The sequence below is a fragment of the Eptatretus burgeri genome, chromosome 11 (genome assembly GCF_056783735.1).
Source record: "Eptatretus burgeri isolate ZD-2024b chromosome 11, Ebu_testis_v1, whole genome shotgun sequence".
NCBI classification, from domain to species: domain Eukaryota; kingdom Metazoa; phylum Chordata; class Myxini; order Myxiniformes; family Myxinidae; genus Eptatretus; species Eptatretus burgeri.
Window position 1 is genome coordinate 37274419 of NC_140971.1, and position 58746 is coordinate 37333164.

The window sequence follows — 58746 nt, forward strand, 5'->3', positions numbered from 1 at the left end:
CCTGAGACGATGGGTTAAAAAAAACGATCATAGACCACTTGACATTAGCTCAAACCATGAGAACCTGCAGGTATCTGCAGAAGATGCGCAGAGGGACTGGAGACGAATTAACAAAGAAAACCGAAACCAGGGTTTGAATTCACAGGTTATAATGAATGATACTTAGTAACGTAAATAACAACAGGTATCACAGCAACCTCCCTTGCTGGGTGAAAGCATCAACGCCCAAACACAACACCCACTATTTTAGGATCCGCACCTCGGGCGCTCCCAGGAGAAAACAACCAAAGGTGTGTTCGCACGCAGTCTTGATGTGGGCGTGGCTCTTTAGAGAGGAGGAGGAGTTATCGCGATGAAGGCGGGGTTATGTGTATGAGGGCGGGGTTATGTCTATGGGGGCGGGGTTATGTCGATGGGGGAGGGGTTATGTCTATGGGGGTGGGGTTATGTCTATGAGGGCGGGGTTATGTCTATGAGGGCGGGGTTATGTCTATGAGGGCGGGGTTATGTCTATGAGGGCGGGGTTATGTCTATGAGGGCGGGGTTATGTCTATGAGGGCGGGGTTATGTCTATGGGGGTGGGGTTATGTCTATGAGGGCGGGGTTATGTCTATGAGGGCGGGGTTATGTCTATGAGAGCGGGGTTATGTCTATGAGGGCGGGGTTATGTCTATGAGGGCGGGGTTATGTCTATGAGGGCGGGGTTATGTCTATGAGGGCGGGGTTATGTCTAGGAGGGCGGGGTTATGTCTATGAGGGTGGGGTTATGCACACGAAGGTGGGGTGATTGTGATTATGAAGGTGCAGGTAAGGAAGAGGAAGAGGAAGTGGATGTTCAGGTAAGTTGGTTGGGGGGGGGGGTGTAGAAAGGAGTTAAAGAAGAAGAACCAAACAAACAACTTTGCACTTTCAGGGAATTATTGTGAGTTTTAGTAAATTTGAGTAAACGGAGGAGGAAAGGAAGAGTCGGTGACGAACTCAAGGAGGCGAAATGGTTTAAACGAGTTTTGTGAGACGGGACAGAAGGAGTTGCGGGATCAAAGTAAATCGGAGAAGGCGGAGGGAGTTGGTGGACGTGCGGGGTTCTGTAAGGCAGGGAGCTGGAGCGGAGGGAGGAAGGTCTCGGAGGGGTCTTGGGGAGCGTTGGTGGAGTGGGGAGATCCATGGCAGGTTCCACAATATCACTACCAGGTGAATCCATGGAAACTTCACATCACAACCACACATCCGTGAGTGTTCCTCACTACTTCCTTTGCTCAATTTATTTCTTAAATTTCATGGAGTTTATACTCAAGTTGTAGATGTAGTTTACCTGTGAGTGTACCAGCATGGTATAAAGTTTACACTCATGTTGAAGATGTAAGTTACCTGTGAGTGTACCAGCATGGTATAAAGTTTACACTCATGTTGTAGATGTAGGTTACCTGTGAGTGTACCAGCATGGTATAAAGTTTATACTCATCTTGTCGATGTAAGTTACCTGTGAGTGTACCAGCATGGTATAAAGTTTACACTCTTGTTGTAGATGTAGGTTACCTGTGAGTGTACCAGCATGGTATAAAGTTTACACTCATGTTGTAGATGTAGGTTACCTGTGAGTGTACCAGCATGGTATAAAGTTTATACTCATCTTGTCGATGTAAGTTACCTGTGAGTGTACCAGCATGGTATAAAGTTTACACTCTTGTTGTAGATGTAGGTTACCTGTGAGTGTACCAGCATGGTATAAAGTTTACACTCATGTTGTAGATGTAGTTTACCTGTGAGTGTACCAGCATGGTATAAAGTTTACACTCATGTTGAAGATGTAAGTTACCTGTGAGTGTACCAGCATGGTATAAAGTTTACACTCATGTTGTAGATGTAGGTTACCTGTGAGTGTACCAGCATGGTATAAAGTTTATACTCATCTTGTCGATGTAAGTTACCTGTGAGTGTACCAGCATGGTATAAAGTTTACACTCTTGTTGTAGATGTAGGTTACCTGTGAGTGTACCAGCATGGTATAAAGTTTACACTCTTGTTGTAGATGTAGGTTACCTGTGAGTGTACCAGCATGGTATAAAGTTTACACTCTTGTTGTAGATGTAGGTTACCTGTGAGTGTACCAGCATGGTATAAAGTTTACACTCATGTTGTAGATGTAGTTTACCTGTGAGTGTACCAGCATGGTATAAAGTTTACACTCATGTTGAAGATGTAAGTTACCTGTGAGTGTACCAGCATGGTATAAAGTTTACACTCATGTTGTAGATGTAGGTTACCTGTGAGTGTACCAGCATGGTATAAAGTTTATACTCATCTTGTCGATGTAAGTTACCTGTGAGTGTACCAGCATGGTATAAAGTTTACACTCTTGTTGTAGATGTAGGTTACCTGTGAGTGTACCAGCATGGTATAAAGTTTACACTCATGTTGTAGATGTAGGTTACCTGTGAGTGTACCAGCATGGTATAAAGTTTATACTCATCTTGTCGATGTAGGTTACCTGTGAGTGTACCAGCATGGTATAAAGTTTACACTCATGTTGTAGATGTAGGTTACCTGTGAGTGTACCAGCATGGTATAAAGTTTATACTCATGTTGTAGATGTAGGTTACCTGTGAGTGTACCAGCATGGTATAAAGTTTACACTCATGTTGTAGATGTAGGTTACCTGTGAGTGTACCAGCATGGTATAAAGTTTACACTCATGTTGTAGATGTAAGTTACCTGTGAGTGTACCAGCATGGTATAAAGTTTACACTCATGTTGAAGATGTAAGTTACCTGTGAGTGTACCAGCATGGTATAAAGTTTACACTCATGTTGTCGATGTAGGTTACCTGTGAGTGTACCAGCATGGTATAAAGTTTACACTCGTGTTGTAGATGTAAGTTACCTGTGAGTGTACCAGCATGGTATAAAGTTTACACTCATGTTGTCGATGTAGGTTACCCATGAGTGTACCAGCATGGTATAAAGTTTACACTCATCTTGTCGATGTAGGTTACCTGTGAGTGTACCAGCATGGTATAAAGTTTACACTCATCTTGTCGATGTAGGTTACCTGTGAGTGTACCAGCATGGGATAAAGTTTACACTCATCTTGTCGATGTAGGTTACCTGTGAGTGTACCAGCATGGTATAAAGTTTACACTCATCTTGTCGATGTAGGTTACCTGTGATTGTATCAGCATGGTATAAAGTTTACACTCATCTTGTCGATGTAGGTTACCTGTGAGTGTACCAGCATGGTATAAAGTTTACACTCATCTTGTCGATGTAGGTTACCTGTGATTGTATCAGCATGGTATAAAGTTTATACTCATCTTGTCGATGTAGGTTACCTGTGAGTGTACCAGCATGGTATGAAGTTTACACTCATCTTGTCGATGTAGGTTACCTGTGAGTGTACCAGCATGGTACAAAGTTTACACTCATCTTGTCGATGTAGGTTACCTGTGAGTGTACCAGCATGGTATAAAGTTTACACTCATCTTGTCGATGTAGGTTACCTGTGAGTGTACCAGCATGGTATAAAGTTTACACTCATCTTGTCGATGTAGGTTACCTGTGAGTGTACCAGCATGGTATAAAGTTTACACTCATCTTGTCGATGTAGGTTACCTGTGAGTGTACCAGCATGGTATAAAGTTTACACTCATCTTGTCGATGTAGGTTACCTGTGAGTGTACCAGCATGGTATAAAGTTTACACTCATCTTGTAGATGTAGGTTACCTGTGAGTGTACCAGCATGGTATAAAGTTTACACTCATCTTGTAGATGTAGGTTACCTGTGAGTGTACCAGCATGGTATAAAGTTTACACTCATGTTGTAGATGTAGGTTACCTGTGAGTGTACCAGCATGGGATAAAGTTTACACTCATCTTGTCGATGTAGGTTACCTGTGAGTGTACCAGCATGGTATAAAGTTTACACTCATCTTGTCGATGTAGGTTACCTGTGATTGTATCAGCATGGTATAAAGTTTACACTCATCTTGTCGATGTAGGTTACCTGTGAGTGTACCAGCATGGTATAAAGTTTACACTCATCTTGTCTATGTAGGTTACCTGTGAGTGTACCAGCATGGTATAAAGTTTACACTCATCTTGTCTATGTAGGTTACCTGTGAGTGTACCAGCATGCTAAACAGATGCAGCAACTTTACTGCACCCAGAGAACCTTGCTTATCGTTCTAAACTATCCTTAGTTCTTGTCACCACGTTGTCTAGAAACAGACAACTTGTTATAACAGGTTGTGTTCATCACTATCCATCTTCAGGAGTCTTGCACCGATAGATTATTCCTATAAGAAAATGTGTTCCTTACAAACAACGTCAATGCAGGAGGAGGTCTGCGCTCTGGTTATAAACCCATAGTTTGTTTGTTTGTGCTCTATCATTTTTTTTGATTACTGGGCGTCAAGCAAGGAAGCAGTCGGTTCAATTTTTAATGTCTTTGGTATGATTCGGCCGAGGTTTGAATCTCCCGGATTCCGAGCAGATGTTCAATCCATTTTGCCGCAGAGAATGGAAGATTGTATGTAAGGGGACATTGAATATGGGATGCGGTTCCTACTGCTGGAGGAGTTTTGTAATTATCTCTTGAAAATGGGAAAACAAAATGGTCTGAAACTGAATAGTTTCTCTCTCTCTCTCTTCTTTCTGGACTCTTCCCGGAGTTGGCGGGCATTTATCTGTCTCGCACAGCAATCTTTCCTCCCAGTTGTACGCCAGTTCTGCCAAGCACCATTGCTCGACTGCAGGTGTAGTCTGGGCAATTGGCCTGGGAGCTGGCACACAATGGCCTACCCTTGTGCAAGACACCATAGGATATTTAATGTTCACCAACACCTGCTGATAGACGAGACCCTGGCTTCATGTCCCATCAGCTGGCTGGCATACTAATTGATGCAATGCCCTGTGTGTGCCCTCTGGTGATGATTTATATTGGGGCCAGCGATCAAACCCAGACCAGACATGTCGATGGTGATTGTGCTTCCGCTGAGCTATCCTGTCAACCATAGGAATGTTTTTTTTTTTCTTCTTCTTTCAGTTTGATGAGTAGTTGAATTTGCTGTTGAAAGGCGGAGCATGTTTTGAGTGGATTTGGTTCAGAAGTTAAAGACTTGTTTCTGTCTACACTGGCTGATGTGGGTTAGTTTTCTGCTTGCTCTTGCCCACCCACACATTGCAATCACGGCGACTATGCAAAACACGACTCAGCATGAGTTGGAGGTCTTCAGCATTCAGTGGACTGAAACCCGCCGATTTGAGGAATTGAGCTTGTGTGCATTTGTGTATCTGACTTTATATGTGCTCTCAGGTGTGCTGGAGTTGCGTCAATACAGTTGAAGCTCTTCCAAAGCATCTACAAAGCAAGTGTAACTCAAACGGTTTAAGTTGGAAAAATCACTTTACTTTGTGGCTCGAGAGGAAAGATGGATAAATGGAAAGTTGTTGTTCATCAATTTTTTGACTCTTCTTTGATGAGATCCTGAGTTCTTGAAGCCTTTGATCCAAATCTTCTGCAATTACTTTCTCCAAGTGCAAGTTATAGAGTAAGGTGCAAACTTTTCTTGGAACTTTTGAGGATTTTGGAGGATGCAATTTACCCAGGGAGTTAGTAAACTTGACCCCCATGACTTTAAACTCGGACATTGATGGTATCTGCAGTTACATGTTGACGACAGAAATTACGTCTTGCAAATCCGCCAGGCGCTCGCATGATGCTCAAGGTCTGCCAACGACCCTCTTCTGGTAAAACTACCAAAATCACGAATCGCTGCTCACCTTCACTCTTTCATTCCTCTTTTTTTTTTCCTGCGTTTGTGATAAACTCCCAAACTCTCTTTAATCCCATTCTTCCCTCCAGGCCTTCAAAACAGCTGTTCACCACCGCCTCTTATTTTCCCCCATCCAAATCCTCGATCTTTTTTTTTACCCCGTTAATCCACCCCAAACCCACTTACTTCAAATTCCCTACTTTCCTTCCTGAAAGTCCCTGTAATGTTTATTTTGTGTACACCGTGTTCTCCGCCCCATCCCTCTCCCTTCCACAGATCTCCCAATGTCTCTGTTCCCCACTGTTTTGTCCTTCCCACTCCCGCCCCTTTTGTCTCATGCCACCTTACTGTGCGTTGTGTGTTAGCTCTCATACGAGCCTCGACAAGGTATACAAAAAAAAAGAAGCAATTTGTCAATCGATTTTAAGCAACATTACAGGATTCTAAACAAAACGGTCATGCTGACTTTTTTTTTTTTCCCCCAATTAATTGTTTTTTGTTTTTCCACTTTTGCATGACTTTCACATTTCTCCATTGAATATTGTTTTCACTTGCAGCCTAATAAATGCTAAGTCGTTATTTTGTATTAAGCAGAATTGTTTACACATTTTAACCTGTGTTTTCTTGGTTGGTGATATTTATTTCTCATCTTAATTATTATTTTCCGATATGCTCACTCACAATTCCTCGTTCATACTTATTTCTACATCTGCATGGAATTGCCTTCCTGTGCGTCAAGTTGTGCTCTTCTCTAAAAGGAAGTATTTTGAGGCTGCACCTGAACATCACGTCATATCACATGATTAATTCCGACCCAAATTTTTAGCTCACCTGGAACGTAGTTACAGGGAGCTTGTGGGATGGCGCATCGTCGGTCCGTCCGTCCACATATACTTGCAACTTCTCTGAAACTGCACATATGATTTCGATGAAACTTTATCACAATTTTTATCACCAGGTATGCACCAAAGTTTGTTAATGAAATTATAAAAATCGGGGTCTGAGGGTGTGTAAGGGGAGGGGGGGAGGGGGGGTGAGGTTCTCTGCAAAATATGTATTTGCTTTCTTCCCCAAAACTCGACACAATTTAGATGAAACTTGACCACAACTTTCATGACCCATGACATACTCAAGTTTGTTCCTTATATTAAAAAAAAACATTAAGGTCTCAGAGGGTCTACAGGGGTGGTTGCCCTCCCCCCCCCCCCAAAAAAAAAGAGGTATTCGCTTTCTTCTCAGAAATTACACTCACACAATTTCGATGAAACTTGACCACAACCTTCATCACCCATGATGTACCAAAGTTTGTTCATGACATTAGAAGAATCAGGGTCAAAGGGGATGTAAGGGGAGTTGCCCCCCCCCACAATATGTATTGGCTTTCTTCTCCGAAACCACACACACAATTCTAATGAAACTTGACCACAACCGTCATCATTCATGATGTAACAAAGTTTGTTTACGGCATTAAAAATATATATTTAATTGGCGTTTACTTTCTTCTCCATTACATATTTTTCGGGTCATCCATGCCTACCAATGGTTCCCTGGTTATCTTATTCAGCTGCTACCAGGTGAGCACCCAGGGGTATTGCCCCATGTTCTTTACTTATTTTATTTTTAAAACTTGCTTGTGCTAATGTCATCATGATTGTATACTCACCCTTTCCCCTCAGAAAGTGTGTGTGTGTGTGTGTGTGTGTGTGTGTGTGTGTGTGTGTGTGTGTGTGTGTGTGTGTGTGTTTTGGTTATCTTCATATGTGAGTTTCAGAAGGTGGACTGGAGCCCTCTCTGGTCTCAATGTATATCCACCCTCATAAAGATACACACACACACACACACACACACACACACACACACACACACACACACACTTTTATAGTATCGGCTATTCCTAAAATATAATATAATTTAAAGGATTGCTGTAAATGAGACTAATTTCACAACATCCTATATTCAATGTCATTTAAATTGTAAACCTCAAAACACAGTTCCCTTACCAAAAGTAAGAACCTTAACCTGTGAGCAATTGAATAGTTTCCTGACTTCATGTGTGTGTACAACTGGATTACCAAAATACTGGTTTAAAAACAAACAAACTGGTACTCTTGTTAAAATTTTCTGTTTAGGTGACTGATAATTTGTACAAGGAAGTGTTAAAAAGTTATTTTCTTCTATCTTGACACTTCAGTGAAATATTATTCAATTTTAAAAACGAATGTAACATTTCAGAAGAACTGTCTGTAGTGGATGGACAAGTTTTTATCCCTTCGGATGTTCAAAGCGACATCAAAGTGAAAACTTTGAGCAACTTGAGGTACTGGGTTAACCAAGCTCCTCGAGGCCATTTGTGTTCCAATCGTTAGCCACACTGGTTTATGATACGGGGGAACTCAGGTTCAAATCAAATCTACTATATGTATGTTTGTCCATTGTTGACTAACGTCGATATCATGTATTTGTGTTAAAGTGCAATATCTACAAAATGTTTTTGTTCTGCATGGGATGTGTGTACAAGTTCCTTCATGAGCCTTACATAACTTAAAAAAAAATATATATATATATATATTTTTAAACTGCAACATTTTTCATACCTTTTGTAATGCGACAAAAACGATGTATGTAACATGTTAAACGTCGATACATAATAGTGATAGATCTCTTTTATACGTCTTTACATAAATTAGCATGGTATTCCCATAAATATCGGTGTGTAGAGATTGCAACCAAACGGTTATCAGTTATCTTTTATCCAACAGTCACTGAAACACCGCCTGTCTGGCAGTATGGTACAGAGGTAGAGCATTCACCTTTGAGCTACATAGTTTGGGTTTGATTGCTGACCCAACTTTAAACCGTCAGATAGGTGCTTTGCAGGCATCAAAAAAATTTGCCATCCCTCTGATAGACGTAAACGTGTGTGTCCCATTCGCTGATGAAGGTTAGAGATTTCACGGTGCCTTTTGCGAAGAGTAGGCAAATGATCTCCGGCACTCTGACAAAGGAGGAGGAGGAGATTGGGACCATACTCTCGTCAGAGCGTTGGTGCTGCTTAGGCAGTCTCCTTGGCTATTGGGCACAATCCTGGATGGGTCGCCACTCCGACACAGGATACCAGCAAGTTGGCACTCATTTTGATGACCTCGGAAGGATGACAGGCAGAGTTAACCCCACCTGGTATTAATTCAACAGGTGAGCGGAATTTGAACTCAGGACCCCAGGATCCAAAGCCCACCACCCTAAACATTAAGCCAACACCAGGCATACCCTGAAAAACATTGTTCAAATTGCTGTCCAAATCTCCTTCAGTGGAATGTTGTGCTTTGTAAATCTATCCATGAGAGATTTGACCCCCACCCCCCCAAAAAAATCAATTTGATTTGAAGATGGTGGGAAGAGTTGGGGCTGTTAAGTAGTTTGTAATATAAGCTCACTCAAACTATCACATTATTGTTATAAGTTCCAGAAAATACCTTCAAAGATGCATATTTAAGGATAGAATGTACTGACATTAAGATAAATTTTAGTTAAATTGTGTCAAATAAATGAATTTATAGGAAACAATGTTTTTTTTTTTTTTGCAGTACCTTTGAAAAATCTGCCTTAAAGATTACTTTTATGAATGATAGTCTGCAGTGGAGCACACCAGACTCGGTGGTGTAATGCTTCGAACACCGCTCTGATTCTGGGAGGTCGGCGGTTAAAGCCCCGGTCGAGTCTTACCAAAGTAATCTCAGGAGAGATCTCACTTTGCTGTTGGATTTTTGGTAAAAAGTCAGTTGTTTAATTCACAACCTTCAGGGTTAGGAAGGAATGCTTGACCCGATACACTCATGGTATGGGTAATCGTTCTGAGCGACAATGGGTCTGACCTTTCTCCCGAAGTTGCCACTTAAACAAAAGCCAAAAATTGGAGCTTTACATTCTCAATGATTCCGAAAGCAGCACAGAAATGTAAAACCTCAAATCTCAGTACCTGTAAAATCATGGATAAATGTCCCAGGTGAACTCTTGGTGCTATTTCTGTCTTTATACTGCATGTGATACATGTGTGGGGGGGTGTTGAAAAGTAATACCTCCTATTCTTTTTCTCCAAAACAGGTAAATATATTTAAATGAAACAAAGCGCAGTCCACACATTAGTTCTTCTGGCCAATGGTGACGGAGTTTCATGAATCTGACATGAGATGTCTCAGTGCTACGTTGGTCAGTATGGCATAGGGCAATATGACATTGGCAGTGCTGTGTAGCATGAAGCGCTGGAGGTGAGAGTTGGGATGACTGACTGGAGGTGAGTTTCGATGACTGACTGGAGGTGAGTTTGGATGACTGACTGGAGGTGAGAGTAAGAGATTATCAATGGAATTCTGCCACAAAAGGACCACCAGCCCTGACTTGGCTGTGTCGGATTTTCATCTCTTTCCCCACACTTAAGGAACACCTTCGTGTAAAAAAAAAAAAAATTCTTCCCATGATTATGTCGAGGCCGCAGTGAAGCACTGGTTAAGTCAGCAGGGCGCACAATCTACCGTGACTGTATCACAAAACTACTTGAACATTGTCAGAAATGTGTGGACTATAGTGATAATTATGTGCCATGGAAGAATAAAGATTGATGTATTTGTTTTTTGAGAAAAAGAATAGGAACTATTACTTTTTAACATGACCTCATTACAAGATCCATATTTTCCTGATCTTGACCGAGATAGAATCTCAAGCTTATTGGTACAATACCGCCTATTGATATTTTTTTAATGTTTGTTGGCCTTTTGAACTCCTCTTGCACACTCTCTCAAATCTCCTTCTTCCCTCCGGCTGTTCGCCATCATCATCTCAAATAATCCCCCATCCAAAACCATGATGTTTTCTAAACCCGTTAAACTACCCCCACTCCTCCCAAAATTTTTGCTTCTGTATCCACCTTGTACACTCCTTGCATTCTCCCCTACTCCTCATCGTTACCGGATTCCATTGTTGGTCCATCTCCGTCTATCTTCTCCATCCGCCCTGCTGTTGCCATTTCCCCCTTCTCCTCCTGTTCCTGTTGTTATGTTGCATCCTGATCCATTCTGTGTTCTAGCTCTTCCACTCAGCTTGACTACATGTATACCTGGTGTTGGCTTAATGGTTAGAGTGGTGGGCTTGGGATCCAAGGATCCTGAGTTCAAATCCTGCTTGGCTGTTGCATTAATACCAGGTATGGTTGACTCAGCTTGTCATCCTTCTGAGATCAGCAAAATGAGTAACAGGTTGCTGGGATGATTGAGCCATTCGAGTATCCTGTGCTGGAGTTGTGACCCATCCAGGATTGTGCACAATAGCCCAGGAGAGCTTTGGCAGCACCGATGCTCTGTGCAGAGGATGGTTCCTCTGGATATGGATTTGGATTTGGATTTTGACTACATGTACAGTATACAAATACATTAAAAGATATGATTGTGGACACATCAAATGGATCAATTACTCGTATAAATGTAATGTGTGGATACTTATGTTTTCGCACTTTTCTTGCACTTCTATTCTCAACAACAATTCGACTGTCGTACCTACGGTTGGCACCAGTGCTGGTCGAGCCGTAGAGTATATCAACGCTACAGTGGAAAGGCACACCAACATTGCTGGAAAAAATTAATGGTAGCATGCATTCTCTCTGGTTGTCATGTGGCATTACCTGGTGGCTATTGGCAAGGCCACTGCTGTAAGTGTGTTTCTGGCTTGACATCTACTCAACAAACTTGGCAAGCATGATGTTCAGATTGAAGATGTCACTCGTCACGTCACTGCATTTAGTAGCCTGTCCGCCCATGCAGTGGGAGACAGGGTTTTACAATTGATTGTGTGTCTGTCTGTCTCTGTGTCGGCCCATAACTTTTTAGTCATCAAACTTTCAACAAACCTTTATTATGAGAATATGGAGAACAGCAATTAATAAATGTATTTTTTAAAAGGTGTTGTTTTCATCAAGTTTAGTTTGAATACAAAGTGGACACAGATGGGCTTTGCATTTTAAGATGCTTTCTAGCTGCTGCTTGTTTTTGGATTGAAAGTCAAATAAAATATGTTGGAATTTCGATTATGATATCTAGTCATCAATATTGTCCTTGGACATAGTATCTCAGGAATTTGACAGTCTGGCATCACGCACTGCTCGTCAAGCTCGCTGCCGGCGGCATACAAGGCCATATTCATGCCTTTCTTTATGACTTCCTATACTCACACAGTCAGCATGTTTTCATCAATGGAAACCTTTCCTTCCCTCTTTCAGTGGAGGCTGGATTGCCTCGTGGCGGTGTCTTGGTCCCAGTCTTGTTCCCCATTGACGTAAATGATCCCCCTGACGTTCTGAAAGATATTCCATTTTGCAGATGACACCATAATGTGTTCTACTCTATCCCCTCTTTCTTGACAGGCAGACAGCAGCTGCATCACTGACACAAAACCCCAACAGTAAGGTTCACTACTCGATTGACCTGGAATTGTCAGACAGGTGAACTCCAAACTTGAGTTTATTCCTAATTCAAAGAAAAAGCAGCAACTCAAAACTTTGCCGTGGCACAATACATAAAGTAACTTCTTCCTTGCTGTTTTCCTTCTCCCTCCACTCTGCTTCCCATACACACACACACACACACACACACACACACACACACACACACACACACACACACACACACACACACACACACACACACACACACACACACACACACACACACACACACACACTACATTCATGAAATCCCTTCCTCTGCAAACTGCTCATACTTGATAGAATATTCTGTATCCAGAAGTAACTGGAAATCTTTCCAACCCTGATGATCTTTCTACAATGGTTGAAGTCCAACTACAGCATTAAAACTTGTTAGCTTTTCACTTTATGCCACTTTTTTTTTTAGATCCTCGTGGAGGATCTCCAAGTGTTACTCACGTTGTTGTTTTTCATCTTCTTCTTGTGGACTTTTTTGTTTCACAGCCTACAGTTTTCATTAAACTTCCTGAAACTTGGCAAATATATGTCAACATACCCTGTGCAGACTAACCATCTCCGATTTTGAAAATTCCTCCGAGAAAAAAAGTTATGACGTCAAAATATCTCCGCTAATGGAAATCGTCTAAAAAAATTATCTCCGAAACTAGGCAAGCTTTTTAAATTATGTTTGTGGGAATCGAACAGGGCATTAGCAGAGATGAATTACCGCACATATGATACATCACTATGACGTCATATCAATTTTATGACGTCATTCCTAATTTTTGACATTTTTTGTTTCACAACCCAGAGTTTTCATCGGATCTTCGTGAAACTTGCCAAGTATATGCAGAAGGCCCACGCACAGGCAGTAACCATCTCCGGTTTTGGAAATCCTTCCTAGAAAAAAAAGTTGATGTCATAATATCGCCGCTAATGGAAATCGCCAACACCATTATCTCCGAAACTAGGCAAGCTGTTTGAATTTTGTTTGCGGGAATCAAGCCGGGCATTATCACAGATAATTAATTTATCGCAAACCTGATACATCACAATGACGTCATATTCGTTTTTATGACGTCATCATTAAGAGGACGAGGATCTTTGCTCATTTGAGCTTGCTTCTCGACAAGAGTGAGGCTCATGGAAGAGCAGGGTTAAATTGACAGTGCGGTAGCAAATGGGCACAACCAGCAAGGGGAATAAATGAAAAGGAAGGAGAGGAAACTCTGAAATCAGAAAGTAAGAGGGTTGGGTTGGTAAGGGTGAATGGGGGTAATAAAGATCAAGGGTCAGGATGGTGAATGATGCGAGGTGATGGTTCACTGCCTGCTTGAAGCTCTGGAGGGAAGAGTGGGAATGAACGGCCTCTGGTTTCTTAGATGGGAGAAACGAGGAACAAATTGCTTAAGGTGTGTAGTCAGCCTAAATTTTTGACCTTTAACCAGAAGGAGGTTACTGCAAGAACACGTGCATCCTGGAGTTGCTGGGAAGGACAGGAGGACAGAGGGAGCAATATTGGGAAAGAGGCAGTTAAAAAAAACAAAACGACCACTGTCCACCTGTGATGTGAAAGTGACAGAACCTGTGTTTCTGCCTCACCATGGGAGATTAAGAGCTTTGGATTCCACAGAATCCAGGCGACAGATGTGATGCTGGGGTTCTCACCCATAGAAGAGAACAGCACTCCATTGAGCTATGGACAAAGGTCTTGTAGTGTGTGAGTAGCTCTGATCTGTCAAAGAAACCGTTGAGTGATGGAGAATGGCTTTGGAGGCCCAGGAGATGTTATAGCTGATGGTGTGGTCTAAATTAAGAGGATGAAGCTCTTCCAGTGGCTGCCCATGGAAACAGGTGGGTTACCTGACCATTATAATAGACATGATCCTTCCAGAGCAACAGGGTAATCGGTGAGATTTTCCAGGATTGAAGGACGCATTCCATTTATCAGAGCAGCATCTTATCAATCCTAGATCAGCAGAGACTGATGCAGCTGCAGTTTACTTAGGCATGGGATGGTGTACTGTATGACTCTGCAAAAAGGAAGAGAGGTTTTTTTTTTCAGAGCATCGGATTCCAAACATTTTTAAGAGAGGAGTGGCGGCATGTCCAGAGTCGAGTGACGGACAGAATTCAAACTGAGGGTCAGAGATCAGTCTGTTTTAAATCAGCATCAATGATGGAGTCTATGACTTTGCTTGTACTTGGAAGTAAGCTCACTAGCTTGTTGTTGAGAGGATCTGTTTTTGCACCATTCTTGTAGATGAGATTGATGCATACTGACTTCCAGGCTGATGGGAGGTGGTCAAAGGAGAAGGACAGACTGAATAGGGCAGACGAAGTGGAAGTAAGAATCTAAAAACAGATTTGAGAGCATGGGCAATGATGCCATCAGTGCCCAATTGTTGAAGCAGCATAAAGGCTGGACAGAACTTTCTCTACCTTCTCAGGTAAGAAGGATACAAAGTCCAGGAGACAGTTTGTATGAGTGTGTAAGATGGAGACAAAGAGGATGGGTTGTGTACACGAAATTTGGAGGCAAACACAGAGTTTTGACATTCTGCCTTATCTTGGGCAGAGTCTGCAGTAATGCTATTTGAGGTGAAGGAGCGGATAGAGGGGGGTAGCATACACCAGAGATGGACCTGGCTAAACACCACCATGACTTGGAGAGAGGACATTGGTTGAAGAGTTTAGCCCTTGAGATTTGCAATATGGTGTTTTCTGGCAACTATCAGAATGGACACACACTTGTTGTGAGCCAGGCGGAATTGATGAATGTTGCATTCAGTTGGGTTCACTTTCCTTGACCGCAACTGCCTTGATCACAATCCTTTAAATATCTATCTTCAGACTTGACATTCTCTGTCATTGATCTCCTTAAAATCAAAATGATTCATATCCTACTAGGCCTGTGTTTAAAGCTCAATGGTGTACTTGGGTGTGTTTAGTTAAGCCTCTTGTCAAGCCAGCCGTTCCTCGTCAACGGTTTTGAATGCAGTGCTTTCTTGAGTGCTTAAGCCACTTGGTGAGCGATCTGCAAGAAATTTGGTAACTGAATACACTCCCGCTCCCCCCTCAGGCCTGGTGCTCCAGCATCACATCTGTCTTTCCTGGAGTATGTGGAATTTATAGCTCTCAATCATATTTTCATCTCCCACAATGTGGCTAAAGTGCAAGGCCTGTTGCTGTCACATTACATACATGTCTGATGGCTTCTGGTTTTTTTTGTTTTTTTTTTAACGAACTCTCGTCTGATCGAACTCTTTCAGCCCTTTAACCCTCCCCAGCTCCTCCAGGATGTATGTCTTCTTCTTGTATCCCCCTCCTGGTAAGACTCCCAAAATCTATGCTTGCTGCCCACCTCCATGCTTTTGCTCCTTTTCTGCTATTTGTGGAACTACCTTCTGTTCTATTCAATCGTACTCCTCCCTGTAGAGCTTCAAGCACGTCGTGCACCACCAGCTTGTGTCAGGATGGAACATAGAACGGATCAGGATGGAATAGAACAAAAGGAATTGTAGAAATATTTGGGGGAAACACAGCAACAGCAGGGTTGAGGGACAAAATAGAGGGAGACTTTTGACAAATAAGGAATGAGGGGAAGAGAATGACACACAGATTGTAGTCAAGATGAATTCAGAAGCACACTCAGGAAGGAAAAAACTGGAAACTTGGAAAGAGGTGGGGTATGGGGTGGGTGGGGATTGATAGGGGTTGATCCGAGATGGTGGTGAACGGCTGCCTTGAAGACCTAGAGGGAGGAATGAGATTGAGGACGATGTGGAAGTTGATTCCACAGGTGGGAGAAAAACAGAGGAACGGATGAATGGAGGTGAGCTGTGATTCTGGATTTTGAGAGCTTCATCTGTGTTCTGTGCAACATACTACAGATCTTCTGGTGCTGGGACAAAAAAGTTGGAGTTCGACAGGCTCATTTTGTAATAGACGGGAAAAGTTTTCTCTGGAGGAGTCAAGGTGGCATCCAGTAGATTTGCGGTTGCTACTTGCTGGAGTTATGGAAACTGCAAAGATACATTTCCTGGACTCTAATAACACGATGTTCACCATACCACTGGGATATATGAGGCTCTTTTTTTGTTTGAGAAACTCGTCAGAATATCATTGCTATTTTGAGTGGTTTATTATTTTTCGAGGTGGCAGTATAACTCAGTTTTAGCATGCTCTCCACTGAAGTGTGTGATTTTGGATCCTGGGATTGATGTTGTCTTATTGTCGCAGTTCAAGTGGGAGTTTGAGTGGGATTTGAGAAATTCAACAGCATAGCATCTTTTGGATGGGAATGTTAAGCCAGCTGGCCCATCTGGATTTAGCTTGAGCGATTCATCCTATGGTGTTTTTAAATGGATAAGCCCTACTGTGTGCTGATGTTATGAATCTGGAAACCATGCGCACTCAACATTCAGGTCCCAAAGGTAGTTATACCAGTAAGTACGTGTGAGACAGGTCCCTTCCTTTTGTTTAGTGGGAGAGTCGAATATATGCATTGTGATTTTTTTTTTTATAGTTAGGCTATTACATCTCATCACCTGCCCATCACACTCCATCAGCACCATTGGCTGCTCGTCCCTTGACTTGCCGAGAAGGGGGCCTCATGGTCCCAATCCTCGGCTTCCACGAACGTTCCACACTCAATGGGGCTTCACCACCATCCTCCTTCCTCAAATACGCGTGAAGGGGTGGGGCGGCTTTCTCCGGGCATGGCCGAAACCCTGCCCAGGAAGGCTGTGCCCGTAGGATCCTGGCCAATTGGAGGTGAACAGCGAGGTGTGCTGACCAAGGCCCCTCCCCACTGAGGGAGGTCCATAAAATTCCAAAGACGCTCTGAGGTTGGTTGGTGGAAAAACGGGAGTGGTGTGGACGGAAGGTCGTTGTCGTCGTTGTCGTTGTCGTCATTGGCGTTTGCATAAGGAGTTCTGTGGACCCCGGCGATTCACCACCCGAGCTCCGCCACACACCACAAGTCCCCCACGTGCGACTGGGGATCGGACCGACGACCTTTGTCAGGTGCCGCATCATGGAGCATGCCTTCCCTCCGATGAACAGGTACAAGCCGAACTCTGACCCCCAGCTCGTCTCACTCATCGGCTGGAGGGTCGAATAAAGCACCTTGGGTTTTCTTTTCATTTGTGTGTGTGTCTCAGTGTGTTGGGCCCGTCTGTTAAGTAGAATTGTACAAGTGTTTTCTTTTCATTGTACATTGCCTGATATTCGTGATTAAGTCTGCACTGTCTTATTATTGCAAATAAATATCTGTTAAATGTTCCGGTTTGTTGCCTGTCGTTTCTACCATTGGCTCAGCATGGTGCGTATTGAGCATTAGTGAGGCCGTTTGGGCCGGTAAGTTGTCATTGGGACCGGCGTGGCTCTGGTAACTCCCACTCGGTATGCTGGACCCGAGTCGGTACACGCGAATCGGTTTGGACAGAGTCGGCCGAGGGTGTGGTTTCCCCGGTAGTTAGACGGCGTGAGTACTAAGGTAAATTGGAATAGACAAGTGGACCCCACCTCACGCCGTCAAAATATAGGTGACCACGGTCCTTTAAGTGACCCGTCGACTCCGGAGTTATCCAGGGTGACGACTTTTAAATTCCGGTGTTCGGTCGGAGACTGCCCAACTGCTCCGTCTGGCGTTCGTCCTCGCTACCGAACCCGGCACCACAACACCGATACCCTCATCAAATTCCCTGGTTGGGGTAACATACATAAATATCACGACCTGTATCAGGTGGCAATACCAGGATTTGGAACTGGCATATTGGCAAAATGGGCCAGAGAACATTTCCCTTTTTTTTTTTCTTTCCAAGCTGTAAGCAAGTGGTGTATGTGAGTTGCTATTTCCCTGCAATTGATCCTCTTCTTTCTCTCTCTCTCTTTCTTTTTCTTTCTAGCCCTGGGAATCTGCTATGAATACAACCCATTCATTGACACAATCATTCTCCTTCCCACCACCATCTGACAATGACCAAGGACTATTTGACTTGGATTTCATATTGAGCCAAAACAATAATGATGGAAATGCCACTGCAGCCTCGAGTTCTAACCTCGACCAACTTTCATTCCCCACACTTTCACCTGGACCAAACGCACAAGCTGCAGCCTACTCGGGAGGCCTACCAACACATACATTGGATGATTCCATGACCTTAACATCCATCTTAACGAGGGCACCCGAGAGCTGCCAGGAGCCAATGTACTGCAAAAGTGGTGGATTGATGGCCGAATTGATGGCTGCAGAAGATGAGATTGCTGGTCACAGAGAGGCTGCAAATGTTTCTCTCAACGTTGCACCTCCAGCTCGCCTTATTCCCCTCAGTCATATACGACGACGTGTCAAACAGGAACCCATTGATTACAGCTGTGGAAATAATGTGGCCCACCATGCATTTGCACCTCGTGTTTTCTTTCCACAAGCTCATCACTCTGCTTTCACACCTATGCCTTTATTATACCCAGGAATGAATGAGGTGAAAAATCAGACTTTTGTGGATACTGTGCACAGCAAAGTTCCTGAGGTACAAGGACCAAGCACAACAAAGCGAGGACGCAAGCCGCGGACCCCCAGTGAGTGCAAGAGGGCAATGGCACACACTTGTAACTTTGCTGGCTGTGGAAAGAGCTACAGTAAAAGTTCTCATCTGAAGGCACATATAAGAACACATACAGGTAATGATTACGGTTTCAATACACGGTGAGTTGTGCTTATAAACTAAATGCTGTTTGCTTCTGCTGTTATTTATTTATTGTTGCCAAGCGTCAATCAATTTTGCCAAAAGGAACATCATGTCAAATGCATTTTGTGCATGTATCACTAATAGCTCAATGATTCATTGCATTACAAAATCTTGCCGACATAGTACTCATTCACAGGAACAGTCTGAGACTTGTTTCAATAAAAGAGGAGCAAAACAATAAATAGATCAACAGATAAATAAACAAGCAGTCATAGACTGGTACTTACGAAATCGTCAACTTGACCTCTGACCTTGTCTAATAAAAGCTGTCTCGAGAGAAGGTAGTGACGCAAACCAGAAGTTTCTACGATGATTCTGTACCAAACCATCAAAAATCGAATGTTTGACCTCACTGTGACCTTGACCTTTCACCAATTTTGACAATCTAATCAGCGCTAGCCATCACCCTCCTGAATCACGTGGTGTAATTTGACATTGGTAGCTTCTGTTCTTGAGTTACCGCTGATTAACGTAACGTAAAGGTCACACTCGACGGCCCCCACAAACTCGAAAGGACGCCGGGGCGAGCGCGGTGACGTCAGCGCGCACATGCAAAACCTTTACGTGACTCAACGACGCGTCTGCTCGAGCGCGCTGTGCCACGTGACGAGCCGTGACGCGGCGGGTCAAATATTTTTTTATACAATCTTAAAACGTCTCCAAAACATCCGATTTTTTCCCAGAATTTCGACAACCGAGTTTTAAGCGATCGCAAAAACCAAAGACAAAATTAAAATTGAAGTTAAAACGAACTCGTAACGTCGACCGAAGCAAAAATACTCCATTTCTCCACGTGAATTTACGGAATTATTTAATATTATTTTATAACACTGAGATTTTTAAAACAGCCGGAACTCGACGAATTGACACACAAATTCCGCCGAACTTCCCTCGATCTTCCAAACTCACGCTCAGTCAACAATACCTGTGGTAACTTTTCTCGAGTTATCATGTTTTGGATGTTTGACCTTTGACCGATTTTTACCAAAATCTAATCAGCGCTAGACATCACCCTCCTGAATCACGTGGTGTAATTTGACATTGGCAGCTTCTTCCGTTCTCGAGTTGTCATTTTTTGGATGTTTGACCTCACTGTGACCTTGACCTTTGACCGATTTTGACCAAAATCTAATCAGCGCTCGCCATCACCCTCCTGAATCACTTGGTATAATTTGACATTGGTAGCTTCCTCTGTTCTCGAGTTATTGTGCCCAGACACAGACACAGACACCGACACCGACACCGACACCGACACCGACACCGACACCGACACAGACACAGACACAGACACAGACACAGACACAGACACAGACACAGACACAGACACAGACACAGACACAGACACAGACACAGACACAGACACAGACACAGACACAGACACAGACACAGACACAGACACAGACACAGACACAGACACAGACACAGACACAGACACAGACACAGACACAGACACAGACACAGACACAGACACAGACGACGGAAGTGATCAATATACTAACGAAATCTAAAGATTTCGTAAGTAACAAGGAAAATGTAACTTTCTTTTTGTGTTATTGTTTGAAAGACTATTGCTCTTAACAATATTTTACAACTTGTCGATTACTCTTCAGTATTTGACATTTTGATTGTTATAATATCACATAAGGTAGGAGTCGTGGAAGAGCAATGATGGACATGAACAACACCAAAGTAATATTTTTAACAGAACCTTGTGAAATGTCAATGGATTCTGTGCCGCCTCCTCACCTCGCTCTTCAACCGTGTAATGTCAAAGTTTTGAAAACTCGGTTGGTCTTCTTCCAAATGTCTTCTAGCAAAATTCTAATTTAATTGGGGGTTGGGATGGTGGGGGGTGGTAGGAGGCAAGATTAAAGTAATCCCAGGAGACCAAAAACATGCTCAGAATGCTTCATTTTGGCCCGACTTCTTCTAAAATAATATTTTAATCTTCCCATTTATTAACAAATATAATATATTGATCTTCCCATTTGTTACTTACGAAATCTAAAGATTTCGTTAGTATATTGATGACTTCCGTTTCTGTTTGTTTGTTTGTAGGCATGATAACTCGAGAACGGAAGAAGCTACCAATGTCAAATTAGACCATGTGATTCAGGAGGGTGATGGCTAGTGCTGATTACATTTTGGTCAAAATCGGTCAAAGGTCAAGGTCAAAGTGAGGTCAAACATCCAAAAAATGATAACTCGAGAACGGAAGAAGCTACCGATGTCAAATTACACCACGTGATTCAGGAGGGTGATGGCTATCGCTGATTAGATTTTGGTCAAAATCGGTCACAGGTCAAGGTCACAGTGAGGTCAAACATCCAAAACATTCGATTTTTGATGGTTTGGTACAGAATCATCGTAGAAACTTCTGGTTTGCGTCGCTACCTTCTCTAGAGACAGCTTTTATTAGACAAGGTCAGAGGTCAAGTTGACGATTTCGTAAGTACCAGTCTATGACTGCTTGTTTATTTATTTTCAATCTGCTTTTATTTTGGAGGTGTGAGTGATGTGTGATATGTGTGCATACACAGTGTCCACCTAAATAGCAGTCCTTGCAGTATGGCACAGAAGTAGCACACTTATCATTGGGCTTTTTAGTCTTGCTTTGATTCCAAACCTGAACCCCCTTAAGGTTGGCAGCCAAGGAGAAGAGGAAATTCTTTCTTAGGAAATATCCCACTGAGTGCGGTCAGAAAAGCGGCGCCCTTGTTGTGATGTCATTGGTACCTCGAGTACCTTGGGAAGTGACGGCACTTCCGCCAAGCTCAGTGGCTGTGTTTGCCTCATCTAATTGTCGTGTATGTGTGTGGCAGCTCCACTTCGAGCTATAGATCATGTATTAAAAAATTAATAAAAAACTGAAAAATAAGCTTAGACTCGTGATTTACAGACAGGGCGTTGCTTCAATGTGTGTGCTGTCCTTTGGATCGACATTAAGCTGGATGCCCCATCTGCTAGCGTTAGTTGGTGAACGTTAGAGATCCGATGGTCTTTTGGGAATGGCATACATATGTCGGGAGGATGACATATGTATGCCAGTCCTGCCTCCTTCAGTCAAATATCAGGCAAGCTGGTCAGTTGGTTTGTGAAAGAGTTAGACCAAAAACTCTCCATGGCTGACCTGACAAGAAGGCAAATGGGGGCATTAAAGTAGTCGTATTAGTAGTAGTAGTCGTCGATGAACAAATATTACCTCTTGACTGTTGTGGAGCCAATAATCCATGTGCCACACCAGCAATTGCTGCAAAGATCCTGACTTGCAGCAGGTGCCAGTTAAGAGGTGCTATTTCGATATCGTCCCGCACGGACTGGCTCGTCGGCTCAATGCTTTGGAGGATTCTCTTCTGCACTGATTGATTGATTGTCTTCCTAAGGAACACAAGGTTCTAATAGAACCCTTCAGGCTGACTGATACTGTGGTTCACAGTGTAGCAGCTGACACTGCATTTAGCAGTGGGCGGTTCTGTGTCGTTCACACAGCACAACTAAGCCGGATGTTGCATTTAACTTGCATATATTTCTTTATAATCTGTCATGATTCAAATGCATACCATCTGTCCAACTTTCTGTTTGTACTGTAGATTTCTACAAAGTAGCCTGACACAACACGCCATGCGTATGTAATAAATAGATGGAGTGAGTCAAAAATGAAGTTTTATTAACCAGTTCTAATTATAAGCATTATTCTGAATTTTTTTTTCTTAATTTTTTTTTTGGTAACCCTTACTTTTACGTTATTCCTTCAATCAAGACAACATGTTTACTATTTGTACCAGTATGCATGCAAATTAACAATATTTTGTTGTTGGTGAAATGACTGCAAACCTCTAATTCAATATTTTAGTGTGGGTTGTCGGCAATCTTTCACCATGTTGCAAAGGGTGGGGAGGAGAGGAGAGGGGAGTGGAGGTGGGAGGTGAGGGTGGGGGTAGTATGTGTGGTTTCTTGGACCAAAACCCAAGTTTTATAACCTGTTTAGGAATGTGCAGGTAATTCATTCATAAACAATCTTTTATGAATACATTCTCTTGCATATATTAGGTTATATATGTTGCATATTTTATGAATGCAATCATATGTTCGGTTATAACTTGCCTGACAAGACTATGTGAGATTCTCCATCTTCTCTTTCAACAATCATGTCATCTCCATCGTAGTGTGATTGATCTGCCAAAAGTGACAAATCATTGTGGGCATTTTCAAAAACCATGTAGTGTAACAATTCTGTGAAACATTAGTGGTGTGGTGTGCACACCAAGCCGCCGCTATGCCTCCTCCTACTCGCCTCGCTGTTCAACCGTATAATGTCAAAGTTGCAAAGACTCAGTGGTCTTCATCCATGTGTCCTTCAGCAAAATTCAAATCTCATTTGAGTGTGAAAGAGGGGAAGGGGCAGGATTAGGGTCATCCCAGGAGATGCATCATTTTGGCCCCAATTCTTATAATCTCTGTTGGAGTATGCTCCTGGACCCCGCAGCAGGATTTGTTCCAGCGGTGCACAATCGAAAGAAGAATGGAAAGGTTGGCCTCATGTTGGTCCAGCTTTGGGTAAAAAAATAAAAATAAAATGACAACAAAAAACACAACCAGCCATTGCACTGATCTTTCAAATTGAGTAAGGAGTTTGTCTATAGTTACAAGAGAAAAGGACATTTCGAGATCTCATGATGTTTTGTCATGAGATAGAGTGACATTGATTGATTGATTTTGGCAGGCACTACAGGGTGCAAAATAGTCAATGCCCATGATATGTCCAGAGAGATAGTCCTGACCTTTTGTTTATGATAGTAGGCCTTCATCCATTGTTGAGAGACAAGCAGCAATGTATCCAACGACAGAAGTCAACCTTGGGTCGCTCTACATTGTCCAGAACACTTTTCCCTCATTAGGAAAGCTCTCTCCAAAGAGTCAACAACAACAGTACCAAGGTGTTGATGTTGAAGTAAACATTGTGTAAAACTTTTGCCATTTACATATTTCACCATTGAGAAACATCTTTTTTACACAAAAAGGTAAAAAAAAATACAACAAAACACTGTGATGAAATTGAACACTTCTACTCGAAGACCAACGGATGTTATGAAAGACATGTTAATGTCTCTGAAGTTTTATTTATTTATTTATTTATTTATTTATTTATTTATTTATTTGTTTGTATACAGTACATGGTTGAGGCTCAAGGAAGAGCTCGAGCAAAATTGAAAGGAGGAAACACCAACGGCAGAGTGAGAGTGAGATCAAGGGAAGGGGAGAAGGACACGTGGGATGAACAAGCTGCACACAAGCACTCTGACCTAAGACCAAAATGCATGGTCACACAAGATGTACTTTCTATTTCTGCGTTGATGGTATTTTGAGCAAGAATCAAACAACCTTTAAAGGACAATGCTTTTGGTTAAGTCTGTACATCCTTTTGATTCCACGTTACTTGAGGAGCACATTTGCCAAATGATTCATCTGTATCACGCAACACCTTATTATCAGTGATGTAAATGATGTTGGATTACATCGCCAGATTCACCTGCGAGTATTTTTTTTTCTCTCATTCTTCAAAATCCTTGTGGAAACTCGTGAAGACAACTACAGACCAAATAGCTTTCCATGCATCATCAGAATGATCGTAAAATTGATCATTACTACAGACCTCAAGTATTATCTTTATCCCAACTGTTTTTGCAGCCTTCCAGTTTTGTTTCCATCCTTGCAACTCCACCAGTGACACAGTCCTCCTCAGAACACAGCAATTTGATGCATGGCCTAAATGTTGAGCAAGAGATCAGAGCAGTCTTGTTGGATATTTCCAAAGCATTTGACAATGTTTGACAGTTCCGCTCACCTGTCTACTACTACAGTCTGCAAATAACACCCAAGGTCTCCTTGATTGATTCGTGGACCTCGACCATGCACACAATCGGTGCATTCACCTGGATGCCACTCTTTCTCTTCCTGTCGAGGCCGATGTTTCTCCAAGCAGTGTTCTGACTTCTATGTTATTTATGATGTATCAAGTCAGTTGAAGTTTTTGATTTTTCAACTTTATATTCAAATTTGGATTTAGTAAGATTGAGGGATTCACTCTTCAAAGTAAATCACAAGGTTTTTAAACTCTTTTAATAAGTTTTTAAGTGTCAGGTTTGATGAAGCATTATTTTCTAAAAATGAATACAGGTACTCAAGTTTTCATTGTTTTGATAAACAGAAGTTTAAGGATGCTGTTAATTCTATTTTATTTACTACTTTTGTGTCTTTTTGTGGGATAACCTTTCAACAGGTTCAGGGTATTCCCAAGGGTTGGGAATTACAGCCCCTTACTTGCAGACATTTTTCTTATTTTCTGTGAATTGTCACTCATGCAGAAACTGATGAAGGAGAAAAAAAATTAGGATTCGATAAAATATTATCTCGTACATGTCATTATATGAGGTCCGTCTAAAAAGTAACAGGACTGAGCCTGCTGTGTGCTCCACTTACACAACTTGATTGAACAGGTTGCATCACAGTCTTTCGCAACATTCCAGCAATATATATGATTGGTGATGGTTGACTGCGCTCATTATGTGATTTTTTTTTTTGACAGGTCGTGCTTTACACGTTGTCCAGTCTGAGTCGTCGCACTATGATTTCTGAGCAGAGAGCCAATCTGAAGTTTCTTACCAAACTTGGCAAAACACCTTCCGAATCCTTCGCAATGCTGCAGCAAGTCTACGGGGAAGAAACAATGTCGCGTACACATGCACTTGAATGGCACAAGAGGTTCAAAGAGGGACAGGAGGAGGTTGAAGATGATCCATGGTCTGGAAGACCTTCAACGAGCAGAACGGCGGATAACATCGAGTATGTGAAACAGATGGTGCGTGCAGATCATCAACTCACAGTGCGGATGATTGCTGATGAACTTTCCATCAACAGGGACACTGTCTGGATCATCATCACTGAAAATCTCAATGTGCAAGGTGTGCGCAAAGATGGTCCCCAAGCTGTTGTCCGAGGACCAGAAACGGCAAAGAGTCACTGTCTAAGACATTATCGAGCGCCTCGAGGATGATAAGACCTGCTTGGGAGAGTCATTACTGGCGACGAATCGTGGACATTCGAATACGATCCCGAGATAAAACAGCAGAATCGTCAGTGGAGAAGTCTGGCATCACTAAGACCAAAGAAAGCAAGGATGTCAAAGTCGAAGGTCAAGGTGATGCTCATCGTGTTTTTTGATATCAAGGGCATCGTCCACTTCGAGTTTCTACCACAGGGTCAAACAGTGAATCAATACGTGTACAAGGAAATCCTCCGGCGCCTCATGGGATCAGTCCGGGACAAGAGGAAGGATCTGTGGGAGAACAACGCCTGGGTGCTCCACCATGACAACGCCCCTGCTTTCAGTGCCCTGAGCATCCGACAGTTTCTGGCAGAGAGGAACGTGCCACCTCTGGAGCAACCCCCGTATTCGCCAGACTTGGCCCCTTGTGCTTTTTTCCTATCCCCCAAGCTCGAGGGGGTAATCAAGGGGACCTGATTTCCTGATGTGGAGGCCATCAAAAGGGCCGTGACGACGGAGCTCCGGAGGATTCCAGAAGAAGCCTTCCGGGGGTGCATCGAAGCGTGGAAGAAGAGGATGGACAAGTGTGTTAGACTGGAGGGAAACTATTTCAAAGGGAACAAGCTGTGATTTCAATATATTTTTTTGGAATAAAATTTCTGTGAAGTCAGTCCCGTTACTTTTTAGACGGACCTCGTATTGATGATATTTGTGTGGTTAACTGTAATTATTTTCATAGGCAGCTTCACAAGATTTATCCAGATAGTCTGATTGCAAACAGGAGTGGGCATGATTGTGTAGTTGCTGCATATCTGGATGTTTTGGTTGGAGTTGGACAGAATGGTTTTAGTACAAGTGTATATCATAAAGTTGATGATTTCAGTTTCCCAGTAGTCTTGTACACCTTTCCAGGTAGCAATGTACCAATTAAAATGGGTTACAATGTCTTTTCATTTCAGATACTTAGATTTGCAAGAATTTGTTCAGTGAAGGATGATTTTGTGGAATGTGTTGAGAAGGTTTTTTTTCCATCATGTTAAACGGAGAATATTTGGCTGATTGTTTGATCAGGACTTGTGAGAATGTTTTTAGATGCCATCGTCACCTTTTATTTAAGTTTGATTGGTTTTCATGTAAACAAGTTCCTATTGCATTGCATTTGATATAATAATAATAATAAATTAATTATTTTAGTGAGGTTAATTCTTCAATTAATATTATTGATGGTATTAAATAATGGAGGCATTTGGATTAAAAATAAAATTAACATGATTTATAAAATACATTATAAATAACCATTAAAACATTTTTTTAGGTGGTTGCAAAGATACGCAGTGCTGCATGTTAAAACCGGTTGTTAATGACAGTTTAAATATTTGAATGACAGTTTTGAGTCTCTGGTTAGATGGAGGTGGTGTGCAATGGACATGTCTACAAGGTAAAGTGTTTATCGCTTAATATATAATCGTATAAAGTGGAGTATGATTAAAGTTATTAATATGTAGTATTACTTTGAATAAAAGTAATAATTCAATAAGTTTGTATAAGGATATTGCATTGCTGTGTTAACTGACTGTTTGGACACAACTTTGAGGTTGTCCATTGACGTTGAGTAATCTACTGATGTGGACCTGTGGCTTGTGGATCTGCTGTTTGAAGAGGGTCTGGGCTGAAAACATCGAAACCTCGATGATAAACTGTGCCCAGCTGATGATCCAGGCAGTTGGGAAATCAGTAAATTGCTTATAATTTAAGATTATAACTTCAAATAAAATAGCTTTTGTAAGTACTTAGCAGGTGTGTGTGTGTGTGTGTGTGTGTGTGTGTGTGTGTGTGTGTGTGTGTGTGTGTGTGTGTGTGTGTGTGTGTGTGTGTGTGTGTGTGTGTGTGTTTTATGTCTGGCTTCCTTATTGGGACTTTGGTACAGTAATTGGTCTTTATTTTTATATATCAATAACCACTCTGCCTTTCTGGAAAAGCCTCTAACACCTTGTAATTTGGTTTTATTTTTAACATTGTCTAAGGCTCCTGGAAGACCTTGAACAGAATACATATTATTTACGATCCTTGCGGCAAATGGAGCCAATTTTGTCTGTCTTGGGCCCACTGACTGATCGCCGTCCAGGTAGCTTGTGGCTCCCTCAGCTCAATTTTCACCATATGCCACCAGGTCTCTGTAGGTCATTCAACCCTTCTTCGACCTTCAGGCTTAGGACAAAGAAATTTGGAGATTATGGACTTGCCATTACAGTTTATGGAATTTGAACCTAGGATTCATGTTTTATGACCTATGTACTCAAATGAGAAATCCATGCAAGCCAACCTCATTCCACTCCGTTTTAGACAATTCTTAATTCTCGTGACAGGTAGGCTGCATCTGCTTCCTTGTCTTCTGAGCTGGAAAACACAAGTAAAGGCCAGTCAACCACTTAGAAAGTGAATTGAAATTGAAGAAGTCTCATTGTATCTGTTTCTACACTATAATCACATGGCTAACCCTTCATTCCATTATTGTGGTCATTCTGGTGGAGGTGAAGTCTGTTGAGGCTGTGATCGCATTTCCTTCGTTTTACAATATGACTAAATGTCACCTTGGAATTCCATGCACAGGCAATGTTTCTTTGCAGATCATCATCTTGCAATAGTGCATGTACAAAGTGTTCATCTGCTGTAACATAGAGTGCTCATGCTCTTTATTATAGCAGTCATCTGTCAACTTGTACCTTTTCAGTTTCTACGTGCAGTTAACCAGGTTTGTCAGTTGTCCTGTTTGTGTGCACCATAAGCGGTTGTATTCTGCCTCACTGCGCTATGCATCTATGTCCCTTGTCCTCTTCCTTGTAGTTATACGAATAAAAGGAAGTCAGTCTGAAGATATCAGCTTGGTGGTAGAGTAGGTAAAGCTTTGTTACATTGCCCTCCCTGTTGTGCATTCAGTTATCATGGCTGATCTGCAGATATTTACATATATTGTGATGGAGTGTTAACCTGTCAAGAATTGGTTCTTGGCTACAAGAACACTCACGACTAGACAAGAATGTCTGGATCCACTGCCACTCTGAAGAAAATGTCTTGTCTGGAAATGTTTTTGAGTAGCTTGGTTTTTTTTTTTACTCGAACATCCGCATCAAATTTGCACAATTTGTATTCTCTATCCCGAATGTAAAGGGAGGATTTATTTGGCCATGGGGCCGGACTAAAGGAATACTTTCAAAATATGTGCGATGGAATCTTCATCAGGGTGAGCCAAAAAAACGATGCATTCATTTTACAATTGTGATTGAAAAATGTTCATGTACATAAAACAATGAATTCATAACAAACTCGAGGGGGAGCACTCGGTAGAGTGCAAAACCTCCGCCGCCAATACTGCTGTGTTACTTGAGTGAACCTGATATCCGATTCATTGTAGGTCAAAACGGATCAGACTCTACTGAACCACGATTGAATAAACGAAACTAGATTGACGTGCATGTAGAAAAAAATAAAATCGAGAATTTTTTTGAAAAAAAAGTTGCAAAATTTCTTTTTTTTTTCTCTAACATATTTTTTGGGGTCGGAAATCATTTAAAACATGTAGAAATGCAAAAAAAAATTTCAAATATTTTTCAAATAAAATTTATTTTTAAAATTAATTTTTTTTTGAAAAAAGTTGCAATTTTTTTTTCTCTAACAATTTTTTTTTTGGGGGGGGGGTTGGAAATCACTTAAAACATGTAGAAATGCAAAAAAAAATCAAATATTTTTCAAATAAAATCGAATTTTTTTGGAAAAAAAGTTGCAAATTTTTTTTTTCTCCAACAATTTTTTTTTTTTTTTGGTTGGAAATCACTTTAAACATGTAGAAATGCAAAGACAAAAATTCAAATATTTTTTCAAAATGGCCGCCATAGCGGCCATATTGGACTTTGGACCAAGTCCAAAATCTAATGGCATGATCCTTGGACCATACCTAATCCCCCCCACCAAGTTTCGTCGAAATCCGTCCAGGAGTTTTTTTTGTAATACTGTTCACAAACAAACAAACAAACAGACAGGGGTGAAAACAGTAACCTCCGTCCATCTTCGATGGCGGAGGTTAATGAACACCGAACAAAAGTACCCGTCCCCAGTGACCGGGCAAGTTTAAGTCAATCTATCAATTTAAATTATTGAATGGACTTTAAAAAGGTTAATTGTGTTACACTTTTGGTGTCACTTAAAACGGAAGCTCTGAACTACTTGTACCACCCACTGCAAAATGGTGTGGAAGCCTGTGGAAGAGGTAGAACACTGAACGGATCAGGAATTCAATATCACAAATGGAACAGCAGAAAAGGAGGGGAGGGGTGGAGACACCAACAGCAGGGTTGAAGGACAAAATAGAGGGAGAAAATAAATGCTACCGAGAGTCTCATACAATTTTGAAATGTGAATGATAGTATGATTAATTCCTAACAATTTAATGTAGACTATCCTGCTTGTGAAATAAAATTTGGCAGTGGCATTATTCATGCCTGTTCTCCCCTCATTTCAAAAGTGAATGTTGAGCTTTGTCTGTGTCCACAGCTTTTCAAGCGCAGCATAGGAAGAGGCCTCTGTAAACGGGAGGCATATTAATGTACCGACAGACTCCATGGTTCACAGTATTTATATACATACCACCACACCAAACAAAGATTTGGACATCTTGATGAGACTGTGTTGAGATACTGAAACTAAAACAACCCAGCATTCAAATTGATTAATAATTTTCCTGCACATGCGCTCATTGAAAGCATGCATTTATTCAACTTGTAAAGGTAGGAGGATCGACTCGAACCAAAAGAAAACACAACCAATGATGAAAACAGAGGTTAAATCTATCATAATACGTATTGTCTCCTCCGTAACTCCAAAAACCATGAAACCGAGCAGCCTGAAATTTTGCATGCATACTTAGGGAACTTCAGGGGGGGGGGGTGCATGAATGAGTTGATTCAAACACCCCTTTTGAAGATAAGTAATGGCCTCACCAATATTTAGTTATCCTTTATCAAGGCTCATCCTTGGTCACCTCCCTGTTCTCGCTGCGATCTTAATTCTCGATTTATTTTTTGGGCCTGCTCAACAATGCCTTGACTTGGAACAGGCTAGGATGGTGTTTTAATGATAAAGTTTTTTTTTTTTCTTTCAGTTTCCTCACTCATATCATCGGATGCCTGATCATACATACAAATTACTGGATACATAACGATGCATATTAACTCCCGGAGACATTGTTCGTGGCTTTATTTCATTTCCGTACATGCCATAGCCTTTAGAATCTTTCAACCTGAGCCAAATTTCAAAATTTACACTTCTTTATTGATTTCAGCAGTAGTTCCGACTGCTAAAAATGTGTTAATCTGTCCAATTCGGACATTGCTTGTTATTCCCGGCATCTCCAGATGCATGGTGTTTATATGACCGATCGGTGATCACTAATTGTTTGCCAAGCCAGCCATTCCTTCTCAGCTGTGTTGTTTGAGTGCTTGCTTGAGTGTTTAAGCCACTTGGTGAGCGCTCTCCAATATTTCCAGTGTCATTAAATATATCGATCGACTTGAACAAAGTTCAGAGCCCACTTGCCTGCGTTTGGCCCAGCGTTGCCATGTAGTGCGTCGGGAGGTGGCTGGCTCACTGAAAATGTGCAATTTTATTTTACACCACATTTCCCCTTTCTGTAAGATCTTCTTTCATTGTAGGACCCATCACTTCGGCATAGATATACATATAAAACCTAGAAGCGCACTCGGTAGAGCGCATACCCCCGCCACATCATGCCTGATCCACGAGAACATATCAGGCCAAATACATTTTTGAAGTATCATGCTATACCGTATTATATCGTTTTTGGCCCGATCTCTGAATGTTGAAGAATCACTTAAAAACATTCTAGTACTCGGATCCAGATCTGGATCTTCACCAAAATCTAATCAGTTCGTCCTTGTCACACACCGAACCTGTCCACAACTTTTTGAGATATCCTGTACACAAACAAACAAACAGAAATGGTGAAAACAAACCTGCTTCACCTTTGGTGGTAGAGGTAATTAGATGATTACAATGAGTAAAACTGTTTTAATTGTTACAAAACAATGAATCACCACATCATGGCAGGATAGCCAAGAGGTATGCATGCTCACGCTTAGCCGTCAAGCCTGGGTTCGAATCCCAACACACCTATAAACTGTCATCCTGATGTTTCACAGGCAGAATGATTCATCAATGTGTGTGCCGTCACTCGGATGGACGTTAAACTGGATGTCCCACCTGCTGGAATCTCCTTTCCTCTCCCTACAAACCCTCCCCTCCCCGCTCCCTCCTCTCTCCTCCCATCACCTTCTTTCGCACCTCTCCTTATCTCACCACTCTCCCCCACCACTCTCGCACCACTCTCCCTCTCTCTCTCTCTCCCACCACTCTCCATGATGCCTTTCCTCTCCCTCCCCTCATGTTTACCTCCTCCCAAAACCCCACCCTCTCCATCCCCCATGAACATCTCCCGGCAGTCTCCATGTGCTGTATTAACATACTGTTTCAATGTACCCCATTTACTTCAATCCTGTGCTCTCCCCTCCCCCCTTCTCCACAAGTCACAATACCAAATGCAAGTTGCGACTCCTCCCCTCAAGCTCGCCTCTTACTAAACCCCTCGCCACATCCCTCCTCCTCTCCCGACTATTCACCATCCTCCTCACTCCCACCCCTCCCCTTTCCGAAGTGTATAGCGACATTTGGTGAAGCATTGCTCTCCCCACCCCCCCTCTCCTCGCTCTTCTCCCCTTCCTCACCCCCTCCTTGCTCCCCCCTTCCTCCTCTCTCTCTCTTCTCCCTCCTCCCCCCTCCCTCTCCTTTTCCTCTCACTCCCCTCCCTCTTTCTCCCCTCCCATAATATTCCTGTAAGCGAAACGAAGGGTTGTATTTGCTTGTTGTTAATAAAAATAAGAATGGTAAACACGACTGCGAAGCTGGGGGGGCACACACTTAACTCTAAAACACAAATGGACTCGTCTACTTAATAGGAATCCATTTTCACATGGGAGGGTAGAAAGACAGAGGGAGACGGTAATAAAAGGATGACACACCGAACTCATGCACTTCCCACAGTATGGTGGCAGCTGGTGGTGGTCTCGAGGACTTCATCAGGAGCGGGGATGAACTCTCGTTCACAGTGGTGTTTCCCCTGACCCACAACTCCTCCATTGCAGCACAGAGCAAATACCCTTTTCTCTTTCTCATGACACTGACCCACTCTGTCTCCTGTTGCGATGTGTAGGCGATGCCCTTGACTCTCCTTTTCCTCTGTCCAGCTGAGCTGATCCATTCTCTCTCTCAACCTCACCGATAGCTTGAAATCTTACTGGTCAGGACGCTCGCGAACCAACGAACTGGTTGGTGCACGATTGTCCGAGTAATGCCATACAGGCTGCTTCGTGCTTGAAGAAAACCATTGGTCAGTGGATTTCCAGACAAATCTCAAAGATCAAATCCAATTGGTCAAAATGCGTCACTTGGCTACATGACACCCTTTACATACATCGTGCCAGGTGGAACAGTCTACTCAACACCTCCTCTGCACCGGGACGATGCTGCTCGAAAGAGAGATCATTAAAAGAACAGATAAGCGTATTGAATAGTGAGACAACATAGAGGGATTACGGATGATGTAGTGCAATCTGAACACTCCATCTCTGATGATGTTAATTGAGACAACCTATCTAAACACTCACACGAGGACATAACTAACTGAACTAATTAAATTATCCCTTCCCAGAGGTCATTTTTGGAACAAAATTATTTGGGGATTTTTTTATTTTTTTTGTTACAAACCTGTTAGATGTGACTATAATTTTGCCGACACTTCCTCCAATTAATAGTCACTTTTATAAATTTGGGACCAGTATATAGACCAAGGCTTGATGGTGTGCAACACATCATGATTTTATTCTCTTTTTTTCACCATAAAATGGCACTTGATGAATGTTGCGTGAACTCTCCAAACCCCAAATCGAACTTCTCTGCCTGTTTATAACCCATTTCATTGGATATGAGCCACATATGAAAACTTGATGTTGAGCATAATTTTTGTTCTAACTCTCCCCAAGGTCATTGATATATGGGAACTTGGGGAAAAAATTTGGTGTACAATGCACACATTGGTGTGGTGCTCATAATCATTGCTTACCAACATGTAAAGAAAAGAAAACCACAGTCATTTGGTGGGACATTGTGCACTTGATTAACTATACACTTTGAGTCTCAGATATGTGAGAGATTTGCATGCCAGTATGAGGTTGCAAATAAATTTGAGTAGAAATGATGAAAGTTGTGTTGTGTATTACCTGTGTTTACCCAAAATATACCCTCCTCCTTTATCCCAACTATCCCCACATCCACAGGGGAGAAACCATACATATGCACTTGGCAAGGCTGCACATGGCAGTTTGCTCGCTCCGATGAACTGACGCGCCACTTCCGCAAGCACACTGGTGCACGACCGTTCACCTGCTCAGTCTGTCAGCGTGCATTCTCTCGTTCAGACCACCTTGCCCTGCACATGAGAAGGCATACCTGAGATCGTGGGTCAAGTTTGGTGGATGAATGCGAAAACGTTTGAACAATGCTGCACATTTGGAACTTTGAGCATGTTTTTTTTTTTATGATGGGCTTAGGGTGTTGTGGACAATTCCCTGTTGCTGTATCCATCCATATGCAACCTGTGGTGAAATTGAAGACGTTTGGAAGAGTTCCTGACAAAGTGTGGGTGTAGCAGTGCCATGTCCAGGTGGACCGTTCAATCGTTTGCAGCACTCAGATGAAGTTTTTGTCTTACCAAAGAAAATTGTACTGGATATTTGTTAAATTTATTTGCATAGTATGGTCTTTTACATCTATTAATTGTAAAAAGAGAGATGATCAAAAAAACTATCTGCTATGGTACATGTATTAAACAGCTTATCCTTGTGAAATCGTCATCAATTTAACAAAGTACTCTTGATGGTATCCATGCTGCCAAAAGCACTCTTCCCATTACCTTCCCAGCAGTCAGTCAGGGCAGGGTTTTGCAATTTGTTCAGGTTGCAGGCAATAACTTACGTACTCTTCACAAAACACTCGAAGCAATCTTTAACATCCACCAAGGACTCGTGTTGGCAGACCGTTCATTTCGCGAAAAGGCCTCTGATGGATGCCACCCACACTGATGTATCACCCTGCATCTGAACACCAGGTTGAAACTTTATAGCTGGGTCGAGATTCAAACCCAGGCTGGAGAGCTCAAAGGCGAGTGCATTCACCACAAAGCTATCCTGCCAGACAATCCTTGTGAAATCCATCTTTACATTTGTCATTATCCAAAAGCGAATTTTTTTTTTCCACATAAGGGAGATAGATGACTTTGATAGTTTCATAATAGATCCTACCACGATGAACAAATGCTTTTTGGTGCTTTGGGAAACTGCTTCATAAATGTGGTCAATTCCTTCTCAAACTTCCTAGCTTTAATAGCCTCATGCCAAACTGTTGTTGCAATATAGGGTTGTTCACAATCGTGTCGATCAGTATGTTAATTTCAAATATTTTAATTTGAGACCAGAATTTCAAATAGAACCATTGGCTTGAAATGCAGATTTGTTTTGCATTTGCATTTCTTTTCCTTCAATGAAACTCCAGGCGCACTGTGTGCTTCCAATCATACCGCAGTTCGGCCTCTGCCAAGGAGCCGTTTGTGTCCTGCATTATTTATTTATATTGTTTTTCATTTAAATCGTTATTTTGTAATTAATTTGCATGAAAAATACTTGGATAATTTTTACAAATATTTATTTGTATCTGAAAGTGAGTTATTTATATTTGCTTTTATATCTACATTTCACACCTCTTCCAGCAACCTATCCATCAAATTGTACAAAGGTCATGGTGAACAACATTATAATCAAGCATTTCATGACGTACAGATTTATGGTAACATATGAATGAAGTCAAGACTTCGACGACAATAAAAACTGCCATCAGTCATCAAAACTTTTGGAAAATGTGTAATCATTTCCAAAACCTAATTCTGTTTACAAGCGTTTGAGGTTTTAAACGTCTAACTGAGGTATAGAGAAAAAATGATGCAAATCCCATTTTGCACTTTTGTGTGTCAGAGAAAGTTTGTAACAAGTTGGTACAAACTTTTAGTGTGGCTTCGTTGATTTGTTGGCCGCTTTACTTCCCGAAATCTCAGGGAGAGGATTTATCTGATGCCTGGCCTGCACCGTGTGCCTATTATGACGTCACTGCTGGCATTGTGGGCATTGCTGCAACTTAAGCAAACTAATAGTGTTGTTGCTGCAACATAAGCAAATCTTTACAGAACTCAGCATGTTGGTTCAATTTTAAAAGAAAATTCATTATTTGTAATTTTTTTTTTTTGGCATTATTTCTGGGAGCATGGTTTGGGTGTTTTATTTGTATTTGTGGATAACTGTGCTGTATATGTTCAATGGTGAGGATTAAAGAACATGAACACAAAGAATGTGTGTTGTCTCATTGTATGACTTTTCATTTCAAACTGTCTCCTTATCCGTGCTCCATTCAATGAAGCCTTCCCAGGTACTGAAGCATCCATCTTCACCACAGCAACGAATAGGCAGACAGATTGAAACAATTACTCACTCATCTGTGTACATGCTCACTTGGGTCGATATTCCATACAATTTGCCAAATTCAGAGCCAAAATATTGCCAAACTGGATGTTCATATTCTGATTCATGTTGTACAGTGTTCAAAATATAACATTGAATTGAAATGAAGTAGTTTCCTAGACCATACACTGATGGCTGTAGACCATTGGTCCCCAACCTGTGGCCCGCGGGCCGCATGCGGCCCATGGAGTCCTATACTGCAGCCCGTGAGGACTTCCCAATCAAAACACATTTCCATGTAGCAATTTTAAAGGGGTTTACACAATGCCACTGCCGGCCACTGCCGCTTACCCCCGGGAGGAATCGAATCAATTTGCATCAATAAAATGCATCAATTTTTTTCTGACTCCCAACATCCTTGGGAGTAGTGAATGCGGCCTGTGGGATCAAAAGGTTGGGGACCACTGCTATCGACAGACAGACAAAGTAAACCAATTGCTTTACCCCACTTTGTGCTTTGCATGTGGGGTAACGACCACAACAGCGATATGACAACTATTTCAATTTGTGCCCTTATTTCCTCTCGTACACAGGTGGATAAAATGAGCTCTTTGCCCTCAAGGAACAATAAATTACAACAAAAAGAAATGGAGATGATAAACGTTCCAAATAATTAATGGGAAAAATCTTCTAAATATTTAAAGTGTTTGTGTGTTTGTTTGTGTGGTTACTTATGCATTTGTATGTTATTTCACAGCCAAAACATAGCACTTAGAGGCCCCAATTTTTGGGTGTAGGTACTTCAGAATCTGGGCAAGTTTTTTGAGTTACACTTTGGCATTGATGTCCGTTTTGAGGCCACCAAAGGCCGCCATAAAATGTGTATTGGGATGTGGGGTCAGGAAATCCTGCCGCTGGCCCACAGGTAAAAGGTAACCACCGTGAGGCCAATAACTCCATAGATTTTCAATGTCCAACACATCCTCAAACCACTTCCGGGAAAAGCTCACCTAGCTGGGCAGCACCTGGTATCCTCCCCACCCCCCCCCCTCCTCATCCCGCAGCACTGGGTACCACTGCTCGTACTATATACAGTGCCTTCTGAAAGTATTCACAACCCTCAAATGTGTTACAGCCTGAAATTAAAGTGGATTAACGATAAATTTTTTGTCGGCGGCCTACACAAAATATGCCATAATGACCAAGTGAAGACATGTTTTTGGAATTTTTTACAAGTTCATTGAAAATGAAATACAGAAATGTCTCGTTTACAAAAGTATTCAGCTCCCTGAGTCAATACTTTGTAGAAGCGCCTTTGGCAGCGATTATAGCTTAGAGTCTTCTTGGGTATGTCTGCATCAGCTTTGCACATCTGGATTTGGGGATTTTCTCCCAATCTTCCTTGCAGATTTGCTCAAGCTCTGTCAAGTTGGACGGGGAGCGTCGGTGACAGCAATCTTCAACTCTTTCCACAGATTCTCAATGGGATTCAAGTCTGCCCTTTGAATGGGCCACTCGAGGACTTTCATGTTCCTGTTCTGAGGCCAGTCCAATACTGCTTTGGCTCGATGATTGGGGTCATTGTCTTGTTGGAACGTAAATCTTCTTCACAGTCTCAGGTCTTTTGCACTCTGAAGCAGGTTCTTCACAAGGATTTGCCTGTATTTGGTTCAATTCATTGTTCCCTCTGTCCTTGCAAGTTTGCCAGCCCCATGCTTCATGGTAGGGATGGTGTCAGATTGGTGATCACGTGTGCTCAGTTTCCGCCGGACGTAGCACTTTGGATTCAGGCCAAAGCGTTCTATTTTCATCTCATCAGACCACAGAATATTTTGCCTCGTGTTCTCAGAGTGCCTTTTCCAAACTCCAGGTTTGCTGTCATGTGCCTTTTTCTCAGGAGTGGCTTCCATCTGGCCACTCTCCCACAGAACCTAGATTTGTGAAGTCCTGCAGAGACTGTTGTCTTTCCGGCAGGTTCTCCCATCTCAGCCAAGAAGCTCTGTAGTTCTGTCAGAGTGGTCATTCAGTTCTTGGTCACCTTCCTGACCAAGGTCCTTCATGCCTGGTTGCTTAGTTTGGTCATACGGCCAGCTCTAAGAAGAGTTTGGGTAGTTCCATATTCTTTCCATTTCCTAATGATGGAGCTCACTGTGTGTGCTCTTGGGAACTTTCAACACTAGAAATTGTATTATACCCTTCTCTAGATCTATGCCTCCTCACAATTCTTTCTCAGCGTTCCACGGACAGTTCTTTGGATTTCATGATGGAGTTTCTGCTCTGACATGCAGCGTCAACTGTGGGACTTTAGATCGAAAAGTGTCTTTCTATCTAACTCAAGTCCAATTAATTGAATTGGCCACAGGTGGACATTCAAGTTGTAGAGACATCTCAAGGATGACCAAAGGAAATTGGATGCACCTGAGCTCAATTTGGAGCGTCATCGCAAAGGGGTTGAAAACTTATTGACGCACGACATTTCAGCTTTTCATTTTTAATTAATCTGTAAAAAATTTTATAAGAACATGTTTTCATCTTATCATTATGAGGTATTTTGTGGAGATCAGTCACACAAAATTTAAATTTAATCCATTTTAAATTGAAGCTGTAACAACAAAATTTTGACAAACATCGAGGGGTGTGAATACTTTCAGAAGGCTCCGTGTAATTCGGATTTTTAGCTTATCTGGATTTGGAATTCCAGAGAAGGTATTGTCATTTTGCACCGTCCGTCTGTCTGTCCGTCTCCTATTTCAACTTCTCCAGCCAAACTGCTTGGCCGATCTGGCTGAAATTTGGCAGCAACATTCCTCTCCTGACTGGTAACTGGGATTGCAAAGCTCGTTCAGTTCACCTGACTTTCAGGAGGTCAAAATGGCAGACTTAGTAAATTCCTTAAAGAAATGTTCTTCTCCAGACCCACCAGTCAGAATGCTACCAAATTTGGATTACAACATCAGGCCAGCGTCGGAATGTTAAATCGCAGAGGTCAGGCCGATCATGTGACTGGAAATGTTAAAATGGACGACTTCGTCAATTTTTGGGAAAATCGCATAAATAAACACACGGGAGAAATCTCCATCAACCAAGCTCTCAAATTACTGCCCTCATCCAAGCCTTGTATATCGAAGCAGGAACGAGTGGAGGAGGTGATTGAACAAGCAGGATAAACGAGAAATAGCCTTTCATCTGGGAAGGAGTAACTTTTCTCAAAGTCTAAACAATGTTGGCTCTGGTCGGCAAGGCCGAAGTACAGCCAATCAGAAATGAGCACAAACAGACCCTCGAGGTCCCACAGAGTTTTGAGGTACAGACTGTAATACAGATCAAGGGAGTGAATCATTACTTCGGCACATTCTCATTGATTGATAAATAACAGCACTGGATTCTGATTTTCTGACTGGTGCCGCTCGGCAGCTTTTACAATGCCTTTAAACACAAAGGTCAGGGAGGTCAGGTAAGGGAGCATGTGCCAGAAAAGTGTGTTGCTGCGTCCACTTTCTGCCGGTACTCCAGGGGCCTCAGTCTGGACCATACCCCAGGCAGATGCCTGGCCCATCCCCATCTCCTTGAGATGCCGATCAACCTGCTGCAACCACAAGGTATGTGGTCGGCCCATTGGCCTCCTCCACTCATGAGACTCCCTCGCTGAGAGAATCTGGTGAGCAGAATCAGCGTCCGGAAAACGAGCCACATGTCCATACAGCCGCAGCTGATGCTCACGGACAATGCAGGTAACAAATCTCATTTGAGTCTCTCTCAGCAACCACTCGTTGGACACAAAATCCGATCAGCGATAGCCAAGGATTCTCCGAAGAGATCTAGTACCAAAGGAATTAAGTCTCCATCTCAGATCCCTGGTCAGATTCCAAGTCACATCCATAGAGCAACACTGGAAGCACCAAGGACCTGAAGACTCAGACTGTCGTCCTCCCACATAGGCACTGGCAACAGCACACCCCATGATCCAGTGAATCCATGACTCTCCAGACTCTACCTAGATGTCTGTTGACTTCTGGCTCACAGCCAGCAGAGACATCAATATCACTGCCAAGGCAAGTGAATGTCTCTGTGACCTCAACATCCTCACCACAAACAGGTACAGACAGGGCAGCAGCATCCAAGATGTCATTGAATGCCTGGATATTCGTTTTGACCCAGGAAACCCATAATCCCAGCGGCTCCAACTCCTCATTGAGCACAGAGAGCGCCCCAAAAAGGATATCTGGAGTCTCCGCAAAGATGACTGCATCATCTGCGAGATCGAGGTCAGAGATCTTGACATTCCCAAATGATGCACCGCAGCTTTATGTCTCCGTCATCCTCCCCAGAATCCAGTCCGTACGAGTCTGAAAAGTGTGGGGGGCAGAACACACCCCTGATAAACTCCAGTAACAACTGGATATAAGTCAGAGATGGTATCACCACATCTTACAGCACTCTCAGTACCAGAGTATAGTTCAGACATCAGATTGATCAGTTTTGGTTCACCCCACAACGACCAAGAATCCTCCAGAGGGCATCCCGATTAACTGAATCAAATGCTTCACAGAGATCAACAAAGGCTGCAAGCAGCTCCTGCCGAAACTCTCGACTGCATTCAGTGAGGACCCGAAGAGCAAGGATACGGTCAATCATTGACCTCTTTGGTGTGAAACCTGACTGTTCTGGGTGCTGGTGCTCAGGCAGATGGTGGTGACCCCCATCAATAATTATCAGAGCAAAGACCTTGCCCAGCACTGAGAGCAGCGTCACCCCTCGGTCGTTGATGCAGTCCTGGCGATAACCCTTCCCTTTCCAGAGAGGGACAACAAGGCCCCTCTTTCAGTCAGTTAGGATGATGCCTGTGTTCCAGGCAGAGCACAGAACTGCATGCAACGACACGAGTGCAGCATTTCCACCAGCCTTGAGAAGTTCAACATGGATGCCACAGATCACAGGAGCTTCACCCCATTTTAACCGGTTCACCGCAGCCTGTGTTTCCACAAGCGAAGGTGGACCACAGTTGATTGGAGGGTCAGCAATAGGGATAGCAACACCCCTGACATCCAACGAGACAGCTGGTACATCAGCCTGGTGCAGCCGCTCAAAGTAACTGGCCCAGCGGGCCTTCACTTTGGACTCTTCTGTCAAGAGCCCACCACCCTCTAACTGCAGTACACCGAGGGACGGGCTTGGAGGGACGCAATGCATGAATTCCCCTGTAAGCAGGATGAGAATCACTTGACCACAGGTGATGCTCTACCCCCTTACAGATTCCTCGCCCATAGGCCTCCTTGTCCACGCTAAGTGCACGTACAGTTTTACGCATCAGCTCCCTGAACAGCTCAGCTCTGCCATTCAGCCTGACCATGCGACTATGGTCAATGGTATCCAGTGTCCCTTGAGAGACAAAATTGTTCTTCACACTCAGGTGAGTTCCACGACATCCACCGGCAACATCAAGGATGGTGGTCTTGAAGGCACTCCACAACTCGTCAGGATCCCCCAAATCACCCAGACCCCCCAACTCTCCACTCAGGTCAGGTCAGGTATGGGAGCATGTGCCAGAACAGCGCGTCGCTGCGTCCACTTTCCGCCGGTACTCCAGGGGCCTCCGTCCGGCCATCCCCCAGGCAGATGCCAGGCCCATCCCCATCTCCTTGAGATGATGGTCAACCTGCTGCAACCATGAGGCACGTGGTCGGCCCACTGGCCTCCTCCACTCATGAGACTCCCTCGCTGAGAGAATCTGGTGAGCAGGATCAGCGTCAGGAAAACGAGCCACATGTCCATACAGCCGCAGCTGACGCTCACGGACTATGCAGGTAACAAATCTCATCCGAGTCTCTCTCAGCAACCGCTCGTTGGACACAAAATCCGACCAGCGATAGCCAAGGATTCTCCGAAGAGACCTGGTACCAAAGGAATTAAGTCTCCGTCTCAGATCCTTGGTCAAAGTCCAAGTCTCGCACCCATAGAGCAAGACTGGAAGTACCAAGGACCTGAAGACTCGGACTTTCGTCCTCCCGCACAGGTACCGGCAGCGCCACACCCCATGATCCAGTGAATCCATGACTCCCCAGGCCCGACCCAGACGTCTATTGACCTCCGGCTCACAACCTGCGGAGACATGAATATCACTGCCAAGGTAAGTGAATCTATCCACGACCTCAACATCCTCACCACAAACAGACACAGACAGGACAGCAGCATCCAAGATGTCACCGAAAGCCTGGATCTTTGTTTTGACCCAAGAAATCCGTAATCCCAACGGCTCCGACTCCTCATTCAGCACCTCGAGGGCCCCCAAGAGGATGTCTAAAGTCTCCGCAAAGATGACTGCATCATCTGCAAAATCAAGGTCCGAGATCTTGACATTGCCAAACGATGCACCGCAACTTGATCTCTCCGACATCCTCCCAAAAATCCAGTCCATACAAGTGCTGAAAAGTGTGGGGGCAAGTACACATCCCTGACGAACTCCAGTAACAACTGGAAATAAGTCAGAGGCGGTACCACCACACTTCACAGCACTCTCAGTACCAGAGTAGAGTTCAGACATCAGATCGATCAGTTTCGGTGGCACCCCACGAAGACCAAGAATCCTCCAGAGGACATCCCGATTCACTGAATCGAACGCTTTACAGAGATCAACATAGGCTGCAAGCAGCCCCTGCCGAAACTCTCGTCTGCGTTCGGTGAGGACACGAAGAGCAAGGATACGGTCAATCGTTGACCTCTTTGGTGTAAAGCCTGACTGCTCTGGACGCTGGTGCTCAAGCAGATGGTGGCGAACTCTATCAAGAATTATCCGAGCAAAGACCTTGCCCGGCACTGAGAGCAGCGTCACCCCTCGGTAGTTGTTGCAGTCTTGGCGATCACCCTTCCCTTTCCAGAGAGGGACAACAAGGCCCCTCTTCCAGTCAGTTGGGATGATGCCTGTGTTCCAGGCAGAGCACAAAACTGCATGCAACGACGCGAGTGCAGCATTTCCACCAGCCTTGAGAAGTTCAGCATGGATGCCACAGATCCCTGGAGCTTTGCCCCGTTTCAACTGGTTCACCGCAGCCCGTGTTTCCACAAGCGATGGTGGACCACAGTTGATTCGAGGGTCAGCAACAGGGATTGTAACACCCTTGACGTCCAACTCGACAGTTGGGGGATCAGCCTGGTACAACCGCTCAAAGTAACCGGCCCAGCGGGCCTTCACTTCAGACTCCTCTGTCAAGAGCCTACCACTCTCTGCTCGAACTGCAGTGCTCCGAGGGATGGGCTTGGATGAACGTAATGCGCGAATTCCCCTGTAAGCGGGACGAGAATCACCTGTCCACAGGTGATGCTCTACCCCCTCACAGATTCCTCGCACATAGGCCTCCTTGTCCACCCTCAGTGCACGTACAGTTTTACGCCTCAGCTCCCTGAACAGCTCAGCTCTGCCATTCAGCCTGGCCCTGCGACTCTGGTCAATGGTATCCAGTGTCCCTTGAGAGACAAAATTCTTCTTTGCCCTGCGGTGAACTCCAAGGAATCCACCGGCAACATCAAGGACGGTGGTCTTGAAGGTGCTCCACAACTCTTCAGGACCCCCCAAAGCACCCAGACCCCCCAAGTGTCCACTCAGCCTGTTCGCAAACTCCTCAGCTACTCTCTCATCCCTGAGCTTGGCAACATCCAGCCTAGGCTGGGATGGTACCATTCTCCAGGATTTAAGATGCAGCTTTAGAGTTGCTACAACAAGCCTGTGGTCAGTATTGAGGAACTGAGCACTCCGGTAGACCCTGCAGTTCTGGATCATCCTCCAACGACCGTCAATGAGGACATGGTCAATCTCCTTTGCCACACCGCCAGCGTTGGAATACCAAGTCCAGCGATGAGCTTGTGGGCGCTGAAACCATGAGCCAGCCACCCTAAGTCCATGACTTCTTGCAAAGTCAAGGAACTTAGTGCTATTCTGGTTCGTAGTTCCTGACCCATGGGGACCAACACACACCTCATAACCATCCCTATCAGTTCCAGTCGATGCATTGAAATCCCCCAAGACTAGAAGTGTATCTCGTCTGGGGCACTGATCAACCACAGACTCGAGTGTGGCGTAGAATGCATCCTTCACGGTAAGATCACTCGCCTCAGTCGGAGCATAAATAGAGACCAGGGAAATGACACCTAAGGAGTGACGAATCCTTAATCTCATAATACGCTCGTTGACCGGTGTTACCTCAATTATCATTGGGGTCAGCTTATTGGACACAGCTACAGCAACTCCTTGGGTATGGTAACCATCAGAGCGACCAGACCAATAGTAGGTGTAACCACCCACCATTATCTCGCCGCAATCCGGTCTCCGAACCTCAGAGAGAGCTGCAATCCCGATGTCCAAACGCTTGAGCTCAGATGATAACAGAGACAGGTGATCATCCTCTCTTAGGGATAGGACATTCCAGGCACCCACCCGAAGGGACCGCCTCAGGTTAACCCAAGGAGACCGCCGTCTGGTGGACGACACCTCAGCACCACTCCGACACACTCTCCCGCAATCTGACCCAGGGATGTTACCCCGTGGTTTCCCTCCTATCAAAGATTGGGGGTCCCGAAGGCTTTGCCCCAATCCCATCATCCGGTGAGCTGCCCTGCGAAGGGAAGCTGCACAGGAGGTACTCCCACGGAGTGGGTTTTCAGATTTTTTAGCGTTTTTGCGTTTTGCGGAATGAAGCGTTTTACGGTGGCTGGAGTGCAAATCCTGCCACCAACCTCCTAATAAGAAATAACCCAACTGCAGGAGGACGTCCACAGACACAGTTGGGCACTAGATATGGATGGCCGTTGGCTCACAAGGAGCTCCTCCGCCCTTTGACAGGTTTTGTTTTTAATCCTGCTGGGTGTCCATATCCAAACACCCTCCTCACCAGAAAACCTGGTGGGGGAGACGGTTTAGTCGCCGACAACCCGACCATGGAACAGGTTAGTACAGGTTTACATGGTACCTGTAGCAGGTCACAGATCGAACCTGACCTGACAAACTCCACTCAACCTGTTCGCAAACTCCTCAGCTACCCTCTCATCCTTGAGCTTGCCAACTTCCAGCCTAGGCTGGGATGGTACCATTCTTCTGGATTTAAATTGCAACTTCAGAGGTGCTACAATAAACCTGTGGTCAGTATTTAGAAATTGATCTCATTTGCCACACCACCAACCTTGGAATACCAAGTCCAGCGATGAGCCTGTGGGCACTGAAATCATGAACCAGCCTCCCTAATTCCATGTCTTCTTGCAAAGTCAAGAAAATTAATGCTATTCTGGTTCACAGTTCCAGACCCATGAGGACCAACACATGTCTCACAACCATCCCTATCATTTGGTGGTTGTACTCGGGGTGTGCACGGGAACCTTCTACTAGTTGGGATGCCCAGCTCCAACTTAAAGTTGCCTCCCTTTGCTACTCTCACAGGGAATGGGGCTCTGACCAATGGGGCACGTGCCCCAAATGTTTTTCCTGTTCCCCAATTCTATTTTAACCCATTGGCTATGGTAGGACACTTTATGGCATTGAAATCAGACTTTGAAGTCAGAGTCAGCCACATAAACAAACGTAAATTCAGGTAGGAAAAGGAACGGCACTCCGTGGAGCAATTTTCTCCACCAGGCTGAACACTTGAAGTTTTGTATCCCACTGGTAGGCTGGATCTGGATCCGGACTTGAACCAAAATCTGATCGGCTTCTTCTTGTCACCTACCAACTCGTCCACTAAGTTTTGTCCAGGATTGCCAAGTTGTTTTTTTAGGCTGTTGGCCAAATCGATGAATGAAATCAGGCAAATCGTTTTGAAAAAGGCCAACATTCGAAAAGTTCTCAAATTAATGGGAATCCTGCTGACCAGATTCTCTCAGCGATGGGTACCTCGTGAGTAGACATGGCCAACGGACCGACCACGTGCAGCAGGTTGATCGTTGGAAAAGTTTTCAAAACGTGCCCTTCCGAATCAAATACTTTGAAATTTGGTGTACATGGAAACCTTCCACTAAGTTGGGATGATGTCATTGGTCACATGGTTTGGCAGCCATATTGGATTTACCTGAAAACCGATAAAAAAAAACTTCTTCTCCAGAACGCTAGACAAATCGAGGTGAAACTTTACACAAGTGTTCCCCAATCCTTGGGTCTGAATCAAATCACTTCCAATATTCATCCACATGGTTATCTTGCCAGCCAAGTCCATATTTGGAATTGTGCACCACAATCACGACACGTGACCCATCAACCATGTGCATGCACACTGGGATATCACTAGTGCTCATGGACATTACATGAGTGCATGGGGGAATTTACATATACAAGTGGGAAAGGGGAAGGGAGATGCTTGAAACTCATGGCTCTGATTGGCTATGGTCACCGAGAGATCAGCCGCAGTCGCCAACCGGCCAGAAATGGCCAAAAGCAATTTGGCCTTTCAGCAGGAAATAAAAAAGGGCCAAGTTTTATTGAAAAATGCCAAAAAAATGATTTGGCAGGGACCTTTTTATCTTGTCGGCCAAATGAAAGTGAAAAGGCCAAAATCGGCGAATTTGGCCTGTAAAAGGACAAACTGGGAGCCGTGGTTTTGTTGTAATCCATCCACAACTTTATGAAATATCCTATCCACAGCAATTATGCTCACAGACAGACAAACAGACAGACAGATAGAGAGACAGATAGATGAGTAAAAACAAAACCTCTATCTACCAATGGTGGCGGAGGTAAAAAGAGTTTTATGCATTAACAGCTTTCCTGCTTCTCCCGGAAATACATATTTGTGATCAGGAACATGACGCACTTGGTTGTGTTAGTTGTGGTTGAAGAACTAAATAAAAAACAAGGTGAAATGCGCAAATACAATACACATCTTCAAAGTTCTCACGTCACAATGCACATCTTCAAAGTTCCCACGTCACAATGCACATCTTCAAAGTTCTCACGTCACAATGCACATCTTCAAAGTTCCCACGTCACAATGCACATCTTCAAAGTTCTCACGTCACAATGCACATCTTCAAAGTTCTCACGTCACAATGCACATCTTCAAAGTTCTCACGTCACAATGCACATCTTCAAAGTTCTCACGTCACAATGCACATCTTCAAAGTTCTCACGTCACAATGCACATCTTCTGAGTTCTGATGTCATGAAGAAGCAAGTCTTTCACTGACAATTACCGACACTGAAACGTACAAGAAGTAAATCACCTGGCAGAGTTAAAATTACTCAGTCCGTTTTAATCAGCTGATTTTTGTTTTTTGAAAAGTCCAACAGGACGGTGCAGATTGAGAGCGCACTGACCTCTGAGCTGTCTAACCTGGGTTCGATTTCCGACCCGACGATTTGTAAATTGTAAACTGTTGAATTGGTGTTTCACAGACAAAAACAATCCATCATTGTGTGTTTCTTTCCTCTGAAATATCATGTTGATCCAGAGGCCCAGTCTGCCAGCACTGGTCCATGGTGGGTGTTGAAGACCCCTCAGTGTCTTTTGAAAAGCACTTTGATCAAAAACCTTCCCTGGTCAACCCCACAAAAAGACGGGAATAATTGGAGCTCTTAAGGTTGTAGGCACTGCAAAGGCTTGGTCACAACGAACCCACGACGCATTTGTGCCACGACACGACAGAAAATTTGGGCGAATCGTGGGTCATCGGGGGTCGTCGCAAGACAGTCCTACGAAATTTTGAGCATCGTGGCATCGACTTGCCGTCGTGAGGCAAAATTGGACATGCACCTTTTTTGCTCGACGATTTTTTTGTGGTATCTGTGTCTTGTGGCTGTCGTGAGTCTCTCCTTCGTTATATAGTCAGGAGACGGACGCGCGAGCGACCATGAGTGACCCAAGACTGTCGCACACGCATCCCACGAGTGAACCACGATCTGATCACGTGAGAAACAGCCCCCCGACAATGCGCGACAACTCATGATGGTCCCACGACTGTCACACGACTGACTTGCAACACACCCACGACATAACTTTTTTTTTCTGTCACATCCCCATCGCCAAACCATCTTTAATGTGTCGTAGCCCTTGTGACCACTCGGAATAGATTTCAGGCATGTTGCAAGATCTGGCCACGACAAATATTTTATGGGTCTACCAAGACAAAATTTCATACGATCCGTTGTGCCCGGGGACTTAGTACCGCTACTTCGATTAGTTTCTGCCTTTCCAGGAGTCTCGGGGTATGTTCAGTTACCAAGCAGCTTTCTCGTGCTTGCCAAGCCAGCCATTACTTATCAACGGTTTTAGACGGAGTGCTTTTTTGAGTGCTTAAGCTACTTGGGCAGCGCTCACCAAGAAACTTGGTAATTGAACACACCCCTGGTCACATGTACTAGTTTAATAAATATAACAAGAAAAAGATGAGCAATCAGAGATTGCAAACCATTGCCAGGACTTCTTTTGAGTAGTGTATCTTTATAGGTTGAAGGGTAAATCCAATATGGCTGCCAAACCATGTGATCTAAGATGTCATATGTGTGACCCTTCTATTCCTCATGGATAGGCAGTCATATGTGTAAAATTTCACCTCGATCTTTTCAACCATTTCAGAGAATGTTCAAAAAAACCAAAAAACAATATGGGTGCCGAATCACGTGACCGACGACAGCATGAAAATTTTTTGTGGACCATTTTATCCTGAGCTGACCCTCAAAATTTTATAATGATCGGATGTAGTGTTCTACATATGCAATTATGACGTCATAATGAAGGCACCTATGACGTCATAAAAATCGCACATTCCCCATGACGAGTACTTGCTAGGTGCCACTTGTACAACCATGGCTTGAGGAACACTTGTGTGAAGTTTCCCCTGAATTTGTCTTGCCGTTCTGGAGAAGAAGATTTTTTATAGGTTTTAGGGTAAATCCAATATGGCTGCCAAACCATGTGACAAATGACATCATATGTGTGAACCTTTTGATTCTCATGGACAGGCAGTCATACCTATAAAGTATTGCCTCAATCTTTTCAGCCACTTTCGAGAAGATTTTTGATGGATTTCTTTTTAAAAACAATATGGCTGACGAATCACGTGACTGATGACGTCATGAAATGTTTTTTTCTCTGGATGCCGAGATCACCCTCAAAAATTTTCATGCTGTTCAGATGTGGCGCTACATATGCAATTATGACGTCATCAAAATCTCACTTATTTCCAATGAAGGGGTATGTGCAATGTGCCAAGTTTCAAATATTTCGTTGGTGCGGTTTCAGAGATATGGAGGTCCATAGTTTTTCCATATTTCCAATATGGCTGCGACACCACGTGACCGATGACGTCATAATTATCATTGAAACATTCGACATGAGTCATCACAGCAATGGTGAAAATTTCCTCTCAATCTGCCAAGCGCTTGCAGAGAAAAACACGAAAGTTCTGTGTGGACAAATGGACAAACAAACAACGGACCCAAGTGCAATTCCCCCTCCGAATCCTTCAGTGAGGATAAAAATCAAACCAACAGCAACTGACATCTTATACGGCACCAACGTTGTCAAGGCAACATGTAAAAATAAAGCAAAACACAACCCACAATTACCAACAAATAAATATGTCATTGTTAACCAGTAAAATGATTATATAAATGATAATAAAAAAGATTTCTGCAGAAGTCAAATTAAATAAACTGTGATCAGGAAAATGTGTCATGTTGTGCTTCTGTCTCCATGGTAACGTTTGTCCATTGTCTTTGCAACTGCTTTACCTTCACAAGAGTGCAAGGAGTTTGTAGACACCAAGCAAGTTCCAGGGCGGAATATTCTTGTTCTCTCTTTTCTTCGATCTTTCCAAGTTTTCTTCACAACTTTCATACTCCGAGCATCACAGAGTTTTGTGGAAATGATGTTTGGATTCAAATCCTTGATTTCTTGGAGCGTAATGCTCATCCTCGTCCTCCGTGCCAGCTCAGCACCCGCTCCTCTTCCAACCGCGAAGGACCACAATGGTGGAAGCGGACATCATCCCAACGGCTATGATAGCGACGTCTCACCAATGATAGCGACGCTGGACGTGGACTTGCAAGGAACGCTTTGGAATGTTATATCTCATCCGAAGCACGTGACACAATCGAAAAATGGACTCGAGGATGATGGACTCCTGGATTTGCTCGGGAAGATGAGAAGAACAGCTGATGGGTGGCATCAGCCAAAAAGTGCTGAATATCTTCAGAAAAAGGATGTTCGTCCTCTTGATGCGGACATGGACACTCTCAATTCATCTTCTGACCTGACGTTTCATCCCGAGGGGAACGGGACAAACAACAATCGTTTCAAGGTAAATGTTGAAAGTATTGTCAAGAAGTCGACTCAATTGGAAAAGTTAAATTGTGAATTGGTCTTTCTCCCTTGAGAAGGACACCGTGTGGTACATCGTTAGCATGCACTAATTAATTCAATTGATGGGACAACCGGCTTAACGTCTATTCGAGGGGTCGTGCACTTTGTGAAGTGCACTTTAGGAAACCAAAGGCAAAATGACACCTCTACACTACCTACTCCCCTGACCCCACCTCCCTTCTTGTGCATTAATCAAACTGTAGGTACAAACACAATACAAGATGGTGCTGCAGAAGAGATGTGGAATGTCCATTCAAAAATAACATCAGAGCGAAGAGAAATGGTCAACAAGCAATATGTACTCTCAAAAATATCGTGGGGGAAGTGGACATGACATCCAGAGTGAGTCATGCACTGTATATAGCGGAAGGGTGTTGTAGTCAAGTGTCGACCCACTGCTCAGTGAGAGGGTCACCTGCGGTGCTTCGTCAACAAAAGCTGGCTTCAAGGGATCGATAGAGACTGGATCACGACCACAGTTCATATCGAGTGTGAAGGTCTTATCAGAGTGTTGTGGAGGGTCCGTCATGAGGTTTAATGGTTCATGGTGATGGTGAGGAATCACTTAAAAACTAAATAACTCGCGGATCCGGATCCGGTTTCCGATCTACACCAAAATTGAAGTGATTCTGCCGTGTCACGCACCCAACCTGTACACCAAGTTTCGGCCAAATCGATTCATAATCTTTTGAGATATTGTGCTATATATCGTTTTTGGTGATGATCTCTCAATGGTGAAGAATGACTGAAAAATTTCTCAGATCCAGATCAGGATTCAGATCTCAAAATTAAACTTTGCTCTGCTTGGCCGGTCACCTACACACACAAAAAAAAATTCAGAACGATTGCTTGAAAACATTGGCCAAAAATTGTGTGACAAACAGACAGACAGACAGACAGAGCGAGACAAAAACTTTAACTATGTAAGTAACAAATAATAGTTTCCGTTTGTCTGGAGCGGTTGTCTGTCTGTTTGTGACTTGGGAACTTCGCCAAGTAACAAACAGACACACAGACAGACCCAAATGCAATAACTTCTGCTCCTGCGAGGGTAATAAAGGGCATTTTAAGGTTGTTAACATCAGACAGACATCCAATGACAAAAATGGTCTTTCATTATCATGTTTGTTTTTCAGTCAACAGGAACCGTTGATCTTACTCGATTCTAAATCTCTCCCCCACAACAGGACTGGTTAATGGAAACCCCATTGATTTGGATTATCAGCATTATCGTGTTACAAGTCATCTTCATCGTGGTTTGCATTTTATTCGTCCTGGTAAGAACACTCCACATCAACGAGCGCACTCACACTCTTAGTTACATGAACCAAAACTTCCCATTTGAGGCTAGACTTCTGTCATAATTTTTGTTGTGATTTGAAACAAACTGCACCTCCAACATCATGTACAGAAACATATTCAACTCCCCACATCATACACAGAAACATACTGTACTTCCCACATCATACACAGAAACATACTGAACTTCCCACATCATACATAGAAACACACTGAACTTCCTACATCATATACAGAAACATACTGAACTTCCCACATCGCACAAAGAAACATACTGAACGTCCCACATCACACACAGAAACATACTGAACTTCCCACATCATAACAGAAACATACTGAACTTTCCACATCATATACAGATACATACTGAACTTCGCACATCATATACAGAAACATACTGAACTTTCCACATCATGTCAGAAACATACTGAACTTCCCACCTCATAAACCGAAACATACTGAACTTCCCACATCATAGAAAGAAACATACTGAACTTCCCACATCATATAAAGAAACATACTAAACATCCAACATCATATACAGAAACATACTGAACTTCCCACATCACACACAGAAACATACTGAACTTCCCACATCATATACAGAAACATACTGAATTTCCCACATCACACACAGAAACATACTGAACTTCCCACATCATATACAGAAACACTAAACTTCCCACATCACACACAGAAACATACTAAACAAATAAACACAAACAAGAAGACGTCGTGCAAAGCACGACACTTGCAACATCCATAAAACAAATTTGACCCTAAAAATAATGGGTGGTTGAAGTCAATGACCATATATGCAACTCCTCTTCAAATTTCAAGTCAATTGGATGAAAATGGATTTTTAGAAATACGGCCCATGTTGACCTTTTGGTCGCTGTTGATCTGAAAAATAAGAGGTGGTTGAATTCAACGACCTGAAACACAAATCCTCTTCAAATTTCAAGTCAATCAGATGAAAATTGAGGATTTTAGAAACAACACCTTAGTTGTTGACCTTGGGCTGATGTTGACCTTTGGCCTATGTTGACATTTTGACCTTTTGACCTCAAAAACAATAGGCTTCTTCCTTATGAGAAATTCTACCATGTGGTCAAGTTTCGTGAAGATTGGTTATAAATTGTGATCTGTTCGGCAATAAACAGGAAGACAGACAGATAGGCAGACAAACAGATAGACAGACAGAGACAGAAAAACAAAATCGACTGACGAATATGCTTGAAAAATCTTTGATTTTTCAAGTCACAAAGAGAAACTTCTCAAATTATATATAGTATGATAAAGTGACATGATAAACCTCCAATAGTGTTGAATCCTTCTTTTTGAAATGGTCTAACACAATTATAGAACGAGTAATACATAGTTGCCTGCTCATTAAACGATTACACAAGGGATTTGTGCACTTGCAATATGTTGTCTTCCACCAATCACACAATCTTAAAATCTCGCTTTTATTTTCAGATCTATTGCTGCATGTATCGGAGAACAAAAGATTGCAGGTAAGTCACTGACTGTAATTATATTATCTGCTTTTGTTAGAGTACAATGGTCTATTCTGTTCCATTGTGAGTTGACTCAGCCTGTCGTCTTTCTAAGATCTATGAAATGAGTATCAGTGCACTGGTGATGGTGGGCACTGCATCATCAGCACAGCTGGGCCCCCAGAAAATGATGCAACTCGAGGGGGAGCACTCGGTAGAGTGCAAAACCTCCGCCGCCAATACTGCTTGGTCACTCAAGTGAACCTGATATCCTATTTATTCAATTTGACGTCAACAGTGCTCACAGAGTTATAGTTTGCAACTTTCCCTTTTACTTTTAACTTTTACATCCTCAATTCATTCGTCATAACTGGATTCCTTGAGACAGAAATTGATTTTACGTGGGTATATCCACCTGAAGTTCCAAAATCAGCCGCAATTATAAGTTTGGCATGTTTTTTTGTTGGAAATCACTTCTAACATGTAGAAATGCAAAAAAAAAAAAAAATCGAAATTTTGTAGAAAAAAAAGTTGCAAAAATATTTTTTTCTCGAACAATTTTTTTTGGGTGGGGGAGGGGGGTTGGAAATCACTTAAAACATGTCGAAATGCAAAAATAAAAATTCAAATATTTTTTCAAAATGGCCGCCATAGCGGCCATATTGGACTTTGGACCAAGTCCAAAATCTAATGGCATGATCCTTGGACCATACCTAATCCCCCCACCAAGTTTCGTCGAAATCCGTCGAGGAGTTTTTCCATAATACTGTTCACGAACAAACAAACAAACAAACAAACAAACAGAAAGGGGTGAAAACAGTAACCTCCGATCTTCGATGGCGGAGTTTAACTCGCAGCCACAGGCTGTACACGATAGATGCAGCTCGGGAATGAAAACTTGTTATTGGCATCATGGCACGATGACGTACAGGAGTTGGCACTGAATTTCGATGTTTTCCGATTTGTGCTTTTCATTTACGAGGTGTACTTTTACCCTTTGAACCCTAAAGACCGTTTTACCCGCCGTTATTCAAACCTCCACATAACCGAGCGGCTGGTTTACCGGCCGCCATTCAAACCTTCATCTACCCGAGCAGCCGGATTTTTCTCCAGGGAGAGCCAAAAGTCCAATGAGCTTCGGGTTCAAAGGGTTCAGACAAAGAACAAAAGCCTCCGCGACTCGACCACATTGGCTCCTGTCCAAACCGGGGTCATGGTGCAAAGTGCTCCACAACTATCTTTCATCGACAACAGGCTTGAATTTTCTGACTTATGGTTTGCATTCCCAGCCCTCAAAGCACCACAGGTTAGGCAGGCACGCTGTTCAAACCATGTACAACTTAATATAGAGACCTGTGAATCAGCAGTGTTTGGCAAAGCTTGTCCGTTGTGTCCGATGCACCTCATGGCTGCCAAAGCCAAATTCAACACCCTTCTCCAACTCTGGATTGTCCGACGTTCATCCAGAAATTACGCGTCGCCATTGCACATGGTGCTGAAGAAGAATGGTGAGTGGCATCCATGCTGCGATTACCGTGCGCTCAACAATACCACCATCCCTGATCGGTACCCTATCCCACACATCCATGATTTTCCTCGACGCTAATAGGGCCAAAGTGTTTTCAATGATTGATCTGGTGAAAGCCTATCACCAGATCCCCATGGCAGAGTCGGACATTCTGAAGACGGCCATCGTCACACCTTTCAGCCTTTACAAATACACAAGAATACCATATGGATTGCACACTGCAGCGCAGACCTTTCATGTATGAGGTCTGCGGGGGCCTGGACTTCGTGTTCGTCGACCTGGACGACATATTCATCACCAGCCCTTCCACTGAAAAGCATTTCCAGCATCTCCCTGCCCTTTTCCAATGGCTTCTCGACAATGGACTTGTCGCCAATCCCAATAAATGTGAGCTACGACGGACCGCTATCGACTTGTTCAGCCACCGCGTGTTGGTCGTTGGCTTGCAGCCTCTCTCAGACCCAGTCCACGCCATAAACGAGTTCCCATGACCAATGAAACAGACAGCCCTAGGGGAATACTTGGGTCTGTTGAACTTCTTTCAGCGGTTTGTGCCACACTGTGCCCACATATTGCAAGCACTGCGCCACCAGCTGTCCTCCAAGCAAAATTCGGTGCTCGAGTGGGCGGATGCCTGTGAGAAGGCTTTTACAAAATCGAAGGAGGTCCAGGCTGAAGCTGAATTGCTGACATTCCCATGACCTTATGCACCCACCAGCATCACCATGGACGCTTCGGACCATGTGGAGGGTGGAGTCCTGCAGCAATTTGTGGATGCTGATTGGAGGCCGATTGCATTCTTCTCTCGCAAACTTATACCTGCTGACACTCGCTGCAGCACCTTTGATAAATGACTGCTCACCATCTATCGAACTGTGAAACACTTCTGGTGTTTTTTTAGAAGGTCGAGATTTCTGCGTGTTTATGGACCACAAGCCACTTCCCAGAAAGTTACACAGTGGCAAAGATTCCTCGCACATCAGACTCTACAACACATGCCCTTCATCACAGAGTTCACACCAGAAATGCGACATCATGGAGGACGTGAAAACGTGGTGGTGGACGCTCTTTCCCATTGTGGCATCAATGCAGTTGAGGCAACCATTGACATGTGGCAGATGGCACTGGCACAACCAAACGAGGACATGGTCCAGGCATTTCAGACCGTAAATAACACCATGAAGCTGGAGGATGTTCCTTTGCCTGGTAGTGAACTCACCCTCTTTCGTGACGTCTCCACAGGGGCTATGCGACCGATTGTACCCAAAGATTTCCACTGAACTAATTTTCGACACCCTCCACAAACTGACACACCCATGGATGTGCGTACCACAAGGCCTCATGTTGACACCTTTTGTGTGGAGTCACATGCACACAGATATCTGTATGTGGACACGTTCCTGTCTTGTTTGTCAAACTTCCAAAATACACCGCCATATGGCAGCTCCTTCATAATCTTTCGATGAGCTATCAGATCATTTTGATTACATCCATGTCGACATTGTAGATCCACTGCCACCTTGACGAAGATTTCGACACCTGTGCACATGCGTGGACCGGTTTACGCGATGGTATGAAGCGAAATCCATGGTTAACATGACGATGCAATACTGCGTCCATGCATTCCTTTGTGATTGGGTGTCCTGTTTCAGTGTTCCTTCTCCCATTGTCTCCGATCAGAGACGTCAATTCGAGTCCAGCTTCTGGAGTTCTTTCAATCATTTTTTGGCACAGACCGACACAAGACCACAGCTGACCACCTGCAGGCAAACGGCGTGGTTGAACGTTTTCACCGCCAGCTTGAGGATGCACTCCGTGCACGTCTGGACCATCCCATTTGGGCAGACAAACTTCCCATCGTACTCTTGGGACTTCGTTCCACACCCAAGGAGGATCTCAACTGCATGACGGCCGAAATTGGTCTTTGGCTGGTCGCTATGACTGCTTTATTTGGTGTGTTAATAAAGTTATTTTACACTCAATCTACAAGAGTCATCGCCAAACTTTCCATGAAAGTGTCGCCCTCTCGTTTTCAGTGACGGCAACACTTTCGTACATAATGTAAGTCCGTTCAGTTTCTGCTGCTTCATGAAGATGTGTGGCAGCCATTTTGCCTTCACCTTTGCTTTCCACTGATCCTCAATGACAAATGGATGCACTCTTTACTTATGTCTCAGTGTTGTAATTTCTTGAGTTGTAATACATGAAAACATTTTCAAACTGACAGGGTCAGCGGTTCAGGTTGGGGTGGAAAGACCCCAATTCCATGTAAATGTGCATCGGATTGTGCCACCAAGTTGGGGGCAGTATGACAAATCATCTTCTTACATCTCAAATGTAAATTCCTTCTGCACAAGGGGTGGGTACCTCTTCTAGTACATGATTAATGACATCTGCCATGTACTCTGAAGACTGTGTACCACCCTCACCTTAACGGAGAAACTGTTTATCCAGCCATTCTCCAATGAGTGATGATAAAAGGACAAGCATGTCCACCAGTAAACAAATTACATCACGAGTGCTACCACATAACTGGATGTTTGTTATATCTCTGTATTGGTCTATCATACCACCGTAACACACTCCTTGCATGGTCCCTTGAGGGAGGCAACTGTGACAGACCTGAGTCTGTTGCGGAATAATACATCAACTGCGACCTTTCTTCTCTGCATGTGTGTAACGTTTGGTGTGTTTCTTGTTCAGGTGCAGATCATGCCCAGACAAAGCAAGTGCTCGCCACACTTCACGCTGTATCATCCAAATGACAGACACGTCGGCAAAGGTAAACGTTCTGTGGTTCTCCTTTGATTGTTTGTTTGCCATACAAGTTTTTGCGAGGTTGAAGCTGTGTATTTTCTTTTCTCCAAGGGTTTGTGATAGATGCAGTTGAAGATCCGGGATTTTGTTTTGGCTAAAAAAAAAAACACCCATTTTAACAAAAACACAGAGAGGGCTCAACAATGTGTTCATAATACAGGTGCATTTACAGCAGACAAGTGTTTCAAAGTTTTTAATTGTTTACATGGAAAGAAATAGAATGTATGTGTAGGACGATATTATCCAGGCAAGTGTTACGCTGGCACCAAGAATTGGACTCAATCTGCTTTGCAAAACGAAACAAATGTTGGTGTGGGTGGCAAGTGTGCCTGGTGTTTGCTTCATGCTGAGGGTGGCAGGCTTTGGATCCTCGGGCCCTGAGTTCAAATTCTGCTTGGCTGTTGAATTCTTACCAGGCGGGGTTGCTCAGCTTGTCATCCTTCCGAGGTTGGCAAAATGAGTACCAGCTTGCTGGGATGATTGAGCCATTTGAGTGTTCTGTGTTGGAGTGGTGACCTGTCCAGGATTGTGCCCAATAGCCCAGGGGACTGATTCAGCAGCACCAATGCTCTGTACAGAGTATGGTCCCAACGCAA

The 58746-nt window shown here is 43.4% G+C and overlaps 2 protein-coding genes across 6 annotated transcripts in view; both read left to right on the plus strand.

The window, feature by feature from the left end:
• The first annotated feature begins 845 nt into the window (after positions 1–845).
• Positions 846–36556, plus strand: LOC147016885 (uncharacterized). 5 transcript variants are annotated; one of them, XM_085846031.1, is made up of 4 exons: positions 846–1229; positions 12181–12258; positions 18153–18927; positions 34443–36556. In XM_085846031.1, the coding sequence occupies exons 3-4, from the start codon at positions 18168–18170 to the stop codon at positions 34616–34618; spliced, it is 936 nt and encodes a 311-aa protein (XP_085702157.1). In that variant the 5' UTR covers positions 846–1229; positions 12181–12258; positions 18153–18167; the 3' UTR covers positions 34619–36556. The 5 variants fall into 5 exon arrangements, with proteins under 5 accessions (XP_085702157.1, XP_085702155.1, XP_085702156.1 ...); XM_085846029.1 differs by lacking the exon at positions 12181–12258; XM_085846030.1 differs by lacking the exon at positions 12181–12258 and having other exon boundaries at positions 846–1191.
• Positions 36557–56649: 20093 nt separating this feature from the next.
• The window catches only part of LOC147016886 (potassium channel subfamily K member 18-like), a 20429-nt gene continuing 18332 nt past the window's right edge, over positions 56650–58746 (plus strand). Inside the window, exons 1-4 of the mRNA XM_085847953.1 lie at positions 56650–56717; positions 56841–56904; positions 56986–57260; positions 58037–58115. Coding sequence (XP_085704079.1) covers positions 56650–56717; positions 56841–56904; positions 56986–57260; positions 58037–58115 — 486 coding nt within the window. The remainder of the gene's footprint in view (positions 56718–56840; positions 56905–56985; positions 57261–58036; positions 58116–58746) is intronic.

Coding starts and splice junctions, on each gene's coding strand:
- LOC147016885 (XM_085846029.1), top strand. CDS start 1,164: ATGGCAGGTTCCACAATATCACTACCAGGTGAATCCATGGAAACTTCA. Junction 1,230..18,152: donor CACATCACAACCACACATCC/GTGAGTGTTCCT, acceptor TTTTCTTTCTAG/CCCTGGGAATCTGCTATGAA. Junction 18,928..34,442: donor ACATATAAGAACACATACAG/GTAATGATTACG, acceptor CCACATCCACAG/GGGAGAAACCATACATATGC.